The following is a 61,402-nucleotide window of genomic DNA, read 5'->3' on the forward strand; positions in this document are numbered from 1 at the left end:
CTAATGAAGAAAATAGATAGAAACTAGTCAGATGGTGCTCGCTTTGATCTTTCCTTATAAGAAGAAAATAGATAGAAACGCCCATTGTCACAAGTGTTACAGGTAAATATAGCAAATCTCGTAAGATTTTCGATTAAGTATATAGTAATATTTTCCCTATAAATCTTTGAAAATCGAAGTCAATTTATAGATATATAGGATCAAAATCGCTAGAAAATATTGAAGGAATCCTTATATTAGAAATAATTTTGTTTTCCTTTCTTATTAAGCCACGTTTACATGCATGACTGCGAACGACTGCTCCAAACATTCATTTCCAAAACGTATGTCATTCAGTATTTTAGGATGTGAGTCATGTTGCTATAGTAACAATTTAGTGATGTGGTTTGCCCGTATCACCGGCTCGAAATCAGCCACGAGTCCACGCATGATTGCCTGTACACATTTTTGAAGCCCAAAAGTGTGTCGTCCACTATTCTATGATGCGGGTCATGTCCCTATAGCAACTTTGTAGTAATGTATTTTGCAGAGATTGCAATTAGAAACCAATTATGCGTTTTATGAAGGTCAAATATGTGTTGTCCAAGATTCTAGGACATGATTCATTTAGCTATGTACTTAATTTGCATAAATCATCGGCCAGCAACACTTCAACATGCGACAGCCCTAACATTTTGTAAAGCCCAAATGTGCGTCTTCCAGTATCCTAGGGTGTTGGTCATGTCGCTACCATGTAGCAACAATTTGGTTGATGTGCTTTGTCACTCTTGTCAGTGTTTGTTGTTGTCTTACTAATAAAGTAGGTTAACAATCATTGATGGACTATTACTTAGTTAACTGAGACGAGACGAGCTAAAAAAACTATTGAATCTAAATAGGTTAGCTGTTACACTGCTATGCATAGGATGCTACCTACCTTCTTAACTCATAATTTGACTTGTAGATTCCATTTACACATTCAATTGGTAAATGTTTTGAAATTAAAAATTCTTAGGTAATATGTAGATAGAATCCCAAAATTCTTGAAGTTTTTTAGGACTAAACAATTAATTAATAAAAAAATAGGAGAATTAAATTTTTATATTTTTAAAACATGAGAATATATCGTGTTTTTATTTGATCCGAAGTACCAAATTTGTTTGAGATTCAATTGGATGGACCTTATATTGTTTATTCTTAAGATGCGTGTTGTGTGCTTTTGCTAATTTAATTTGTTAAGTTTAAAATAAAACAAAAGAAAAAACCAGCACGTGTTTTTTTTATTTATTGAACAAGAACACATGTTAACGTAGAAAATGATCTAACAAAAAGAAAATTAAAAAACAACAACAATGTTTATCTTACTGAGTGGTGTAGGCTGTATGAATCTTATAACGACACTATGTTCGGTTTTACGCTAAGTCTTTCACTTTCCATGTCTTTAATTTCTTGAAGTTTTTTTTCTTGTCCTTCTAGGTTTTCCTCCACTCCTTTTATCTTAAGGCTTTGCCTCATAATCGCATTTTCTAATCAGAGCGTCTTCGGTTCACATGTCTGAACCACAAAAAGAAAATGACGTAACAAAAACGACATGCAATGAAGTGGGTTCCAGTTGTTTTTGGTTGGTCTTTAGCATCAAATTGTTATCAAACTTTTGCTCTGGATGAGATAAATATCGAGTGAGAAGATATTTCTTTCCAGTATATACGCACATAAATGTTTTTATTTAAAAAAAAAAAATGTAGAATTATGTAAGCGGCAGAAATTATCTTCATATTTCACTCCCAAAGAAAAAATGAAATAAAAACTTTTAGATTTTCAATTAATTAGTTGCTAATATAGCAGATTTGTATAAACCACTAAGCAAAGTATTTCTGTTTCTGCCCGGTTTGGGTATAAATTTTTCTGTTTACAACATAATGATTGATATCTCCTGCATGGCTGTAAGGATTTCAGTACCTTATAACGCTTACATGAGGATATTGTTGCTCCTTCGTTTTTTCTCTCACTACGTTTTCAGATTTTGGAGATTACCATCTCTCTCTTCCCCTCTCTCTCTCTCTCTCTCTCCCTCTCCCTCTCAAAACCAGTGACAGTGTTTTAGTTGACATCCATCTCCAAAGGCATATTTGATTCAAACTCAAAGGGAGAGGTGGGTTTCTAGAGAGAATTCAAGAATTGTTAGTTTTAATATTTATCATTTATTATTTATTTGTCTCTTGTTTTGTTTGTGCTGGTTCTGAACTCTCTGGGCAGGATTAAGCATGCTAATCGAGACAGTATATGATATTGCTTTCTCAGTTATTTTTTCGTATTTCGGTGTCTGTTGTTGTTTCGTCTGTATGATGTTCATAACTTTTTGGCTGAGAAAACCAGAGAATTCCGCCACTAGTCGAGAGCCGTGGGGTTTATTCTCTCTGTCTTCTCCTGTTACTGCCATTTTTTACTCTTTTGCCTTTATGCTTTTAACCTTTTTCGTGTCGATTTTATGAATGTGAGTTTTTAAATTGCTACTTTAAAAGACCACGAGATAGCGGTAGACCCCATTTTTCGTACTGTGGATCATGTTCTTGGCATGATTTTCATTTAATATTCCAGTAAGCCTGCTGTCACTTTTATTAGTGTGCCAAGATTATCATGTACTGTTGTAGAGATGTCCTTATTATATTCAGACCGAGTGCGTTATGATTTTTTGCTCCTGGCATCCAAAATGTCTAAGATTTTTGTTTGGCCTGTGGCGATGGTTTGATGACTTTGTTTGCTTTAAACGGAATGTAGGACGCAGTTGTCGGAGGATAACTTGTGTTAATAAAGTTAGAAGGGAGGGTTCACTACTAGAGAGAGCATATGCCTGGGAACAAGTACAACAGGTAATTCGGACCACATCCCACCAAATCGAGTTGAACGGCTCTTGAGAGAAAGGGAGCTAAGGAAAAATAACAGGGCTTGAACTTGAATGAATCATTGGAGCCTGAGTTGCAGTTAAGAGAAGATGAAAACTCAAAAGCTGCCTATGTTGAACAATTCTTGGAAGGGGCTGCAGCTGCAAGGGCGCTTAATGAGGGATGCGAAAAGCAAGAGCGGAGGCCTAGCAGGCAACGACTGTTGGTTGTGGCTAACAGGTTACCGGTGTCTGCAATTAGGAGAGGCGAAGATTCATGGTCTCTGGAGATGAGTGCAGGGGGTCTAGTCACTGCACTTTTGGGTATGTGGTGTTTTAACTCTTCTTTAAATAATAAATACTGATGACCGGTTTAACATCGATCTTTGTTCCTTTATCGAAGTTTCTGTTCCCGTGTCGATCATCTTCATAAAGGGGACAAGATTTTCATCAGTGATGATATCCCTTCATTTTAATTATGATTTGGTAATTAACCTGCAAAGATGAACCTAATTTGTACTGGATGGTTTTTTATTTTTTCTGCAGGTATAAAGGAGTTTGAGGCAAGGTGGATTGGTTGGGCCGGGGTAAATGTGCCGGATGAAATTGGACAGAAGGCACTTACTAGAGCTCTCGCTGAGAAGGTCCAAATTTCTGTACCTGGATTTCTTTTAAAACTGAAATTTTCTGTCATTCATAGACATAGGTTCAGCTCATTTTCACTCTTGCTTATGTATACAACACTTTCCGGTGTAAATGTCCATAAAATTTTAAGATGGCTGTTTTGTTCCTTGCAGAGATGTATCCCAGTTTTTCTTGACGAGGAGATCGTTCATCAATATTACAATGGCTATTGCAATAATATTTTGTGGCCCCTTTTCCATTACCTTGCACTTCCACAAGAAGACCGACTTGCCACCACCCGGAGTTTCCAGTCACAGTTTGCTGCATATAAGAAGGCAAATCAAATGTTTGCCAACGTGGTTAATGAGTACTATGAAGAGGGTGACGTAGTTTGGGTCCATGATTACCATCTTATGTTTCTTCCAAAATGCTTGAAGGATTACAATAGTAAAATAAAAGTTGGTTGGTTTCTCCACACCCCTTTTCCTTCTTCTGAAATCCATAGGACATTGCCTTCACGATCAGAACTACTCCGTTCAGTTCTTGCAGCTGATTTAGTTGGGTAATTATTCCTTACATTCTGCACCAGTAATTAATTTTCTTTGCAGTTTACTTTGCTGATGATAATTGAGAAATGCTGTTACTAGACATTTGGCATATCTTTTGAATCTATCAAGCTTAGTTGTCTTTGCATCTATCATTGAGAAGGTATTTCATGTTGCAAAAACTAATGACATCTTGTTCTATTCCTCAAATGCTTAAAACTATCTGGCTTTCATCCGCGATGCATAATATTTAGGTCTAGCCGTGATATTCTGTTTCTTTTGTGCTGGCATGAGGCATGATATGGCTTATTGTATTTCACATGGTATAGAAATTTCAGAAATAGAAGACCCATTTATGTAGAAATAATGTGTTCTGACCATTGCCTTCATTCCTCTTTTGAATTATGCTACAATCGCCCTTAATAACCATAAAACAGTAGAATATCTGATCGGTAAAGCATAATTCAATTTCAATTGGCAAAACGAGGAGGCAATAATGGGGTATCCAATTACTAGGAATGGAATAGTGTTGACAGCTTTAGTTAACTATAAATTCATCGAATTTCTAGTGGTACTTTAAGATGTTGTGTGAAGTGATTTCATGCACAAAAACCTAATATGCATAGCGACTAGAAAGTTTTGTGACTTATTGTCATGTTTTTTCAGTTTTCACACTTATGACTATGCACGGCACTTTGTTAGTGCTTGCACTCGCATTCTTGGCCTTGAGGGCACACCTGAAGGAGTTGAGGATCAAGGGAGGCTTACTCGAGTGGCTGCGGTCTGTATCTGTTCAATTATCACCTGTTATTTTCTTGGTTTTTGGTATTCTATCTTTTAAGGTTTCTAGTATCCTTTTATACAACGTTTAGCGTTTAACAAATTGAGTGATATACGCACACTGGAATCTAATTCTAGCTGTACTTGCTACGTTTTAATTTCAGTTTCCTATTGGAATAGATTCAGACCGCTTCATACGTGCACTTGATGTTCCTCAAGTCCAAGAACACATTAAGGAATTGAAAGAACGGTTCGCTGGGCGAAAGGTAAATGTTCTTTTGTTGTTTCAATGATCCTAGACACATGTACAAATCCGCCTTTCATCTCTGTCAGTGAAATCTGCCAAACACATGGGTAGTTTAAAAAGCAGCACGATCAGTCTTGCAACTCAAATGCAGAAGTTTATTTCTTTTACCTTCTTTATTTTGGCATCATTACTCCAATGAACTTCACAAGTGAGTTCGTTTTCGAAAAGGATGCCGGGAATAGAAGCCTTAGAAGCTTTTTTTTTTTTTTTTTTGTTTAGGGTCTTCAGTGAAGAAAAGCAAATCAATTTAACCTCTGATCAAAAAGATATACCTTGGTTATATTTCATCTCTTCAACAAGTTTAGTAATGAGCATAACGGCCCTATTGTTCCGATGGAGAGAACCTACGATTAGCTTTTTGGGAAATTTCCAAATGAACAATTTCGACGAAGTCTTTCAATTTCTTATTTACTATGCATGCCGTTTTTTTCTCTAGTTATGACTCTCTTTTTTAACACTGCAGGTAATGCTAGGTGTTGATCGCCTTGATATGATTAAAGGGATTCCTCAAAAGATACTGGCGTTTGAAAAGTTTCTTGAGGAAAACCCAACTTGGCGTGACAAAGTGGTTTTGCTGCAAATTGCGGTGCCAACAAGAACGGATGTTCCAGAGTGTATGCCCCCTCCTTAGGATGCTTTGTCAAGTGTTTTTTGTACTCTTAGTTGCATTTAGAATAAGCTAGGATCTATATATTCATTTCATTTCTTTGTTTTATCTTGATTGTGATGTATAAACTACTTATCTTGCATTTTCACAGATCAAAAACTTACAAGCCAGGTTCATGAAATTGTTGGCCGAATAAATGGACGATTTGGAACTTTGACTGCTGTCCCAATACATCACCTGGTATGCTCTTGATTTTCTAAGTAGCTATTCCACAACATGTTATTGAAGGGGCCTCGGTGGAATTTAATACAAAGGATATTGATGTGCTGCGTGTGTATGACGTTATTGGTCTCTCTTTATTAACATTCGGTATGATAATGGCATATTAGGAGACATAATTTAAATTTGAAAATGCTGGATTCATGCCACAAGGGTCATTAGTTGGTTGAAGTTCATCTGCAGTGGAATTATATATCTCCTGCTTAGCACTATGCGATAAGGTGTGGTAGTTTTGTAGCACCTTATTAAGGGTGCCCCCTCACAAAGGGGGTTGCAGTGACCAGGCCCGGGCGACTGTGTACCAAAAACACAGGTCTCTGCAAAGTTGTAAGACCATGTATGGGGGATGACGCTATTTTATTTTTTTAGTTTTAGTTATTGGGTTGGCTAAATGAAATAAATACTAAAAAAAAAATTAGAGGATTCATTGAGTTCTCAAATTTTGAAGATACTTTTTCGAATGAGCCGAGCCACTAGGATGAAACTAAAAGAGTTCCGCATTATTAATAGCAGTTGTTTTTCTTACATATATCAAGTTTGCTGGGGATTTGAACGAATACTTCCTAACCAATTCTTTTTTTGTCTACAGGATCGTTCTCTTGACTTTTATGCATTGTGTGCACTATATGCTGTAACTGGTACTGTTCTACGTACTCTGGCTCTGGTTCCCCGTTTCTTTTGACCATTTTTTGCAAGCAAATAAGTTTTCGACATAACTTTACAGCTAGTATCTGAGAAAATGTACATATAATTTTTCATCTAGTAATATCTTCTTCTGTCCGTTTGTTTTCGTTTTCAATTTGTCCAGATATAGCACTTGTGACATCCCTGAGGGACGGAATGAATCTTGTCAGTTATGAGTTTGTGGCATGCCAGGATGCAAAGAGAGGGGTCCTTATTCTGAGTGAGGTAATAACTAGAAATTTGCGTGCTTTGTTATGTTTGATCTTCACTCAAAGTCTCATATCTGCCAATTTGGTGAACTTATCTTTTGTTTTTATAGCTGTCATGTTACATGGCTTGGATCCGATACATGAAAAGTTTATCTGATTTCAAAAAGCATACAGAATCATCTTTAAAAACAACCTAATATTTGGTCTTTAGTCTGCTTTGACACTTCCTGGTCCTTCTGTAGTTTGCTGGTGCCGCACAGTCTTTAGGTGCTGGAGCAATCCTAGTGAACCCGTGGAACATCACAGAAGTTGCCAATTCAATTGCTCAAGCATTGAATATGCCCTCTGAAGAAAGAGAGAAGCGACATAAGCATAATTTTTTACACGTGACAACCCACACTGCACAGGAATGGGCCGAAACGTTTGTAAGGTATGCATGCTTGAGTGTCATGTGTTTAATTCTTTAAGCACAAAACTATTTCTTTGCTACGTCTAACGATGGTAAACCAACATAAGTTAACATGGTTCTTAGTGATTCGTGGCATACATTTTGTCTTCCTCATCTTAACAGTTTAAGCTTTCGAGGACAATGTAAAACCTGTAAAAATTTGGCAATAACGTGTTTTCTGACTTGAAATTGGAAACATATCTGCATATGCAGTTTCCGATACCTTGACCCTTACAAAAATCCTGAATGGCGTGCTTGTATTTTAAAAGGTAGTATAGATGAATTATGCACTGAGAATTGACATTCATATCACTATTTTTCAGTGAACTGAACGATACTGTTATAGAGGCACAATTACGGACCAGACAGGTGCCACCACCACTTCCAAACCAGGACGCAATTCAAAGTTATTTGCAAGCAAATAATCGATTGATCATACTGGTATGTCATGGGAATGTCCCAGTTAAGAAGTAATGTTCATGTACCTCTATCAAACCTTTTACTATCATAGGTATCTACATGGTATTCAAATTTTAGCGGATTTTCATGGTATTCTTGGTCAAGTATAGGAAGTGTGATGGAATGCTCAGGTTTCGTATTGGTAATCAGATCTACTTGTACACACCAAATTTCGCTCCCCAAATTGTAGGTTTTGGTTATGCAGCATGCCTTTCTTTGCTGAGTAAACTGGCAGGCTGGCAGCATATAAAGTTTTCTTCCATTGAAGTGTTTGACATTTTAAGTAGCCAATAATACATCAAGTCTCTCACCAATTTTAATACAGTGAAGTATTCAGCTATCTCATCGATTGTGAGACTCTTTATTATCTATTCTTCGGAGACCATGAAGAGCTGAATTTTCTTCCTGAGCCCAGTTTGTGTAGGCATCACAGTTAAAACATTGTATGGTTTTAGCATCTGGTTGGCATTTTCTTTCATCCATCTGATCTTTCTGGTGATGGGAACTCAGGGATTCAACGCGACATTGACTGAACCAGTGGACACACCCGAGAGACGAGGTGATCAAATAAAAGAAATGGAACTTAAACTGCACCCCAAATTGAAAGAAACCTTGTCAGCACTCTGCAATGATCCGACAACAACTATTGTCGTCCTCAGTGGGAGTGACAGAAATGTCTTAGATGATGTAATTCATCCATTTCCACATCTAAGTTCTCTTACCACCCTTGTCTTATCCCTTTTTTAATTAAGGTGTTTTTACAGAACTTTGGGGAGCTTGATATGTGGTTGGCAGCTGAAAACGGGATGTTTTTACGCCTTACAAAGGGAGAATGGATGACAACAATGCCTGAACATTTGAATATGGAATGGGTTGACAGCGTGAAGGTGCTCGCGTCTTGAATTCAAGTTATATTCGGTTTAGTTGTATCCTCGTTTCTTCATACTTATAATGCTGATTTTATTTTTTCAGCATGTTTTTGAATATTTCACAGAGAGAACACCACGATCACGTTTTGAACTACGCGAAACTTCCCTTGTGTGGAATTATAAATATGCAGGTATAGCTTGTTTTTTTTTTTTTTTCAAACCATCTAACCAGAAAAAGAAATCGGTTTTGTTGAACCCGATTTCACTTGGACTAAGTTTTTTGATTAAGTGAACTTTTGGTTACTCTAATGCCTACTTTTTTCTGTTTCTTTTTCACCTTATCATAACTGCAGATTTTGATTTTGGAAGACTTCAAGCAAGAGATATGCTGCAGCATCTCTGGACTGGCCCGATTTCTAATGCCTCTCTTGATGTTGTTCAAGGTAGCCGGTCTGTTGAGGTTCGAGCAGTTGGTGTGACAAAGGTGAGACTATGATGCTTTGCCTGTGAAAACAGTTGAAATTATTTTGCTTATATTTTTCGAACAACTGTTTCGTTTCTGAAAATTCTCTTTCAATTCAGGGTGCAGCAATTGACCGTATATTGGGAGAGATAGTTCACAGTAAATCCATGACGTCCCCCATTGATTATGTGCTGTGTATTGGACATTTTCTTGGCAAGGTAACTTTCTTGTTCGACAAGTCATGCGTTTTCTCGTCTCCGAACTCGTTATTTGAGTCATATTCTGAAAGCTTTCTTTCTGATATGAGGAAAACTCAGAATGTGAGGTTAATCCTTCATTGCATGCTATACCATCATGTTAAAGACTCGAAACCCTCGTTTTTCGTTGATTTATGATATTTTTCTGGTATGGGAAAGAGTGTTTATATGCTGTAACTTCCAACTGCGGAAAATGGAGAACATTTGATTCAAGTGTTTGTTCATATTCATTTCAGGATGAAGATGTGTACACCTTTTTCGACCCAGATCTTCCGTCTGGGCCGATTGGTCTTCCAAGAAACAAGATACCCGATGGACTAAAGCCAAATGAGAGAAGATCTTCTTTGAAGGCTCCGGCAATCAAAAGCGGGTCAAAATCATCTCAGAGCAAGGCGCAACGGCTTTTACCAAACTCTGAGAAGAAAAATGCAAATCATAACACCACGAATCCACAATGGCCATCTCCAGAAAAGATTTCGTGGAACGTACTTGATCTGAAGAAGGAGAACTACTACTCTTGCTCTGTGGGGCGGACTCGCACAAATGCTCGCTATCTATTTCAGTCCTCGGATGATGTAGTCGCGTTTCTGAAGGAACTGGCCAGGTGCATCTTCCGCAAGCGTTTCATCTTCGATTGAGAGATATAATGCTCTAGGATTTCTCGAAAGTGTAGCTTCATATGCTTCTGAGTACTATTACATCGTAGATATTTCTAATGCTTCAATTGAAGTATTAGATTGAGTGACAGAGTAGGTATTGAAAGCATCTAAACCACAGTGACAATTAAAGACTTGGGAAGAAGAAGAGAAGAAGAAAAAACCACACTTGAAGTATTATCCTTACTCAAATATGCAGTTCTTTTGCTCCATTTGTCTCCACTTATTTGCATGTGTCATTTCCACTATCAAAATTGGAGGGTGATTTTGCAATCCCCTTTTCACCTTAGGCCATCTCGAGCCAAGGGCAATAGGTTATTTTTACTTCGGAAATGTGCAAAGTCCGTCTCTCACGAGGAAGCTATATTCCTAGTCGGCAAGAGGTTATATCCTAGTCAACAAGCAGGGTTGGCTACTTGTAGCCCTCAAGTTGAGTGGGTCACATTCAGCCCTCTGACACGCTTTTTGTGGGGCCCACGTGGACTTCATATCTCTCTCTCCCCCTCTAAATCTAACAAACTATAAGTAGTATAGTTCTATAATTCACGGAGATGAACACAAATAATCGAGACTACACATTAAAAGATATATTTTGTAGGGACATATATCTTGGAGGGATAAAACATAGCCCACTGCTCTTTAGTCGTGCACTAATCCAGATAGCTTTACGTAATCTTTTTTTTTTTTTTAATCATTAAGTTAAATAAATCAAAAGAGAATCAACGTACAAATCAAGAGGAATGCAAAAGGCGAAAACAAGAGTGCAGAAATCAAAATTTGTTAAGAACTCACGAATACAATTGCCCCTTAGAACCAACTTGTAACAGCAGAGTTCCCAAAGATGTACAATTTTAGTAACGTTCCAGAGGCAACTTTGAGTTTGAGCCACCACCAGATCGTGAGTCGTGACAAAAGCAACAACAGAGGCAGAGTCGAACAGATCTCGCGGCGAAATTGAACGGATTGGCGACGGAATCAAACGACGCTTGCAGCGACGACCGAGCTGATTTCTTTGGGCTTCTCAAATTTGTTTGGGTTTGTAAGAGAGAGGAGTGAAGGAGCGAGGAAAGAGAGGAGAGAGGGAGAGAGTGAGGACATGGCGAGAAAAGATGAGAAAGAGAGGGGGAGGGCAGAGGGAAGATGCGAGCAACATAGCAAAAGCCACTTGTCCTAAAGCCAAAAGCTCCATATTCTCACATTTTTTGTTTGCTGGAAGCAGGCTATGATTTTGAGTTGTGTTCTTGAGAATGAATTTTTCGCCTGACACTCAATAATTGTTTCTGAATTTGAAAAACTAGATTTGAGTTGAATACCAAAAGGTCCCTAATATACTAGTGCAACTTTACACCATTTCTCCCTGGAATTTCATTGCTTTTGGCTCCTGAATTCAAGCAATGCATGAACGAGTGTATACACACACATACACACATTTATATAAGCTGAAAACAAAAGAATTAAACACCACAACCTTCATTGAACAGAATGTAAAAGAAGTTTACAGAAGTATATCTATCGGGAACCGAATCTGTGGAAAGTTTTTGTAAAATGGAACACGAAGGAAAGTAAGATATAACGATGAAAACCCAGAAAGCACACTTAGTAGAATTATACCCAACACCCTCTAGGCATACAAGAAATAATGGCAAGGCTAAAAATGAATAATGAGTGATACTGATTCAACTAAACTGAGGTAATCTAAGCATATATCACCTAATATGGATGGTGGAGGTTTTACCGAGCTCTATAACTGAAATTTGCTTACACCTTCTTGTTTGGTTCAAAGACGTACTTGATCAGCGACTCCTTGATTGGCAGCAACTCAGGGAACTCTTTCTTCAACTTGGATGCATCCATTTCATTGTTGCTTCGAGCTGCAACTATGACCTTGGCTTGCTCTTCGAGTGTGAAGTTAGCCCATGTGAACTTTGGGTCAATGTATTGCTTGTACATCTCCAGTATCTCATTATGGCTTACGACACCAGGGTTTGTGAAGTTCCATATGCCCCTCAAGTTCCGTTTTGCCATCTCAATAGAAATGGGTATTAACTCATCCAAGATGGTCATGCTGTTAGGAATGTTTACCACTTTGTTATAACGAGAGATCTTGGTAATGAAGTTGCGAGGGTTGTTCAGGTCAGATGAGATGGGCATCCGAACTCTGAGAGTGCAGACATTGTCGAATTCTTTCAAGAGCTCCTCAACCTGATTAAAAATAAATGACAAACGTCAGACTTGAGAAAAGGAAGAATAAAGAAAGAGAAAAAAACCAAGAACTCTCAGTGAAATGTACCATGGCCTTGGTTTTTGAGTAGTAAGAACCATGGAAATTGGGTGTGTCCTCTTCCTTGAACCCAATTCCCGAACCTTCTGGATGTTTCGCATCATATTCAAATATACACCCAGTAGCATAGTTCAGCATCAGGAGTCCATGCTCTCTGCAAACATCTGCCAAGGTCAAGGTTCCAGCAACATTGACTCGAATTGTTTCTGCTTTATGAGATTCGCACCAATCAACATTAGGTCTACCAGTCAGACCAGCAGCATTGAACACATGGGTTGGCTTGACATTCTGAATATCTGCCAAGAGTGATGTGCGATCCTCTAGACGCCCTTTTCCATATTCATAAGGAATCCCTTGTTTTTCACATAGCTTCCCAAGTACACCCCCAATCCAACCAGTCCTACCATAGATCAAGAACTTATAGGGAGGTTTACGAGGAGAGCCACTAGCTTTGGAAGGTCGAACCAACATTCGGGGATTACTTGAGACAAAAGATTCAGATTTGCCACTCTCAGACTCTTCCGAAAGTCTCTCAATCCCACCAGGCATCATCAGCATTCGAGGATGAGGTAGCAGAGCCCCAGATACATCACCCCACCAATCAGGATTCTGAGTGTACCATTCTATAGTCTTCTTCAACCCATCTTGCCACTGGGTGCGCTCTGACCACCCCAAAATCTTCAGCTTCTCATCATCTAGGAAATACCTCTGATCATTGAAAGGTCTGTTTTCAACAAACTTGATGTTTGTCTCCGGGTCAATTGAGAAAAGTCTGCATATATCTTTGGCCACATCAATAACTCTCCTTTCCCTCTTTGTTCCAATATTGTACACATGTCCAATCTCTCCTTTGTGAAGAATGAGCTCAAAAGCCTCAGCAACATCCTCACAATATAGATAGCTTCTCACGTTAGAACCATCCCCGTGAATGGGCAGAGGCTTCCCTTGCATGGCCAACAGAATGAACTTCGGAATCAATTTTTCAGGAAATTGATTTGGTCCATAGACATTGTTTCCACGGGTAGTTATAACAGGCAATCCATACGATCTGCCATATGCCATAACAAGCATTTCTGCGCCCGCTTTTGTTGCGGAGTATGGATTTGTTGGGAGAAGTTGAGATGCTTCATGGTTTCCCACAACAGCATCTTCATCAGTCTCACCATAGACCTCATCTGTGCTGACATGGATGAACCTCTTGATTTGTCCAGTAACTTTGCATGCTTCTAGGAGAACATGGGTGCCATAGATGTTGTTCTTGGTGAACTCAAGGCTGTTACCAAAGGAGTTGTCGACATGGGTCTGGGCAGCGAAATGCATTATGGTATCGATTGACTCAGTGATGAGGAGATAGTTGACAAGGTCAGCACTGGCAATGTCCCCCTTAACAAACTTGAAATTGGGTAATGATTTGGAGGGAAGGAGGTTTTTCAGATTTGAACAATAGTCAAGCTTGTCAAGCACAACAATCTTGTAGCCAGGGTAACTGCGGATGAGCCGGTTGGCAACATGAGATGCGATGAAGCCAGCAGCCCCAGTTATGAGGATGTTCTTGGGGGTATATGAACCCATGTTGGGGAAACTTCTAATATCAAACATTAGAAAACTACAATGAGAACCGAAGCTAAAACAATATAACAATACATACCATAATACATAAACTACTGAAAATCAACCATGGAGCTAGAAGAACATGTAAAGCAAACTTTCCATTTATCCCATAAGCCTAGGTAAAACGACATTATCGCAACACTGTAAACAATAGGAAACAGATAATTCGAATGACAGATCCCCTTAGTTTATAACAAAACAGAGCTACCAAAATTACATATAAAGTTTCTAATTTGGTGATTAAAAGCAAAAAGTCGCCAAATCAAGTGCACCATATACAGCCAATTTCTTAGAAATGACTCATCAATATCTTAAAGAGTTTCCAACACCTCATTATATACTAAGGATTAACTTTTCTTTTATGTTTTTTTCCTTCCCTACAAGCAAGTAAACATGCCCGAATCGGTATCAAACAGAAGCAAGACCACAACACATCACAAAAACATTCACTAAATCCTATCACATCTAACACAACCAATACATCAAATTTCAGATCATACATATTCAGAAACAAATGATCACATCAAATCATCCAACCCATTTGGACTAAACACGCAGACATCAGAATCTCTTCCCCATTCATGACAACCCATTTCTCGTTTCATAGATCCCAGATCAAAATTAAGCAATGCCATGTTAGTAAATCAAAGCGTAATAGCAAACCCAACACTCAAATTCTACATATTTATCACAGATCTAACGTTTCAAAAGTACCCAAATCACAAATATCACAACCAAAGCAATGATCCAATACTTTGGCCACATGAAATGTAACCAAAAAAAAAAAAAACTGCAGAAAAGATAGTAATAAGCTTACTTAAAGATTTAGCTTCGATCAAGATCGACCAACCCAGATAGAGAAATTCAGAGACGAAGCCTCAGGAGGCAAGCGAAGAGAGAGAGAGAGATTCAGGCAGAGAAATTAGAGAAAGAAAAATGGCCAAGGATTCATCTATGAAAGAAATGAGGTGCAGAGCCTCTGTATGTATATATATGGCCTCCGTAAATCTTAGAAACAGTCCCCTAGAAGAGACTGAATTACCGAAATGCCCTCCGACGGTTCAGCAAATTACAACGGCACACGTTTTGTGGGCCCGCCTCTTTTGTAGGGGTAGGCTGGGCGCAAATTTTGGTTTAAAGGTCAGAATTGTGATCTTATGACGTCAAGATCATTGGATATTTTGGTCTTACCAGGTGAACTTCTTGACAACACCCAATCAAATTTCGACACGTATTTTATGCTAAGGTTTTATTAACCGTCGAGTAATGTAAGTAAATTGTTACTGACAGTTGTTCACGCGTCAATTGGCTGTTTAAAACTACCATAATTTTTCATAATAAGATTTTTTTTTTTTTTGTTTGTTTGACTTGTTTTATTTTCAAGATGAGGGTGTTTGAAATTTTTTGACATGTTTCGCTGGTTTTTTTTCGTCACATCTTGAAATAATCAGAATTCAAATCTCAAAGCGGGTAAAATACTAACCACAATTGCACACGCGTTAAAACTGTTGTCGAAAACTAAAGTTTTTTTCAATCATAAACGTACTATGACATGATTTTATTGTTATTTTGCCTCTTTCCTTCCAATTTTGATGGAAAAGATATTTGAAATTTTTGGATATGCTAGCACAAAAAGTTTAATGCCTAATTAAGGGTGAACAAATAAGGTTGAGATTCCTTGTGACCATATTAAGGTTGCATTTGGATAGGTTATATTAATTTTTTTTTTTTAATATTTGATATTATGTAGATCTTACAATAGAATAGTATAATAATTTGATTCCAATTCGCAATTAGCGAGAATCGATTTTAAAATCTCTTACTTATAAGTAAAGATTTGATGAAGAGATTACATTATTAGTACTGTTGATTAAATGAATGTGGACTATAACTGATGGTGCCTAATAAAACTGGATTTATATCGAATTTTCTCTTGTAATAGCTGTTCACACAAGAGTATATTCTGGCAGTTAGACAATATGCTAGCTAATTAGTAATGCGTAAGCACTTACCAGGAATTAATCATCATACTATATATTATTCAATCATCTCTAATTTTCTGGGTTGTAAAGTACCGACATAAAAAATCACACATTCTAATAGTCTAAACATGTGCATATGTTGGAAGTTAACGTATAAAAGAAGTAAGTTACGTGTGGAATAAGTGAAATGGTTGCGAATTTAGGTAAGAAGTGGAAAGCTATTGTAAAATGAGATTCTTTTGAGATATCTTAGTTCGAAACTTACAGATTGATAAGTTCGAGTCGTTCATTTTAAAATTTACGACCCCATTAGTACATTTCATTAACCTACTTCACACAAATTAAGGGTCTGAATCTCTCTTTCTATTTCTTGAACTGTTCAATTTTTTAGTCCATCGACTCCGGATTGCGGGACCTAGAGTCAATCAAGGTGGCTTTATTTGCTATTGGATTTGACTTGCATAATCACATTTATTCAATATTGACTACAACACAAACCACCCGATACAATTATAGACTTATTTATTTTAATTATTAAGGAGAATGATAAGGAAGGAACAACGTATTTGGCAATTGTGATGATCATGATAAGGTGGTGGTGAGGTACATAATTTATTTTTCTTTCTCAAAATCTTAATTATATTTTATGAGTAATATTAGGTAGATTAAATTTGTAAACAAAATAATATGTCATCAATAATAAATAAGTACGTTAATTAACACTTAAGCAATAATTTAATCATCAACTTTCATGTTTTTTAGTTTAAAATATTTAGTCTGTATATTTAATCTTTCTAGCATTACCCATATTTTGTACATATCTTAAGTTTTTTATTTTTTTAGATCGTGTTCTTAACAATTATTATGTTTTAATTTTTACAGAATTCAAGCTAATTATTGTATGTGGGTTTTTTATTTCCTGAGATATTCTTTATTAACAGTCTATCAAAAACATGTTACAACTACACTGGGTTTTACATGTTTAAAATGAAAAAATGTTATATAAAACGTTGCTATGAGCATTTTCAAATGAGATGTCAAAATTCTAGGTGGAATGCTATTATGCATATTTGACATCAAAAACCTCTCCAACCGAAATGTTATTTGCTGACTAAATTTGAAGCTTTGTGATTTGGAGTCAAATTTGACATCAATGTCAAATTTATTTTTAATTCATTTTAATGGTGGGTCTCTTATTCTACTAACATTTCAATCAATAAAAAAAAAAATTCAACATTTTTTTAATAATTACAACTATTTAAAACTTCGTTTAAATAATAAAATAACATTTGACAATTCGGTTGAAGAAGTACAAAATTTGACATAAGACTTCAAACTACCACATCAACCATCATTTGTAATTTGACTCTTATAAAGACGCATACCAAACAGAGATATGTGTATATTTTACTTGCAAATCTTTTTCCGATATGTTTAGCTAACTCGAAGGGAATAATGTTAGCTAACCACTATATATGTGGGGTTTGCCCTAGTAGTGCAAGACACATTGTCATCATGCAGAAGTTAAGAAAAATGCTTGTTAAGCACTAGTAATTATTCATTTTACACTCAAGTTCGATTTTTTCTCTGCATAGTTTTAATAAATTTAGGGTAAAATAGTCATTTAATACTATAGTCTAATAATATTTGTCTTCACTTGTAAGTGAAAATGAGAGGTCTTAGGTTCGATTCTCGCAAAGACGAATTTGAACCATATTATTGCTAGCTCATTGTGAGACTAAGCTCATCCCTTACCTCCAGTGTAGATAATATCATTTAATCAAAAAATATATTTAGAATAAAATATCGCGTGTATAAAAAATAGCCATATTTGTCTTGTGAATAATCACCTAATATCAAGCTTTACTAAACCTCAATTTATTTGCAATTGATTCGTGTGTTCAATATTCTTATTATATTTCATAAAGAACAAGGAAAATTAATGAAAAAAGCTTGAAAACTATGAGTTTTAACGATAATGACAAAATAAAGGGTAAAGTGAATAGTATCAAGATTGACTTTTTAGTATAAAAATATAATTTTTTATTAAAGTGAACAGTACCAGGAGCACAAACTCTAATCTTCAAAATACATGTGAAATAATCAGAACACAAATCGCTTTCATCAAGAAAAAATGCAAATCAACAAAGCATACATTATTGTCTTAGGTTGCAACATGCTCAAGTGAAAGGTCGAAAGAGATGTTGAACTGCTTATTAAATTATACTTGCAACATTTAAATATATACGTTAAACATCAACCAAAAGAAGTTTTGCAAAACCATGGCATATCATTCTTTGTCCTTACAATATTATTACTGGTTTCAGCCTAAGTTATGAGCAACTTTAGGGTTCTAGCACATGTTTGTCTTTCTCAAAACTACAGTCTAACATAGCTGGATGGAAGATTTGGAGAGGAGTTGGGGAATTGTTTTTCATTCTTGATCAATATTACCAACGAATAAGAACAGCTTATTATATTTCTCTATTAGTAATATAGGCAGAAATTTGGAGTAAATAGGAAAACATAATAACAAATAAGAAAAGATTGATGGTCTAATGATATTTCTCTATTAATTATAGGCAAAAGTTGTCATTTAGTTCTAGTCTTATAAGAGGCCTTTATTGTAATTCTCGTGAAATGCAACTTCAAACCAAATGAAAATACCCAGTTTTGTGTCCTACATTACATGCTTAAAGTTCTATATAAACAAAAGGGTCAAATTGCAAATTAATAACAAAATTCATAAGAATTCTATCAGTAAATATAATTCCATGTGATAATGACAAACTCATGGAAATTAAAAACAAACAAATAATCTCCACTGACATTAAACCAAACAATTATCAAATATCCCATTTGCAAGAACTTGCATAAATTTAACTCACAGTACTATAATTATTCCAGTAAGTCTTAATAATTGAGGATTTTGAAATCAAAAGAATCTTCTATCAAAGCTGAATCTCAAAAGAGAGGCAATCTTCAGGCATACAAGTATGCACCAACATCAGAGAGTTTATTTTTGTATCTTGATTGGCATTCGGTAGCCACCAACTACGCAAGCATGGTCTCGTTCAAATGGCTCAAGTGTCACCCTTTGTTTAGGCTTCACCTGTTCTGCCGTCATTCTTTCCACTTCAAGTTCATAAACTTTCTCAGCAGGTAGAGTGGAGTCTATGCAATTTGCCTGGAAAAATGCAGGAACAAATATCAACCCAATCCTTTTACACTGACTAATAAGAAACAAATACTTCAGATTTTCTTCCTGAACTAGTTCCCCAAAGCCGATTTGCTCCCTAAACTTCTAATTGGACCAATTTCCTCATTAAACTACTATAAATGCCTAATTTCCCCCAACTGTCATGTTCAACCACATTCCATCTAATTTTCTGTCCATACGTGCATGCCAATAATTTATTAGCTTACTAAAATGTGACAATTTTTAACAAAAAGTTATACGACATTTAGTTAAAGTGGCCATTTATAAAAGTTTTGCTCTAAAGTTTAGTCACTGGAAAATTATAGGTAATGGGGTACATGTTCAAGGGTGAAAACTGGCAGAATAGCCTAAAAAGATAAGTTGAAACAGTATATTAGCAGTTTTGGAGATCAACAATAAGGGCAACACGAACCTTGATTGACATCAAACAACAACCTCCTACTTTGAGGAAATATTTTGCATTCAAACCTAAAATCCTTGCCTGCAAAGAAAGGATTAAATAGCAAAGCGGACTTTCGGTGGGGGAAAAAAAAAAACAGACTATTTTTAATACAATAAAAATAAAGTAATTCATCCTCCCACCATCTCTGTAAGCTTTAACAGAACAGAGGAATCGTATTAAGCAATATATAAATTTAAGTTGACATTCCAGTGTTCTACCTCTAACCTTGGAAGCATGCATGCACTGTAAGTTATAAAGTGAATTAAGCCAAGATCTTCTAAGTTCATGGTTTTCACATATGCATTAGATGGAGAAATACAATAAACAATCAATCGTACCTTGATCCATAATGACAAATGCTATAAGATCCCAATCGGTTTCAGTCGGAGGTGGAGAAAGTAGTTGTTCTCTCTTGCCTTGCATATATAGGTGCATATATCCATTTAATATGCACTTATGCCAGAAAACGCGATTAGAGCATTTGTCATTGATAATTTTTCAAAGTGCATGTCTAATGCTCTTTCATTATACCCGTTAAGTAATTTTTCTAGTAATTTACCGAAATTGTGATGTAATGTTGGTCAATGATGAGTGCATATCTTATTTCATCCTGGATGTTACATTTTCTGATAATATGTTGGATTTAAATGAAAGGAATTATATGACTTTGTGTTGTTATGGTCAGGCTAATGAATTGGACCAAAACCATGTTATAAATCCCTTGTTTTAATTTAATCAGTTGGTCTAATTTAGTTTGAGTGCCTTATGACATTGGTTGAAGTGTATGGTTCACATTTTGCGGTTTCCAATATACATGAGGATTGATATTCATTTGGTGAGTAAGCTTGTCAGTTATGGAAAGAAAATGAAACAGACATGGGAAGGCAAAGAACAAGGAACGGCTAAGTTATAATTGGCCTAATAATGGGGTTGATAAATGACCATTATTCATGAGGGATATGGGGGTTGGCTGCGTAGCAGCTCAATATAACCATTCCCATTTTTATGTTTTTGGTGGAGTTTTGCTCTTTCATAATTTTAGACTTTTTTCTGATTCTATTTTAGTTTATGGAGAACTAATCTCTCTATCTAAGGCTAGGGGAGAAACCTTTATTATGATTATGTATTTTTATTATTTTGATTCTATTTCGGACTTTCAATGTCAAATTTTATGTTGTGGATGTCAATGAAATTTCTTATTTATTCTATTTTTGGATTGATGAACGTTGGTTATGATTCATAGGTTTAATCATGTTTTTCCTATAGTTTTGTTTCACATTCATACTTTTAATGGATTGAATAAATTAGTAGATTGGTACGATTTCAACAGAGTAAATTTTTAATATTTTGTTGCCGTAGGTACAAATTATATTTGGATTATTTCTAAGCTTGGTTGTTTATTGTATTTTTGCATCTAATGCGTATGTTAAAATCATGAAGTTCAAAGATCTTGGCTTAATTCAATTTATAATTTGCATGCACATGCAAGGCTAGAAATAAATACACACACACACACATACCAAGTAGATGAAAATCATGAAGTTTGAAGATTTTGGCTTAATTCAATTTATAACTTACTTGCATATGCAAGGCTAGAAATATACAGATTTTAAATTTTATGAAATTGTTGAAAATCAATGTATAAATGAGGTAAAAATAATTCATAACCAACTAAGATTAGCATTAGCAACTCAATGTTAGAATCACCCTTAATTGATTGCTTAATGGTGTCCCTGAGTACACCACATGCTTAATTGATATATATGAAACCAACTCAAAACCGAGAATTAATCGACAGGTTAGTAATTATGTCACATGACTAACTGTCAGTACAATAAAAATGGGCAACGTCTACGAGTGGTTATTGCTGAAAGTGTGACAAAAAGTCTTAAAAATGTGACGAAAAATAAAAAAGTTGTCACACTCAAAAAAAGAAAAAGAAAAGAAATTGATATGTTAAACTTAATTATTCACCAAAAAACTTAATTATTCACCAAAAAAACTTAATTTGTCCTTATTTGAGTTTCAGTATGAAAAAAAAAAAAAACAAACACACACATGATCAACTCAAATTAGCATCAGATACTCAGTATATATATATATTGGATCTCCGCTTCATTATTTATTGAATAAACGGGAATTCCTGAGTACATCACATGCTAGATACAAAAATAATTCAAGCTTTGAAAATCAGCAGTTTCGTGCCACAATCCATAGGTAAACTTTGAAAAATGTTTCAAATTATTTGAAAGAGCATTAAAAAAGACTACCTACTGCAGCTCAAATATTAGTTGACAAAAACAAATTATTTACGTAAAATTTGATCTTGTAAAGGACTGTTTCATATCAATTTTTTGTTTTCATTTTTCTATAAACTAAAACTAAAAAATAATAAAAAAAGCATATTTCAATTGAAAATTGCTACCAGAAAGTTTTTAGTTTGAAAACAAAGGACAAAAAAAATTGAAAATGAAATGATTTTCAAATAGACCCTAAATAATTTAGAATGTTGGTTTAGCAAATGCAACATATGGCTAATGAAAAACCCTTGTGCGAACTATGCCGTATCTGCAAGATTGTTACCATGAGAAAGCACTTAGTATAAAAATTAAAACAGTAATTCTGTGCTACAAATAAAACAATGAATTGGTGATTCAGTGGATAGAAAAACCTGATCAGGCTGAGCAACATCTGTAAATATGACATCTACCACGCTGACAAGCATCCGATATCTTGCTGGGTGTCTTGCGTCTTCGATGATTGGTATGACATTAGTTCTCTTCTTTGCCATGTTTACCAAGTCCCTACCACTCCTAGGGGAAAATTCGACCGCATACACCACTCCAGTCTATGAAGATGAACGAACGAGAGATATTGGAACAAACAAATGCATGATGTTTTATTTGAAGTGTTAATAGTAAACAGCTTGTTAATTCATGATAAACAATTAGAGCGTTTGGTCGGAAAAGGCTTACAGGTCCAACGATGTCGGATACATGAGAAACAGAGGTTCCTGAAGCAGCTCCTAGGTAGAGAACTCGAGCTCCAGGTTTCTTGAGATCAAGTAATTGTACACAATTAATCAATTATACGTATAAATTAAATTTATAGAAATAACAAAGATAACTATGATATTTGAGGGTGTGATTCATTATGTTGCAATTAAGTATCATAAAATTTGCTAGACATGTGTATAAGATATTGTACAAGATAGAGGAACTCACAATCCCAATGATGTCAATGCCCGCCAAGATTGCAGCTCCCAGCTTTGAACGAAAGGGGTTCCAAACCCTATATTCCACCTTGGTTCCATCTTCATTCTGAATAATATTACAAAAAGAAATAGTAATTACAATCAATTCTCTATACAAAAAAATAATTGTATACTATCTTCAGACAGTGTTGTTTTAAATAATGCAACATATATAAACTAAAAGGGGTTAATTAGGCCATCAAACTTAATTAATTAAAATGTTTTGTATTCATGTTTTCAAATAAATAAAAAGAAGAAACTTGCATGTAAAGGCATACTGCAGAGTTTCACAAATTAAGGGGAGTTTCATACAATATTGAACAGGTGATCGAGAAGAAAGTTGCATGTAAAGGTATACTCAAAAGCCACAGGCGTGCAAAAGGTGGAGTGGTAAATGAATTTCTGAGCCCTTCAAAAAATTTCATCATCCTCTATATTACATGAGTATAAATTTTCTAACAAAAAAGTATTTGCTTAAAAAGAAAAATCATCATGTGATTTTATCTATGTTACAATTGATTATAAGTGGAATCTATATTTAATATTAATTTCCACTTTTCTCTAGCAATAAAAGACTTGTATATTACTTTCTTCCATTTTTTTGTAGCAATAAAAAACTACCTTGAGTATTACTTTCTTCCACAAACATAACGTATTTCCATATCTCTCTTTCATTCGTGCTCCTTTTTTTATGGATGAACCCTCATTATAATTTCATGACAATTGGAGATTATTCAATTAATAAAAATGAGATGTTGATTTCAATTAAGTTTGAATATTGATTTTTGAATTCTGATGAATATATTGTTCAAAAAATTATTATTTTTTAAATAAGGAGGGCTTTTTTGTTGGATTCGCAGCGGGACGACCCTGCATATATATGTACTCAACTGTTCACAGAGCAGAATAACATAGCAACTATATTGTATTGTCCATATAGTGAACAGGTATGGAGCATTGACCACATAGTATTGTTTATAGGTATACATGGTACCATACAGGGAATAGAAGAGCACGTAATACATCGATCCTAGTTCGTCTACAACGGAGTTGGGATGTGTAAGAAGGGGCACATATACATATAATATTAAGAAGAATATTGAATAGATATGTATATAGTACAAACCTTTTTTTCGGGTACATTGCATAAACTTCTTATGAAATTAGAAGATCTGAATCATCAATTCTGTCTATGTATTAAAAATAAAAAATAAAACAATCAACTAACCTGAACGGAGATGCACTTCTCATTATAAACAGATTCACCAGGGACCATGTTTTTAGTGACGAGAGCATCGCCTTTAATAGACGTATGTTTGAAAACCCCTTCATGCACACCATATGGGGTGATAATTCCTTTGTTTCCACCTCCACCAGGTGCTGGCCGTCTTCTGCGGTCACCAGGATGTGGTCTTCTGAAGTCACCAGGGGGTGGTCTTCTGAAGTCACCAGGTGGTCTTCTGCGGACACCAGGAGGGGGTACTCTGCGGACACCAGGAGGGGGTACTCTGCGGACACCAGGAGGCGGTCCTCTGCGGACACCAGGAGGCGGTCCTCTGCGGACACCAGAAGGTGCAGCAAGGCCTCTGTGGGCAACACGAACAGCACCACTACGACCTATATTATACTCAATCCAAAATCCAAGAAGCAAAGGATAATCATTAATCTAGAGTGGATAGTTTTATTCATACAAAGACATTCATTCGGTGCTAAGGAAGAAAAGCCGACGACATGTTGAATACGAAATATTACATATCTTGCTACATAGCATTATAGCATTATAGCAACAATTAAACATGCACAAGCACGCCCGCACACATATATTTAAAAAAATTCAAACAAATTAGGGTTTAGTCAGTTTTGGAGGTCTTAAGTCCGAATCATTATTGACAAAAATAAAATGGTACAGATTTCATAATATACACAAATAATACTATAACAGCAAAAGACACAGGTGTCGTTGCGATTAAATTCATGCAATAGACAACCTGAAACATGAATTTATATGCAAGTATATGTAGACCGAGGCGATGAAAATATAAGTGATAATATCATAATTACCTCTTGGAGTTGTCATTGTTAAGGCAAACTAGGGTTAGTAAGAAAGCAAGGAGAATGCGATCAAATTGAGAGAGGAGGAGGAAGTCGACACAGAGCGCTTTTGGGTTTAGGGTTTCTCGGAAAGGGAGTGTATATATAGTTTCCTGCTAGTGGGAGTCCTGCTACGGCCCAAGGGAATTTCGTGGGTAGAGGGAATTTCGTGTTACGGACAACCTAGGGTTTAAATTTAAGCCCATAAAGAAAAAAATAAAAAATGCCCGAAGAGGCGACGGTTCATGGCAACGTTTTCTAAAGAGATTGAATGGGTGCCTCTCGCACAAAGAGGCAACAGTACATACAAATTTTCTTCTTCTAGACGTCACCACACCGGCTAGGTGGTGCATTAGCCTTCCCATAATAAGACCAAGGTCAGAAGTATAACCCTTCGATTAGAACGTCTTTGTAGACATGACGTCATTACTTTTTTTTATTAGAAAATCATTTTTGAATTAAACTACTATATGCATTATCATCTCTTTAAGATATAAAACTATTTTTATTACCTTCATTTTCTAAAGCAATATTCCTTTTTTTAAGATGCTTGTTTGAAACTAATAATCCTTGTCGATTGGCAATACGTTACCAGTCTCATTCATCTTCCAAACACAATAAAACCAACAATCGCCATAAATCAAATCAACACACATCACTCTCTTCCAAATCAGATGGATTATCGCAATTAAAAATCAAAAGCATGCAGTACTATTTTCATTATATACAATGATATGATATTTAAGCCGGTATTTATGTATAGCTTAGCCTTGCGACGTGCTGAAGTCAAAGGCTGAAAGTGATCGTGTTGAAGAGAATTGCATCCCTCCATGGCATCTTTACAACTGCATGGATGCATGCATGCATCATGGTGTACCTAAAATTAACTCAAAGACTATATAAATATATATATGGGTAATACTAAAGAGATTAAATTTTCAAACGAAATTTGCAAACTAAATAATATGTCACTAATATGAAATAAGTATGTTAAGCAACACTTAAGTAATAATTCAATTATTACTAAGTGAATTATACGATACTCTAAAACCAATGTTAATGGTTGGGGCTAAAACATAAATCTTTAACTCAAAAAATAAAAAAACTAGGAACAGTTTTTCTGCTTAGTGGTTCTAGTTACAATTTTAATCCGAGATTATTAAAAAAATTAATTGAGGCTAACCTTTTTTTGGTTTTTTTTTTTTTAAATTATGTAGATATCATGATTTATTTTCATGAACATTTTAACCCAAAAATATTTAGATTCCAATAAAAGTTGAAAATTCAATGACTCGATCCCATGAAACATGTATTTATAAAGATTCTGATGAATTTCGATTTAAATAATTTTTTTAATTGTTTTAGCCGTTGAATTTATTTTGGACCTTAGATTTATTTTTATTTATTTTTACCGCTATATTTGAATATATTTGATGTCACATCCCGGCCCGGGGGGGGGACCACTTCCCGGGCCCGCTCCACCACCGTAGCACGATATTGTCCGCTTTGGGCCCCGACCACGCCCTCACGGTTTTGTTTTTGGGAACTCACACGAGAACTTCCTGATGGGTCACCCATCCTGGGAGTGCTCTCGCGCACTACTCGCTTAACTTCGGAGTTCCCATGGAACCCGAAGCCAGTGAGCTCCCTAAAGGCCTCGTGCTAGGTAGGAATGAGAATATACATATAAGGATCACTCCCCTAGGCGATGTGAGATGTTACAATCCACCCCCCTTAGGGGCCCGACGTCCTCGTCGGCACACACGCGACCAGGGTTAGGTTCTGATACCAATTTGTCACATCCCGGCCCGGGGGGGGACCACTTCCCGGGCCCGCTCCACCACCGTAGCACGATATTGTCCGCTTTGGGCCCCGACCACGCCCTCACGGTTTTGTTTTTGGGAACTCACACGAGAACTTCCCGATGGGTCACCCATCCTGGGAGTGCTCTCGCGCGCTACTCGCTTAACTTCGGAGTTCCCATGGAACCCGAAGCCAGTGAGCTCCCAAAAGGCCTCGTGCTAGGTAGGAATGAGAATATACATATAAGGATCACTCCCCTGGGCGATGTGGGATGTTACATTTGATCTCAACCGTTGGATTTAATGTATTAAAAAATTTAAAATTAAATAGGTTTGAATTTGGACCACTAGATCAATCAACGGCCCAATAATTAAAATCATCATTGAAAAAGAGCCGTTGGGCTCGTTTTGTGTGGCCAACATGCTTGTTAGGAGTGGGCCCCATTTCTTGTCAACCCTTGAGTGTCTCATGCTTAGGGCGCATCGCCTTGTTGTGACCTCCACTTTTCGGGCACGTCCACGCTCATAAGGTAGGCCAACCTTTTTAACCCAGGTTGGAATTGTGTGTTAAATTTGCCCAAAGTTTAGGTTTTAATCAAAACTTATTTTAGGCTCAACCATTAGAGAATGATTGGGTTAGTTTAAAAACTAAATTTTAGATTTTAACTCAAAGGTTAAAGATGGTATAATTAAAAAACATATTAGGCAAATAGCACTTTATTATGGGGAGGAAAGCAGCTACGTTTATATTGTATACACTATTGTGCGGATTTGATCTTCATTAACTTTTTTCTTAACAATTAACAATTCATTGATGATTTAGCTACTTTGGCACATAATTAGAGTTAATCTCTACTAATTAATAAAACATTCATTGTCAACCAAAACCCTATGAAATTACTAGTGTAACCCTCTAATTAAAACAAAACATGAATAAGAAATATGGGGTAGAAATGTAATTTCACACAACCAAATTTTGCTGTTTTTTTTTTTTTAAAAAAACCTCACCTACATGTAATCCTAACATATCTCTATTTTTTTTAAATAAAAAAAAATCCCACTCCTACATTCTCTATCACTCTATTCCCCTCTCCTTCTATTTCAAAAAAAAAATATATATATTTCTCACACACTTTGTGTGTGCCCATATGCCAGTATTGGGATTTAGATCCTCTCCTGAGCTAATGGAGAGGATCCTCCTGACCAATCATCGTGGACCGTTGGATTTTTATCCAACGGCTACAAACAGGGGGTCCCTTTAAAGTTATAATGATTGTAGCTGTTAGATAAAAATCCAACGGCCCACGATGATTGGTCAGGAGGAGGATCCTCTCCATTAGCTCAGGAGAGGATCCAAATCCCTAGTATTGTATTAAGTTTAGTAATTTTTCTTTTTTAATTGTTTTTTCTTTATAAGCTTTTTTATTAAGCTTTATTGTTGAAAAAAAAAAAAAAACATAATCTATATACTATATGCCATGTTGAAGTACTTGTTGGTTTTGTTTGGCTGCAAATAATAAGCTTTTGAAAAAGCACCAAACTAGATTTCCCTAATTGTGACTTTCTTGTTAAGTCCATCACCTCCTGTAGTTTTTTGAAAATATATGATGCATGCAAAGCAACAATAAATAAAGTACTAGAACAAATAGTGAGATATTTGTCGATTTTTCTCTTGAACTTACAAGGAGCTGTCAATTTTCCACTTAGCTTTAATTTTAGTCATTACTCCTTGACTTTTTAATTTTTTTATACTTGGGCAATTTCTTCTATGAACTTTAATTTTAACTGATTATCCTATAAACTTTTTTTTGAAGGTCCCCATAAACTATTATAATTGACCTATTTTTCCTCTTAACTTTAATTTTGTAGTTGCAAAATGGTAATTTTATTCCTAATGCAGATAACGTATTGATTTTTTTTTTCTTATTCTCTTCCGCTAGTTCATTCTACATTTTTCATTTGAATTACTCATGAATGTTAATAAAGATAGTTGAAAATCCAATGATCTTACCGTCTTAGGTAAAACTTTGACAATCATATTTATAACTTTGATAATTAAAACCCTAAAATTCTTTTAGATTGAACACCTTTTTAAATAACCCATAATTCAGTCTCTCAATTCCCCCAACATATATCTTTCGAATCCAGATTCAATCTAAATATTAACCACGATCTGATCCATGTTCATGATATGTCATGATGGAAGTGTCAAATAGGGGGAGTATGTAGGATCTTTTGGCACCAGAGACATCTTTTGGGTTGCATGCCTAATGCGATTTTTCCTTCGGTGCGACCGGGTTCGCGTACAGAACTTCTTCTTACCGTCTGATTTGATCAAGCGCCTGAAATTGATTGATTTGGTGACCGGTTGTGTAGAGTGTTAAATTACCTAAATAATGAAATTGCTAAGTAGGCAGTTTTGATGCAAAGTAGGAAGTTCTGGGTAGATCAAATTTTTATTTTTTATTTAAAAAAATGATTGGAAGATCAAAATTTTAGATTAAATTTGTAAATTATTTGATGTCTCATTAATAAAAAATAATACGTTAATTAAAACTTAAGTAATAATTTGATTATCAACAATCGTATCATTTAATTTAAAATTTGATCTAAGTTGTTGATTTGGGTAACATTATCCATAAAAAATAAAAAAATTATGGAACCCAGATGCGCCGAAAACGGCATATAATGTGCATATTCTTTTGTTGCTGATACGAATCACAAATATAATAGTGCCTTAAACATTGAGTCATGACACATGCGATAGGGGCGGGCGGGGCCCACTCGTGCCAGCTCTTGTTCGAATTAACACCTTCCATCCATAGTTCTCAACGTGGATAAAAGATACCACAAAGTATGACATGAGATAGATTTTTTTATGTGTTTGAAACACAAGTAGATCACGTGTTTTCCTATATTCGGTTGGAAAAATTAAATATAGTACTGATATATTGAACTCATAGAAATTACACTTTTATAGTGGACCGAAACATTTGATTGTGATGCCAATATTTGAATTTACACTAGTGTAATAATAATGTTAGATGTATCAAACTCAAGTTGTCTGATTTCTGTATGCATGCATCACATTTATTCAAATTAACATGGAACGCATAATGTACACAATAAGGCTACCATATAATATGACGATTAATGGTTGAATTTAGTTTGTGACATGGTGGCGATGGGTGCTTTGAAGTGAGGGAGAAAGAGAAGTTGAGAGAAGAGAGGAAGGGGAAGAGATAGTTGCGGAAGGGAAGAGAAAGGCTTGCAACTAAGTCGACCGTTGGATTTGTACCAACGAATGAGATCAATTCGTCAGGAGGATCACCACGAGATTGATTCAGAAAGGCTTAAGTCCCTATATTTATATCTTGTAAATTATATAATGTGACGATGGTTGAACTTTTTTCTTTAAATCATTAAAGAAAGAATTTAACCATCAATGAACACAACATATAATCTACAAAATATACTAAAAAATAATCTCCATTACATTTTCTAGCTTTTAATAGTCTCTATCTTGTATTTCCCAAGTTGGAACGAAGAACCTCTCCGGATCCTCATAAAGAGGATCCAAGGGATCTTAATTGTTTTGGTTCATTGTAAATTATACGGCCACTTTTCATCAAATGCTATTTATGTTTAATTTTAAATAAAAAATTTTAAATCATTTTTATATGATATACAATGAACGTACACAATTAAAGAATACGAATCCTCACAAGGATCCGGAGAAATCTTCATTCTCCAAGTTGAAGCCTTGAAAGCCCTTGGACGGTTCTACATTTGTAAATTGTCTAAATATAAATAATTAATGAGGCAGAAACAATCAGAAGGGCCTCTGCCAAACTTCCCAAGTTGAGGTCTTGAAAGCCTTGGACTGCGCCTCTCCCTTTCTCAGAGACCTGGGCTCTGCTAAACTTCCAATCTTTCACAGAGAGAGAGAGAGAGAGAGAGAGAGAGAGGGTTTAACTATAACTCTCTTGTGTTTTATTTGAAACGGTGGTTTGGGTTATTTTTCTGGCTGGTTTACCGTGGAGTTGGAGTTGAAGGGACTGATGGTTTTTTCAGCTTCAAATTCCGTGCTCATAATCTGCAAAGATGCAGCTGGAGTTGCAGGTATTATTATTCTCTTCAACCCCTTTTTAAGTTGTGGGTTTTTCTGTGAGCATTGTCTGAACTGTTATTGTTTTTTGGATTTAAATTTTTCCTTAATTAAGAACTGGAAATTAACCATTAAAGATTAAACCTTTACTATTGAAGAACTTGTTGGTTTTTGGTATTGCATTTATTGCAAAAGGAAAGGAAAGCCCTTTTTTGGTGGATGTGTGATATTCCAGCAGGTTAATTTTTGTGGGAACTGTTTGGCTCTGTTGTGTTGGATTGTGATGGAAGAGAAGATTGTTGATTTCTAGTCAACTGGGCAAAAGTCTTCATGTTAGTTCAGCAGCACAGGTTATAGTTTGATTTCATGATTGTTAGTTCAAAGTCGGTATCAACGAGAGTTTTGAAATCCGAAAAGATACCGATGTTATGTTATAGTGATTAGAGAGAACTGTAAATATATGAAACCAAGTGTTTGTGCATCACCAAATAATTCTCTTTTTGAGGGGCTCCCAAAGTATCACGCGAAAAGTCAAATTTCAAAGCTTTAGCAGCAATAAGGAAGTAATTTGATTGTATTGTCATGTGTTTATTTTCATGACTGTTCTCGGGTTTAAACATCTTCCTCTCGCCCTATTTAGTAGAAATTTCGATGCTAGGAATATGGCATTTACTGAAAGCAATGTCCCGATTGCATTCTATTGTCTTTAAAGGATTTTGGCTTCCAAAAATGCTGTACTTTTACTGAGCTACAACAATGCATTCGACTCTGAGCAAAAACGCACATTCACATGTTAGGTTGACTTGAAGCTTTTGCCGCTTACTCTAAACGAAGCTGTTGAGCTCATAAATGTGGGATTTGCCCATCTAAGTAGCTACTCGATTTCAGATGCTTTAACGTAGTTTCTGAGGCTTACTGTGCTCAATACAAATTCAGAATATCAGACATGACTAATTTGCGTTGAACTATAATGGCATGTTTGTGTTACACTACAGTTTTTAAATATTAATGCCTGGACATGTGTGCAAATCATGTCTTGTAATATATAGTATATTACAAGTGTAGTGTTTGTGAATGCCATTACAAGGCATTTTGGGCCTTTTGGCCATGTAATGCTTCTAAAAGCTGTTAATTGTGTTAAATTGACCATGTGGTCAGTGTGATCAACAGCCTGTGGTGCTTTCTGATTCTCGCAATTGAATCCATGATAATTATGATATATGTATATAGTATATACACATATTGGGGTTCCACTTATTTTTAATATCTGTTGCAGGGAACATCTTTGCTTTTGGGCTGTTTGTTTCGCCAGCGTAAGTTTTGATCGGTTTGGTAATACTTAAATGTCATTGTCAGAAAACATGAGAAAGAGAACGATTTTTATTTCATTTACTCCCCGGTTTGTGTTTTTAACTGGCTTTATTTTCTTACTTTCAGACACACATTTAGAAGAATAATAAGAAACCATGCCACTGAAGAGTTCTCAGGGCTCCCATACATATATGCCCTTTTGAACTGCTTGATCTGCACGTGGTATGGATCGCCTGTTGTATCTTCTGATAACATATTGGTTATGACAGTCAATTCAGTTGGTGCGGTGTTTCAATTAGTGTACATAACCCTCTTCATAATATATGCTGAGAAAACAACAAAGGTTACTTGTACTACTCACAGTTGTTACCCTTAGTGAAGTTTCTGAAAGCCTTATTATTTTCTAAGCGTCGTTAGTTCCCTCTATCTTTGCAGGTGAGGATGCTGGGCTTGCTGGCAGCAGTTTGTGGTCTAGTTGCAATCATAGTCCTTGGGAGCTTGCAAATTACTGATGCTGCTACGCGCCGGCTAGTTGTTGGACTGCTTAGTTGTGCTTCTTTAATATCAATGTTTGCGTCTCCTTTGTTTATAATTGTAAGTTAATCCAAGGCATTTGCGGTACTTGCTTTATTTTGGTATAAGTTGGTATTAATTATGTATTTTGTTGTGTGACCTTATTTACTTTGTTATGTTTTTGCAGAACTTGGTGATCCAGACACAGAGTGTTGAATTTATGCCATTCTATCTCTCCCTTTCCACCTTCCTAATGAGCACCTCTTTCTTGCTTTATGGAATTTTTAATTTTGATCCCTTCGTTTATGTAAGATTTCCTTGCAGCACATTTTCTCTATTTTTTTCTTAATTTTTAACAAGGATATTTGGAGCCGTCAATCCAGTTTAATGGTTTCTCAGGTCTAACAGTATCATTCTTTATGCATTTCAGGTCCCAAATGGAGTAGGAACCATTTTGGGGATTGTACAATTAGCGTTGTACTTTTATTATAAGGATTCGTCTAAAGAAGACTCCAGAGAACCGTTGTTAGTTTCATATGAATAAATCAGTTCCGGCAACAAGAAAAGTGCATGTGTTTTGACTTTGACGTAAGTGTTGTCTTTTATCTATTTTATTTATTGCAACAGGAAACCCTATTCTTCTCATTTCTAGCATGTACAAGTCTGATCCTTCTGAGTGTCAAATATATCGCAAATAAATGCTATATATGCTCCATTTTCCTTGCGCAAAATAATTTGGTGGCATGGGTAATGGGTTTCCCTTCCCTGAATAGTTGTGTAAATGTAAAGTTAATGTCATGCCAATCTTATGAATTCATCTTTGACTGTTAATAGGTGAGAACGAATCTTATCAAGTAGGCAAACGATTGAAGTGAAGAGTGGTGCTTGTTACCAACTTGAAAGAAAAAAGTATGTTCTTCAGCCTTTCAATCTCCTCTGCGGCTCGGGTCATCCCCCTCCCACTCCCTCTCTCCTCGTCTTCTGTTGTTTATGTGTGAAAGTGCATCTGAGTATCATTGATATTTTGAAGAGTTTGTCACACTACTTTCCCCATTTTTTAATCGGTAGCATTCATGAATTGGTATGACTTCTACGATGGAATTGTTTAAGATCGTGAAATCAACTTCCTTCTCATCATTCCTACATCAACTTGAAACCTGTAAAGCCTTTTTTATATGGCTTTAGCAGCTTCACTGTTGGTATATCTCAAGGAAAAGAACGGAAGAAGTCTCCTGCCTCAATGCAGTGCCGCGGTTTCAATTCCACTTTCCTTTCTCAGCTTCGTTTTGTATACGTGATTTGTGATTGTGCCTGCCTGTTTCAGAATCAATCATGAAATACTTTACTCTTTGCTTGTGTTTCTGTTTTGTATTCGTATTCTTTTAGGGAGTTTAGGAAAATTCAATCGTCTTCTGAATTATAAACTTTCTTGTAGTAAAGCATAAAACATTTAACAAGTTTAATTGTTGACTCATACACCTCAAGTTTTAGAAGAAACATTCTAGCAAATCATCAGAACATAGCAGAAATACTATCTTCACTAGAAACCTCTGTTCCGAAAAAACACGGGAGGGTTTAAAAGAAACGTGGGTAGCAAGCTTAGGTACTTGAGGCATGAGAGTAGGCTGTGTGCAGAAAGTTTTAATTTAGATTGAAAGGAACTATAAGATCCACTGATGATTAGCTGATAGCAATAATTCTGCAGAAACAAGTTCTTCGATATCTTTACTGCCAAGCTTTCTACGATATTTGTTGGTTAACTTATGGAGTTTCAACGAAACTCCGTTTGTAGATTTTCTTGAACGTGGATGGGAAAGGGAGATTAATTTTGAACATGGGAACCTCTATGGATCATCAAGTTAGCACTCGAAAGTAGTCATTCTGCACTGGATCCTCCCTCGTCTTTTTCTTTATAGACGAGTTCAGAATGACTCTTTCGGAATGCCAATAACATTTCTCTATTCATCGTCGGATGAAGCGAGAAGCGATCATTCTCTTAGGTGCACACTATGTTTCTCTGTCATTGAACACAAAACCTTCATAATGCACGCCATTGGTAGCTAGATCACATATCTTCTCTTCATTTTTTCCTTTCTCACAAAGGGTTATTATATATATTGAAGAAAACTGGACCACATGGCTACTGAACTCCCTACCACACTGTGTTGGTAAATCTTTTTAGAACATTTCTGTTAGAAAAACTACAGCAAGTCCCTCAAAGTTGTTCTGCCAACACCACCAGTATTTTCCTGCACATCAAACCAAAAACAGTATGTTGATTTAGAAAGAAGCAACAATTGATCAAAAAATAAGGTTTCTGTTCGGTCTCAATGTACACAATGAGCAATCGATAAATGTCCGTGTTTTGCCCGGATTTACGTAATTTACAGACAATTGATGTTTGAATTTGAATGAATAATCCTCTAAATTCTAGTATTGAAGGTAGAGAAGAATGGTTTTTCGTCCTCCCTTCTAATACTACCATTTTTGGGCGGATTGGAATTGATAAGTTTTCTTTATGAACCTCTTACGAGGCATGATGCATTTTCCCACTGAACTTATACGAAATTGGTTTCTAGAAAAGGAGAATGTAAAAGAAAAGTCGTGGCGATAGTCTACACAGCAAAGAAGAAAATTCAAATTTGAGTGCATAAGGAGAGCATCTTGCTTTAGCTAACTTGATGAAGCCGAGATCGGCAGATGTTTAATGTGTCATGGGATCACTACGCTACTACATATATGCACAGCAAAATGTCTTAGTCTCTGCATGCTAAAGATTGTGAAATTAGTTATCAACTAGCAAATTTACGATCTCAGCAAATAATTAGATAAATTTAATCAGTTAAAATTCAAAAGAAAAAAAGTAGTGCATTCATAATTTTACCTGGTTTCTAATTTCCTTGTGGGAGTCGCACAGAGGAAGACCTCTTTCATCATAGAGAATAAGCCCACTGAATCTAGGAAGCTCACACTTCTCCCCCATAAGTATAGGTCTCTGCCACACAGGAGAGTCCGAGTTATGGCTCCGCCACCCCACTTCAACCTCAACCCTTTTGTCCAGCAGCGGCAGCGGCGTCTGTCTCCAGCTCCCGCCCCGCCTCTCCTCCCACTTGCTCCTTCTGCTCCACCGCACCGAGCTCACCAACGCTCTCGTTATCGACCCCCAACCACAACTCGGCTCAGACCATTTCGGTTGTCCTACTACAGCCTCTCGCTGGCTGCTCATCACAAGCTGCTGCTCCTGCTTCCTCTGAGCCTTCTTTAGCAAAACCGTCGCCGCCATGCAAAGACCGATGACTGCGAAGGCAGCGGAAACTAAGAGGAGAAATGCTTGTTGGGTTGAGATCTTCCACTTGTCTTCTAAATTCCACAAGGCTTCCATGGAATTCCCTTGTCTCCTTATATGGTGTGCAGCAGCAACAAGGTAAGTTAGATTCTTGATGGTTTTGTATGGGGAATATTTGGGAAGGTAGAAAAAGAATGATGATTTCTTATACGTAGAAGGTGCATGCAGTAATTCTGCATTAATGATAGTGTAGGGTCTACACGTGAAGGTCCACCGCCTGGCTGCAGGGCTTAGTTGCTCTATTTGGTTGAGTTTTTACGACCGTTGGGGAGTAAAGGCAGTCATGGGGTCTTCATGGTTGTTTTAAACCCTAATTAAACATCTCTCTCTCTCTCTCTCTCTCTCTCTCTCTCTCTCTCTCTCTACCGCTACTACTACTGACACGAGTGCAGGATATCAAACCGAGAGTGCGGATAATTTTGCTTTGAGAGAATAGAGGCAAAAGTGATAACCTTTCAAGTGTTCGTTGTGTATGTGTTTGATACGGTTGGATTCGTTGATAATTGTAGTCGAACTTGAGACTAATTGACGTAGCACAAGTGTATAAGGATTATAGGCGTAAATTCTTGAAGAATCGTTAATTTGGAATCCACCAGAAAATAGAGATAATCCCAAAAGGTTGTTTGTTTAATTGATGATTGAATAAGTACATTGAAACACTCAAAGGCTTTAAGTAGACTGATTACGACTTCTTGAACAACTTAAAGGACTCCAACAATTAAAATGACATTATTTGGACATTAATAAGATGACAACTCAAATGTTCGATTTTTATTACGAAAATTAAAATGCTATTTTGGAAGCTGAAATGATCTTAGATGGTCAAAATCCATCGTATGTCACAACAAAGCAATGTGTTTGACTCGTGTTGTTGTTCCCTTCCTGAAAATGTATCATGGGCCCAAATCGAAGCTTGTACACCAAATCCGCAAATTTCCATTGCGTCCTTTTGCCTTTCGATGGTTCATTTCCTCTTAAATCCATTTTGCCATCTGTTTTACATCACTAATTTACTTAGTAAATTTATCTTTAATTATATAAAATTTTGAAAGTCCTCGTCCAAACGCAAATGTAGGACTAATTGCCGTTATCATTTCCTTGGAAAGGATCCTCTTCGTATCTCTTACACCTAATCCACCAAGGCCATAAATTTAGGCCTTTGAAATTTGATTCTACGGCTAAAAATAGGAGTCTACTTTTAAAGTTATATATAATAACTTTAGCTGTTAGATTAAATTTCAAAGGCTCGAATTTGTGATTTTGGTGGATTAGATGAAAGAGATACAGAGAGAGAGGATCTCTTTCCCATTTCCTTGTCATAAAGAGATTTGACATTTCTTGGGTTGAATGTGACACGATGACCACAAGCAATGTTATGATGTGAGGACAATCAATGATAAAATAGGAAGCAAGGAATGTGGTTCCATCAACACTTGCACATGCATGCATTTAGATAGAAAAAAAAGGTATTGGAGTTGAATGTGTGTGCTTTAACGGGAGTAACTTATATAATACGGAACACTGTTATGTTAGTGTATTCGTGATATAAAGTCTTTCCGATTTTTAATAAACATGTGGTGGTCTAGATTATTTTGTTTTGTCGATTGGTGATTTATTCATTGAAGAGAAGTCAATAGCACACAACTTAGAAATCTTGCAAAATTAGGCAAGATGTTGAGAATAAGAGACCTGATATGAGTTTATAAATAAGTTAGCTACGCCCTATATTACCATTTAGTTTTATAGTAGAACTTCAATTTCTTCACAAGCAAAAGTAAAAAAAAAAAAAAAAAAAAAAAAAAAACCTAGTATACAGAGCACGACGCCACTCATGAATTATAAAAGATGAGCTAACACCTCGTTTGAAATTGCTTTTAAAATGACTGGAAACGCTTTTGATGAAATTAATTTTGGATTTCAAAAGCACTTAAAGTGCTTTTTGAAGAAGCACCATATATATACTTCTTACTGGAACACTTTCAAACAGCCTAAATGTGTTTTTCTAGAATCCACTTGAATTTTTATTAATGATTGATTTCAAAAACATTTTAAGCAAAAACACTTTCAATCATTTTAAAACACTTCCAAAACGAGTTTGAAAAAGTTGAATAGTTATGCTATTTCACTTGTAAGTGAAATACATTTAGATTCAACTAGCGTGAATAACAAATTTGACGTTAAATTATGGCTGACTCCTTGTGTCGGATTGATCTTGTTTTTGGACGGCTCCTAACTAAACATGCCATCCGTAAATGACTTGGGCCCAATGACCCATCACACAAAACTCGCATAGCATTTTTTGATCCTACAATCTAATGATATTTTTCGTAATTTGTAAGTAAGAACTATGACTACCAAATCCGAAGTCATTATTATGACAAACACTTTGCAAAGCCCACGGATTGATATTATCGTTTATTAAAAAAAAAAAATTAAAATATAAAAAAGAAAAAAAGAAAAAAGAAATTCTACTTCCAATTCCTCCTCCTTCTCCTTCACAAGACAGCCCAGCGAGGAAAATCTGACGTGCTAGGGTTTCTGAACCACTCCAAGCTCGTTCAGGGACGGAATCCATGCCCAGAAGCCACTCCGTACGACTCTCTTAGCCCTCTACCTTCCCAAAGGTTATTAATTTATACAATTTGCGCTTTTTTCCTACTGTTTCAACTACATTCGTCGAGTATCACTTTACCTTCCGCAGGATATAATTCCTTTTCTGTTTGGTTGGCGCAAAAAACGAAAATATGATTCGAATTTTTTGAACGTAATTATCCCAGTTGGTTTCAGTTCTGCTGGGTTGTAATAATTTTGGGAATTCTGATTTTTTTTTTAATTTCTTGTGTTTTCTTGGCAACCAAACGTAGGGTTAGGTAGATGGATGTGGATTAAATTGATGGATTATAATTCCGATTTTGTTTTAATATAGTTGAGTGAGTTAGAAGAAAGAGACTTGGTTAGAATTATGCTTTCAAATGTTTAAAATTTGAGGTTTCTAGCTGGGTTTTGATTGTTTGGCTGAACTTTTAAGGTTGATGGTGGCTGTGAGAAATAAGTTCGTAGTTGGTAGATAATTGAGATTAGTTTTGATGTCATTCAGGTTTGATTCTGAACGGGCTTGGTTGATATTTTTGAGAAGCGCATATTTTTATAGTTGAGTCTTTGAGTAAAAGAAAATCATGTCTGGAAGAAATCGTGGACCACCTCATGCTGGATTGCCCCCTCCGGTTCATGAATCTCCATATGGAAGAGGACTTGGGCCGATACCCCATCCAGCATTAGTCGAGGAAATGCGAGAATCTCAGCTTGGCATGGGTCCCAGACAACGTCCTCCCCACCCTGCAATAATAGAGGAGCATCTTGCGGCTCAACATCAAGATATACAAGGACTTCTAGGTGATAACCAAAGGCTGGCTGCAACCCATGTCGCACTTAAGCAGGAATTGGAGGCTGCCCAATTTGAGTTGCAGCGAATGGCTTACCATGTTGATTCACTGCGGGCAGACAAGGATGTTCAAATGAGAGATTTGTATGACAAGTCTGTTCGTTTGGAAGTGGACCTTCGTGGAGTTGAGGCCATGCGGAATGAACTTCTTCAGGTTCGTACTGATATCAAGGAGCTCACTGCTGCGAGGCAGGACCTCTCGGCTCAGGCACAAGCGATGACACAAGATTTGGCTAGAATGACTGCTGATTTGCAACAAGCACCAGCTTTGAGAGCAGAAATTGAAGCAATGAAACAGGAATTGCAACGTGCTAGGTAGATTTTGCATGATTTATTATTGTGCTTGAATTTAATTTTTATGTTTTGACTATAATCTATGGATTTGTTTTAACCATATGAGTTTTTGTTTGCATTTAGAGCTGCCATTGAGTATGAAAAGAAAGGATATGCAGAGAATTATGAGCATGGTCAGATCATGGAGAAGAATTTGACATCGATGGCTAGGGAGCTGGAGAAACTTCGTGCAGAAATTGCTAATACTGAGAAGAGAGCACGAGCTGCAGCTGCTGTTGGAAATCCAGGTATACATTGGAACTTTTTTAAATTGGTTGTCACAGTCACATTGAAGCCATATGCACAGATTGATGATAATTATATGTTATATGTTCTTTACTTGGAGCTTCACATGAAATTGCTGTGGGTTGTCTTTTAATTTTCTCTAAAGCTGTAGGTTATAATGCAAATTATGGCAATCTTGAAGCAGGATATGCAGGAAATCCCTATCCTGCCAACTATGGCATGAATCCTGTAAGTTTTGTTTCTTTCATGAATTCATAATAGGTGTTGTGTGTGTGCATGCCTGATTAAAGCATTGATGTTTTTGTTTGGTATGTGCCCGCGCAATAATGCATATCTGTGTAAACTGCTGGGCTATTATGCATGCATTATTTTCCTCTAAGTGAGGATATGTTTTCATTAGTTCCTCCCTCATTGTTCAGGTACATAGTGGTGCTGAAAATTTTCCTCAGTATGCTCCTATGCCCGGTTCGTCAGGTGCTTATGACATGCAGCGAGCTCAGGGACACAGATAAGCTAGTTCATCCATGATGCTGAGCCCCCATTCTGACTGGTATCTTGGCTGCAACGTATAAGATGCTTAGATCTGTGATTGAAGTGCTATCTGATAGTAGACATTTTGGAAATTTTCTTGTTTATTTGACCTTTAGTAACTGTACCTAATCACATCACAAATCATATTGCCTTGATGGTGCAGTAAAGTTTTCATAATTTGGTGTTCTTTGATGCACATATTGTACCATGTTCTCCAAAATGAATTTCATTATGATATCAATGCTCCGTTTCCTTAATATATAAACATTGCCAGCTGTTGTATATAGATAGCTGATAATATTTTCTGAATTTTGTTTGTACGTTTTTTGTGCTCTTCATATATCAGATGCTTGGTTTGTTAGGTCAGTTTGTTGAATTTTGTCCAGTTTGAAGCAAGAACATTGCTAGTGTTTTACAGTCCCTTGATTGTGAATTCGTGTCATTTACTTGTGAACTCTGTTATGTTAGCAAATATGGTTTATTAATACTCTTCCTATTTGTTGTTTAAGGTTAGTTTCTCTTTGCATCTTGTTTGCCCATATATATTAAGGCTAATTAGGTTTCTGCCCTAGAAGCTTTCTTGCTTGTGCACTTTGGATTACTGTAGTGTTAGGGGAGCAGTCCTGCTAGAAGAAATTTTACTAGAAGCACAACAATTTTTTATCAAAGTCCAAGTGCTTTTACAATCCTAAAGGACTGTTAAGTTTTCTGTTGAACATTTTCAGAATCACTTTTGGTTATTTGAAAGCATTCTTCCAAATGCTGTGCCAAACAGGCCCAGAATGTTTATCAGTTGATCTTTGATAATTGGTAGTACAACTTCTTCAATTCATATGAGGACTCAAGTTCTTTATCATTGTAGCTTGTCATTTCTTCTTTCATTATTATTATGGAAGCACTTGGTGAATTTGTTTTGTGCTAACCTATGATCAATGTATTTTTTATTTTTCTATACCTAGGGTTTCTTGTTCCCCTTTTGTATTAAGCAATATTGTTATTTTCCTGTCTGTTGACTTCGTACATCTTGTAATATTTGTCCATTCTGTTATATTATCGTTGCCTCATTTTCGCATCATAATGGTCATGCTAGCTTAGCTAGCTTAAAACTCAGGAAAGTTAACTTTTCATGGAATCATATAAAGGAAGAAAATATCACACAACCACACACATGAGAAGATAAACGCTCTAAAACTACTGTATTATTTTGTATAGCCCACATTAAATCAACATGGTGTGAATCAACTCTTCATGTTTATTTGGTGAGTTGGTTATGATTTTGATTTTAATGTTTGGAGATACCAGTTGTGGAGTTTTGGTTGTATTTGGCGAGACTCAGACTCTAATTACAAACAATTAGTCAGACATTTTTTTAATTCATGCAAAATTATTCAAAAGAGTAAGCTTTGTGGGATTGGTAATATCATTTTTAGTCCCAAAACAAGGAATAAGGAAGAATTCATTTTGAATCTGTAAAGGGTGTAGCAACATCAATTAATATTAGAACTGCATGTAAAAATTTCTTTGGATATTGGACTGAATACTCAAGGACAGACCATTAACTTATTATATTTCATAGATTTAATAGAAAATTGCCGTTTAAGATTTTGTTCGCCATTGTTTTACTGTTAGTGCTAATAACCAAATTTTTGCAGCAGTACATAAACAAACTTGTTAGCCATGGGCTGTATTTTAGTTTTGTTAGACATTGTTGGGTGGCTTATGTTGTAATTTGGGGGTCTCAAGTGAGTATGTTGGTTTCCATTGAGTTATGCTGCTCATGAGTGGAAGCGCTCCTCAAAATCACTTACAATCACCGGTCCAGGCTGGCTGTGAAGTTTGAATGAGCTGTAACCCCTTGCTTGATTTGTTATGTCCAGGAAACCTTTGCACCCAGGAAACTTGATTCTGTTTGGAAGTCAATTTTCACTGCTTATAATTTGAGTTAGATTCCTTGTATCTGTTTTCTTAGTGGAACAATTTAGTTAGTTTGTCGGCACGGCTAGGAAAATCTTAGTAAAGTGGTCCTTCTTTCTCTCTCTTCTATCTCCCCTCGTTCTCTTCGCTCATTGTGCATGGCATATGTGGAACAGTAAGTTTGTCGGCACGGCTAGGAAAATCTTAGTAAAGTGTTCCCTCTTTCTCTCTCCTCTCATTGTGCATGGCATATGTAAAGAGAGGTCTTCATTCTTCCCCTTCACTTTTGACTTATGGATTATAAGTTCTATAGTCATTCATTTATTTATTAAAACTATGGTGAGACAATTTGTGGGACAACGGGAGTCGACTGTTCAAGGCATAGATCTTTTAGTTGTGAACTTGTGAGAAAGTGCTCAATTTTTTGATGAGTTTTTTCAATGAGTTTAGTTCATGAGATGCTCTTAAGGAAACTTTCTTTCCGTATCTCGCTTCTTTTAGAACAACAACAGCATAAATGTAAGGAGCGTATTCATAGCATGAGGTATGCTGTTCATTGAGAAGACTTTCAACAATGGAGCTGCAGAATGAGTTTCCAGTCAAGTAAGTGATTTGAATTTCTGACTTTTCCCAGTCTTTGTTTGTTCTTCTATGTTTTTCTAAATATTCCCCTCTTAGTTGTTACCGCAAAATTGGGTTTTCTTTAGAACTGGACTCATAAGTTTTGTGTCCAAACCCCTTGTCAGTGGCATTTTTTAGGAAGTTCCTTGTGATCTGTGGTTGACGTAGTTTGGTGCTTGGTATCCTTGATCCTCTCTTTTACGTCTGTTGGGTCTTAGACTTCATGTCAATGGACTAATGTTTTAGACTTCCATGGTTGCACCTTGGCAGCACGTAGGATTTTATTCTCAGGATATTTTGTTTTGCATTGTTACTGTGATGGGCAAGCTCTGACTGATTTGTATTTCAGGTCTGCTATGTGTGTAGTTAATGTAAAGTTAATTAGAGCTTGCTTTCCTTCTTGACTGCAGTATTTTATATCATAATTTACTAGGAGCAGCAAGTAAAGCTGGATATAAAATTGGATAGTATTTTGGTAGAACAAAAGCCATTTTGGATACTTTGGATATCAAGTTTAGAATGAAAAGGCTTTACATTGAAGCATGAGGTACTCTTGTTACGAGCATAAGGGAATATAACCTCTTTTGGTTTAGGTATGCAAGGGTTGTAATGAAGCATCTGAGTTGTGGTGTACTATCGAGCTTAATGTCATCTGATGAGAATTTGAAATTACTGACTATGAAATTTTTTTAAAGTATTCATAGTCGGATTAGTCTAGGAGGAGCTGATGTTTTCGGTTGACAGCATTCTTTCTTTTCTTGGCAACATGAAATACATTGCCTCGGTTTGGACCATGAAACCCCCCTTGGTAGATTTACCACCAGCTCTCACCACAGAAACTTTATGCGCAACATTTAGTTTGTGTAGTGCGTTCCATTATGGAAATCACAACTTCATGATCTTAAAATGGTACATGATTTTTCTTTTAGCTTTTACTAGAGCACGGCACTGTTTGGAAGATTATATATGATTCAACTGCTTTATTTGGGTGTTATTTTATACATAGGACTAAAATAAATGCATAACCAACTTTCAGATGTATAACTTTTTATTTAGGTTCTTATGCTGATCTGATCTGATGGTTCAAGCCTTACGTCAGGGCTGCTTAGTTTTCTCTCTGCCTGATACACTAGTTCATCAATCTGATTATAGTGCCACCTAATTTTTTTCCTGTTTTTTGGGGAGGGTGACAGAGGCAGTGTGTAGCTAGTTTATGCGTACAAGTATGTTATACTCATTTTTGGAAGCTGTATATTGGAGCAGGGTTTAGCTGCATTTGGTACCCTATTGCATGACTTTTCTCGAGTGGAATGGAGATATGAATCCGTAACTAATGCTGTATCCTATTGAATTTGTGTTTAATCAAGTCTGTCTTTATGTCCTATTTTCTCTTGAGTTTTGTTCATGATCACTGGCCTCTCTTAGAAATTAGAATTGAGGAAATGCATACATGTTTATATGCTTATCTGGTCTCTGATATTCTTCATGTATGTCTTCATCTCCAGGTTCACAGCCTTTTGACCCTGCAAATCTGCTGCCTTCCACGTATGTCCAATGTTCTCTCTAGTTCTGCTCACGATTTCAAATCTGCTCATGAGGTATGTTTAGCCATTCAACTTTGCACCTTTGTTTTTTGGTTTATCATTTCGATACTACTGCTATTTTTGTTTTGTAATTAAACACAGAATACATTATAAATGAGGTAATAGTACCATTTTAGAATTTTTTTTTTTTTGAAAAAGAAGACGGATACATGATGTAATAAGCAAATTGGGAGGATACATTATAAGCTACAGTTGAAAATATTGAATGGGCTCATATGTGGTGATGCAAGATTGATACTCTTACTAAAGTGACTTGGAAAGTTAGAGCCATGATTCTAGAAATAGTTGTCACATAGGTTAATCTAATGAATTTCCAAAATAAGCTTATGAGAAGAGTGAAACTTTGCAGAGAGAACAAGGGATTAGGGTTTTAAAATCTGGATAAGGGTTTACTAAAAGGTGAAAGAGAATCTTTAATTAATATGCAATGGCTAACGGTGACAATTGATGATTAAACCTCATGGATACCTGTGTTTCAGATTAGACATACACGGATTTGTGGGGAGATTGTAAATGTTGTTGGCAAGAAAGAATCAGCTTGACTCTGGTGGTTCAAGTGGCTCTTGAGAATAGTGACATAGTTACTTTTGGTGCAGGTTTAATGAGAGAACTCAGGTTAAGGTTTTATGGGTCAGTTAGAGTCTACATTTTCAGAAGGAATAAAAAAATATAACCCAGGGGATTACTTCAATTCCTATGCCGCTTAATTTTAAGTTCCGTGACACAGTTCTCAAAGAAAGCTCAAGGGTTGCTGGAACCGTCTTGAATTGAATAATCCCCATATATGTTAGCAGTTAGATTAGACAAAGACAAGAAGAGAGGGAGTGATTGGAGGGGAGAGGTGAAAAAAGAGGAGACGCGGGTAAAAGTAGGGCTCCACCAACTTGGTTTGATTTTGTCTAAAATATTGGGCCCACAATCAAACATAAGTTCTCACAATGATCAATGACTCTTCACACATACACAAAAAGAATGTTGAATTACTCTTACAAGTCTCCATTGAAAAAATAAAAAGAGGAGACATTTCAGACAGTATATATGTGTACTAGGATATATTTAACTACCGAAAATTTATAAGCTGATTCATTTTATTTTCCTTATTAAGTACTTAATGTGTGGTTCAAACCAGTTCCCAATCTTCCTCTCCTTCGTTAAAAAACCATTGACGACTCAACTCCTTACTATCTGGATTGGTCATCTTCAATTTGTGGTAGAGGCCAAAAACCTTCCTTTTAGAGTCGTCAACCTAGTTCCTCTTATGGAAATGCCTTGTGAAAGCTTTACTGCGGACACAGTTGATGATCCATTTGGGCAGAGCAATTGATTGCTTCGTAATAACCCACTGAAATCCTTGTAGTAGTGTTTCAACCTAGTCTAGAAGTCTTGTGGACGCAGGTGTTGGAGTTTAGGAACACATTGAAAATCAAATAATTGTGTCCGAATTTGTGGGTCAATAAACATGATTCACAAGTGCTAACCATGTTTGGCTCGACATTATTTGCATTTTTACGTTTGTATGCAAACGTTTTTATGAATTTATTGCAAGTATTCAAAGAGTTCTGTTGTATGCAATTTATTTGATGAGTTGAATTATATTCTCAGGTGGTGATTTCTGTATTGCGGCACAAGCTAAAGGCAAGAATGGTTTGGTTCCCTGTTATCTTAATGCAACGAACAAACAACCAGGTGGTTCGATGTTATGATCGAATGTTGGCCGACCATAAATGGTATCCTCCTACGTACTACGTACTACTTTAATCAGAAGCCACCAGGCAAGATGTGAGAGTTGGCATAATTGGAAACAAAAATGATTTTTGCTCAACCGTTTGTAAGATACTAATGTTGTGTTTGGACGAGGGATTGTAGTAGTACCAAGGGATTTAGTAAGGACTGTAGAAGTGCACTGCAAAGCATTTGATTGATGCATTTGAAATGACTGCTAACAAGGAGCCATTTGAGGGTAGTCTTTCGGTCTCTAGGATTGGATTGGAAGGATAACTTTATATTTTTCAGGGTAAATTGAGGGTAGTCTTTTGCTGGGTATTATAAATCTCCTGGGTTTGTTTTGATATATTTACAAAGTTCCCTTTTCCCTGCATGCATTATTTTAGGTGGAAACTTACGAATACAAATTTCGGAATCGAGCCCAAGATGAAACGGAGTTGGATACATACCGTAGGTAATGTAGACGGGGTTGATACCGAACGTATAGGTAATGTGGTATATGGCAGCGGCGGTGGTGATTATGAGGGTGTTGGTGGCATAAATGGTGGTGGCTTCTGGAAAAGAGGTGGTGACGGTGGAAGTGGAAAGGAGGTGGTGGTGGTTGCTTTATTACACAAGGGAGAATGCATAAGAAACACAATAATGCTAAACAATGTCATAAAAACGTTCATTAAAGCTCTCCTCTACTTTTTATGATCTCAAATCAAACCAGACTCATTTTCTCTTTCAATACATTTTTCTTTAGCCCTTTTGCAATAATTTAAAAAAAAAAAAAACCAAGAAATACAAATAAAGAGACGTCGAAAAGGCAATAAAAACTGAAAACGACATAGTACCAATTTCAAGTGCCATCCGTTGTTGGAATGGAAGTGCCCCGTTACTTTAAGAGAATTCTAGATCTCGACTGCCATGTGCATGTTAGATGACGAAGAGCCGGTTGCAAAACACTGTAAACACCTGAAAGCGAAATCAGGTACTCACTAGCCGGAGAGGGAGAGGCAGAGGGAGAGGGAAAATGCAGTCGTCACTCTCGTATCCCCATGGAATCACAGGCTTCTTCAAATTCCAACCGAACCCCATTTCAAACCAATCGCCACTGACATCCAAATCATTCCCCTTCTCTCACTACACCAACACATCTCTTTCCTCCTCTTCTTCCATTCAACTAGTTCTAAGATCCCACTGCAACTCGCAGCCACAATTTCCCAGCAAACCCACTGGGCATCTACCCTCGAATCCCTTTTCACCGATACCAACAGCCAAGAACATACGATTACCACTAGCTCCGCTTCACTGCGGCATTTCGTCGAACAGCTCCAACGCAAATGCGACTAGGAGTTTCAGGGATTGGGTTGAACTGGTTGGTGAGGCTGTGTCGACTGCAATTCCGATTTGGGTTGCTTTGGGGTGCCTGTTGGGGCTCCTCAAGCCGAGCTCCTTCAATTGGGTCACACCCAACTACAACATCTTTGGTTTAACACTGACCATGCTCGGCATGGGTATGACCCTCACTTTTGCCGACCTTCGTGGCGCCTTGGCTATGCCCAAGGAGTTGCTTGCTGGCTTTGTTCTTCAGTACTCGGTCTGTAGCTCCACATTTCATATGTATAATAATGCTTATATTGTACATAATTGAATCGAATACTGAATGCCGTTCCCTACATTTTGTTTGATGCATATAGCTCTTTTGTTGTAGTAATTAGCCTTTGTGTTCATATCACATAAAATCGTTGATATTTGTATTAATTTTCCAGTTCAAGCCTTCAAGGAAATGTCTTTTTTTTTTTTTTTGGCGACTCCGAATATATAAATTTGTTTAGCACTCTTTACCCCTGCAGAGTTCATCCTCCTGTTATCTTAGGCTCCAGTGTCAACAACTTTGATCTTGCAAACATTTCTAACTCCATGTTGTTTTGTACTGGGGTTAAAAATTATGGTTATGTGTCCTTCGATCTGTTTAGGTGCAAATATGTAACATTTACTATTTAAATGGTTCAGGTGATGCCTTTATCAGGATATTTTGTGAGCAAGCTTTTGAATTTGCCATCGTATTATGCAGCTGGTTTGATATTGGTTGGTTGCTGCCCAGGTGGTATGTATCTGTGCCAGTCTTTTCGTAGATATCGTTGTTATGTTTACTCAATCTTCACCGCTCTTTCTGAATACAATTTTCCCCTGGTTAATTCTTTGCAGGAACAGCAAGTAACATTGTAACTTACATTGCACGGTACATGAATCATCTGAAATAGTATCAACTTGTCGTAATTGTCCCACCCCTTTATGTTGCCAGCCCCAACAGAGTGTTGGTGAGTTGGATGGGTATGTTATATTGAAAAAATATTACAGGATTGGCACACCTACATTTCACTTGCACCTTGCGTACAATCTTGCTGCTCAGACGAATAAGACCGAAAGGGATGTACTAAAACTTTCAAAAACTAGGGTGACAAAAGTTTACTTTACTTTTTTCCCCTCTCCTGGCCAGAGGATCTGATGACCTTGTTGTTTTTGCAGTGGAAATGTGGCACTTTCGGTTTTAATGACAGCAGCAAGCACTTTATCAGCCGTGGTTGGTAAACTGACATAAATTTCTTTTGATATTTTTTTTGTTCTTTAAGTGGTGTACTGGTATGGTCCGAATTTTTGCACATACATTGAAAACTGGTTAGAAAGATAAGTTTGAATCAAAATTTCTGCTAAAACTCGACAAAAAATTAAATTCTGATTAACATTCTGCAATATCTATTTCTTTTGCCTGTCAAAAGCTATGGGGAGCATCAAACTATGTCCCTTTGGAAACGATTCGTTAAATATGAATTATGAATAAAATTTTCCTTTGTTCGATTCTCAACCTAAAGTGATCTGCTGAAAGATCAGACCTTAACCCACCGTTTGGACATGGGAAATAAAATTGAAATTTGGACAAAAATCAGAATTTTTAAATTGAAATCACCAATTCCCTTGTTTGGATTTATAATCATAGAAATTTGGCTACCACTTACTATTACTAATGACTTAAATTATAAGCTTTTTTGAAGGAACCTTACTTCTTTTACCCTTTCATATTGTAGATCATGACCCCATTTCTCACAGCTAAACTTGCCGGCCAATATGTTGCAGTAGATGCAGCTGGGCTCTTATTCTCAACACTGCAGGTAAGCTTTCAATCGTTTTGCCTTCGTCTTGTTATAGCTGTTGCTGTTTTAAATTATGTAAAGGTACCGTATGCTTTGAACACAGGTTGTGCTTCTCCCTGTTTTGGCGGGTGCATTTCTGAATCAGTATTTCCAAGGCCTGGTTAAATTCGTCTCCCCCGTGATGCCACCCATTGCTGTAGCAACTGTAGGTGTTCTTTGTGGGAATGCAATTGCCCAGAGTTCATCTGCAATCCTTACTTCTGGTAAACAAGTGGTGCTTGCTTCCGCTCTTCTTCATGCAAGTGGATTTTTCTTTGGATACATCTTTTCAAGGATGCTTGGGCTTGATGTCACATCATCAAGGACTATCTCCATCGAGGTTGGCATGCAGGTAAGCATCATTGGGTTGTTTTTTTTCTTCTGGATTTTTTAAAAGAGAGTTTCACAGCTTTTCCACTGCTATTTACTTTCTAGTGAAAAGACATTGCATTCATTTATTCAATCGAAAAGACATTACAGTCAATTGTTAATTTCATTCTGTACCAAAGCCATATGATTTCTTGTATTGTGTGGGTGCGCACACGTGTGATGTGTGTGTATGTATGGTTGAAAGAATCCATGTCAATTTGTATGCGTTATCGGTTGTCTGCAAGTGTTGTTATCAGCTCTTTTATGTTTCAGAATTCAGTGCTCGGAATTGTTCTAGCCGGTCAGCACTTCGGAAACCCTCTAACTGCAGTACCATGTGCTGTTTCCAGCGTTTCTCATTCAATCTTGGGTAGTGCCTTGGCAGGATTCTGGAGACAGACCGTGCCAACCCAGAAGCAAGATTGAAATGTCATGTAACATCTTTAGACGAGCAGTACAAACTTCAATCCTTCTGTTATCGTATGAGCTGGCATTTGTCGGAATTTATTTTTGTACGTTTTAGCTGCGGAACAGTTGGATTTGCACTTTCCGGTGCTGGTCTCTGAATAAGTTGAACTATGTTATTTTACCTTTCAATGTGAATCCTTTGATTTTCGCTCTGGATTTTAACTTAATGTTTGACGTATTTGTTCATGCCTCAAAAGTCCTCCAATATTCTATGATTTCAAAGATAATAGCAAGCCAAAATTGCAAAAATATCTTCACCTATTCTGGCTTGCTCTGATTATCATTTCGTTTTCAGTTTTATTTTTGTTAGTTATGTATAGAGGGGGAATACGAAGGATAAAGGAGGGATAAGCAAAGATGGAGGAATGGCCGCGGGAGGTTAGGAAAGAGTAAACAAAATGAAAACTGAAAACTAAATCAATTTCTTGTAGGTTTTGTTTTTATTTGTTATTCTACGTGCAGTCCACCATTTCGATTCTTTATTTTTCCATATATATTCCCTCTATCTCGGACAAGAAAAGTTACAAATAGTCAAATCTAAAAGGAAGATTGAACTAGGAAACAAGAGAGGAGATACACTATGTTAATCAATTGGCTTAATTTACGTATACAAATCCAATTGGTTCGTCTTATATTTCAATTCAAATTCCTAATCCCTAATCCCAAATCAAAACCTCAAAACGTCTCCCAAACTTCTCAATCAATCACCCCCACCAAATCATTTCCACCAATTTTCATTCGAATAAGATCGTTTATTGTTTACTTATGCGAGAGATGTCTGATTTATGAATTTTTCATTCGGATCGGCAGGCCTTGCAGATGCTTATGTCTGTCCTCTAAGGCTCTAAGGATTTCTTCCAAATATTTAGATATGTGGTCTGCATTTTGAGTCCTACTATACATCAATGCATTATAAGTTGCTTAGATATTCCACTTGCTAGATATTTGTGGATTCTTGACCGCACATTCAGCTATTAAATTAATTAATATATGTTTGTACATGAATTTCTACATAGGTTAAAGGAAGACCCGAAAACTAGAAAACGAGGGATCTCTTTCATTTTCATGTATCGCACATTGGCATATGTATAATTGATTTGTAGCTTTCAGTTCCTGCATATGGTAGTAAGCATTAGGCAGTCAAAAGAAACAGCTGTAAATATTCTGTGCATATTGCATATTTTCCATGCAACTGCTTGTGCCTATTCAAGTTGGTTCTCTTCCTTCTCTAAGGCTGAATCATATGGCCTTGCTGCAATAAACTATTGACCACATGCCTTAACTTTTTCATCACAATTTGTGGCAGTTGTTAGGGTTTCTACGGAGGTCAAAGAAGATGTGGAGCCTATTGATGGAAAAGTTCTTTGGTAGGGAAGTATGTGGGATGTTATTCGTTTGCCTAGCTAAGACATACAAAAGGAGGACTCTTTGCATCCGGTATGAGGAAGTTCACTAATCTTGCAAAGGCTGATAAGAAGTTAATTAATTTGTCATACTGCCACTTGATTTAAGCTGGAACTTTAATTAGGGTATTAGACCAGCTTGACTCACATGTTAGATTTGAAAATTCATTACACATGAGAAAAGTGTGAAGAAATGTTTCACATCGGAAGTTTACCAAACCCTCTATTGTCAATTTATTTTATCATGAAACTTCAACTTTTTTTCATTCAGGTCAAGCAAAATGTTTGTGTAATTCGAGTGCAAAGAGCCCCCTGTGTATGTCTCTTGGGTGTTTTAATACTGAAACATAACAAAAAGAAAAAGAGGCAATACTGATTAGTAGAAGAAGATCAACTTACACGAAATAGGTTTATAGTTGCGTGTCGTCTTAATTCAACATTACATTGATTACATTATGGCTAAATAGCCAAAACGGACCTTGAAATTTGCATAACACATCACTTTGGTATCTGAGATTGAAAATCAATAGAAATGGTCCCTGAGATTGTCCACCATTAAAAACTCCGTTAAGTGTCCCGAACCTCTTGGCCGGAAGTTTGGGCAATTTTCAAAGCTTCGTAACTCAATTGTTTCTTAACTAAATTCGACCCATAATATATCAAAATGAAGATAGGAAAGTGCACAAGAAGGTTATACCTATTTGGAAGCCCAATTGTTGCCGGAGATGGCCGGAAAATAGCCTGAAAGGTGACTGGTCTGCCAAAAAACAGGAAAACTCGTCGGAGACTAGGTAAACTTTAAACGTTCATAACTTCTTCAATACTCAACGAAATCGAGTTATTCAAAAATAAAAACCATACTTCTCAATGAGAAGAAATTATACCTTTCTTGATGGCTAAATCTCGGTGGTTTGGCCGAAAAACGGCTCAAAAGTGGATGTCTTGGTCTCAAGTTAGCCATTTTCGAGCCGTTTTCGGCCAAACCACGACCAGTTAGCCTTCTAAAAAGGTACCATTCTCTTTGTCTCATTGAGAAGTATGCTTTTTATTTTTGAATCAATTGATTTCATTGAGTATTGAAGAAGTTATGAACGTTTAAACTTTACTCAGTTTCCGTCGAGTTTTCCAGTTCTTCCGTGGACCAGTCATCTTTTAGGTTATTTTATGGTCATATAATCTTGTTGTACACTTTATCCAGTTTCCGTCGAGTTTTCCATCAACCATTGAGCTTCAAAATACATATAATCTTGTTGTACACTTTCCTATCTTCATTTTGATATATTACGGGTCGAATTTGGTTAAGAAACGATTGAGTTACGAAGCTTTGAAAATTGCCTAAACTTCCGGCCAAGATCTCTGGGACACTTAACGGAGTTTTTAACGGAATGACCAAAATGATAGATGGTGAACAATCTCAGGGGCCATTTCTATTGATTTTCAATCTCAGAGACCAAAATGATGTGTTATGCAAATCTCAGGACCATTTTGGCTATTTACCCTTACATTATTGATCCAAGCCCCTTTTCAATGTCAATGCATGCTAGACAAACCTGTCACAGTTCACAAGCAGTATTGCTTCTGATCTAGTCAAGCTAAATTTCTTTAATTTAAACAAGAAATATAGGCGATCACCGTGATATTCGTCTCCCCCGTGATGCCACCCATTGCTGTAGCAACTGTAGGTGTTCTTTGTGGGAATGCAATTGCCCAGAGTTCATCTACAATCCTTACGTCTAGTAAACAAGTGGCGCTAGCTTGCGCTCTTCGTCATGCAATTGGATTTTTCTTTGGATACATTTTTCAAGGATGCTTGAGCTCGATGTCACATCATCAAGGACTGTCTCCATCGAGGTTGGCATGCGGGTAAGCATCATTGGGTTGGTTTTCTTCTTCTTGATTTTTCAAAAGAGAGTTTCACAGCTTTTCCACTGCTATTTACTTTCTAGTTAAAAGACATTGCATTCATTTATTCAATCGAAAAGACATTACAGTCAATTGTTAATTTCATGCTGTACCAAAGCCATATGATTGCTTGTATTGTGTGGGTGCGCACACGTGTGACGTGTGTGTATGTATGATTGAAAGAATCCATATCAATTTGTATGCATTATCAGTTGTCTGCGAGTGTTGTTATCAGCTCTTGTATGTTTCAGAATTCGGTGCTCGGAATTGTTCTAGCCGGTCAGCACTTCGGAAACCCTCTAACTGCAGTACCATGTGCTGTTTCCAGCGTTTGTCATTCAATCTTGGGTAGTGCCTTGGCAGGATTTTGGAGACAGACCGTGCCAACCCAGAAGCAAGATTGAAATGTCATGTAAAATCTTTAGACAAGCAGTACAAACTTAAATCCTTCTGTTATCGTATGAGCTGGTATTTGTCGGAATTTCTTTTCGTACGTATTAGCTACGGAACAGTTGGATTTTGCACTTTCTGGTGCTGGTCTGTGAATAAGTTGAACTATGTATATACTTTGCCTTTTAATGTGAATCCTTTTGATTTCTGCTTTGGCTTGCTCGGATTACCATTTCGTTTTCAGTTTTATTTTTTTGGTTATGTATAGAGGGGGAATACGAAGGATAGGAGGAATCAGCAAAGATGGAGGAATGGCAGCGGGAAGGAAGTTAGGAAAGAGTAAACAAAATGAAAACTGAAAACTGAAAACTAAAATCAATTTCTAGTAGGGTCTTGTTTTTATTTCTTATCCTACGTCTAGTCCACCATTTCCGTTCTTTATTCTTCCCTATATATTCCCTCTATCGAAACAAGAGAACATGTATATTATTTTAATCAACTGGCCTATAGGGTTCGGGTGTGATTTCTGCTTTGTTTTGGTTTTAATTTCAATTTGGAAATCTAGGGTTTCTGGATTTTTCTAAAAGAACATGAGGTCGCTTGGAATTTGTCTGTTTTGATCCTTAATCGTACCTTAAACCTATTGATATTAGTTGAAATGTGTTGCTTTGTGTTTGCATTTGAGTGCGTATTTTGAATGCTTTGTTTGAATACTTGAATTGAACTTGATGCTATGCTTCAATAGTGGGAACTTTAATGAAGTATTGTTCAATTTCATCAGATGGTCAGTTCATGGTGGTTGTGTAACCTGCAGATTTTGTGCATATATATATATATATATATATATATAGCACAAAGGTAGATTACAAAGTGCGGCAAGAGATTGATTTCTTTGGGGAGATATCCGGTGTATCAATGAGTCTCGATGACAATTCTCTGTATATAGGAATTTGGGACCGAACCATCGGAGAGAAAAACCTGCAAGATGAGGAAGTAATCTTAACTCTTGGTTTCACCTGTTTTAGGGTTGATTTTTGTTTCTGTTTTCCTTTGTTTTTGTCCATTGTATGAGAGGTTTTGTTTCCTAGTGGAAGATGTGGGTTTTCTCTTTTGTTTTTCTCGGATGGATTGTTGTGTTTTGTGTTTGGGAAGAAGGTTGGTGGAGTTGGGTTTTGGATCTTTTGAATTCGAGCTTCAAATTCCATCGTGCATGGGGGTTCAAGCATGTTTTTCTGGTTGTATATTAGCTGCAGATTCTGATTTCGAGTAGAAAGGGAGAAGAATGCTCAACGAGAAGAAGGGAGAATGCTTTCTTGTCCTTTTTATTTTTTTTTACTATTAATATATTTGTTGTCAGTTTTATCCGACAAAGAATGCTTTACTTATTCATTATTACCATTTCCTATTGGTTATAGCCGACACAATTTCTGTCGGTTATATGTATTTTTTGTCGGTTTTATCCGACAGAAAATGCTTTTATTTATTCATTATTAATATATTTTCTGTCGGTTATAGCCGACACAAGTTCTGTCGGTTTTAGAGTACTTTCTGTCGGAAAATTCATTTCCTGATGCTGGCAAATTTGTGGCTATATCCGCCACTGCATTCATTTTCTGTCGGATTTTGCATAATATTCGACAGTAATATATGTTTCTTGTCGGTTTTTGGACCGCCAGCAATAGACAATTTTATAGTAGTGCTAATTTACATATACAAAATTCAAGGATTAGAATTTTCCGCTTATTGTTGTAAATAACAAAACCGGACCTCTCAGGCTCTTACCCAATTATATATACATACATATATATATATATATATATTTTTTTTTTTTTTCTTTCTTTTAACGCAAAATTGAATCCTCAAAACTTAAACTAAAAAGTTGAAGACAAATGTCTCTTTTATCATTATCACATCAGCCTAAATTGTTAGAATGTTTGTAATTAGGTGGTTAGTGATTTGTTTGTTAATTAGTTACTTCGTGCCTAAGTAAATTTGTATTGTTTAGTATGTAAGGTGCTTCAACTTACAAATGTAATTAGTTAATCATCTTGTTAGAAATACAGAAATATCTCTCTCTTTTCTCTTTAAAGTTTCTCTCTAATTCTTAATCTTTCTCAATCTCCATTGTCCTTTGATTCTTTCACAATGTAGTTAACAAAATTTTGATCCCCGCCAAATTCAATCTTGGCTGCTATAACTCAAATGAAAACGAAAGCTCATAACTTTCGAATTTCCCACCACTAATCCAATTCGTTCGTCTTATATTTCAATTCAAATCCCTAATACCTAATTCCAAATCCCAAATCCCAAATCAAAACCTCAAATAGTCTCCCAGACATCTCAATCAATCACCCTACCAAATCATTTCCACCAATTTTCGTTCGAAAAATATCGTTTATTGTTTACTTATGCGAGAGATGTTTGATCCATGAATTTTTCATTCGAATCGGCAGGCCTTTGCAGAGGAAATGCTTATGTCTGTCTTTTAAGGATATCTTCCAAATATTTAGATATGTGGTCTGCACTTTGAGTCCTACTATACATCATTGCATTAAAGTTGCTTAGATATTCCACTTGCTAGATATTTGTGAATTCTTGAACGCGCATTCAGCTGTTAAATTCAATAATATATGTCATACATAAAGTTCTACATAGGTTAGATAAATGGAAGACCCGAAAACTAGAAAACGAGGAATCTCCTTCATTTTCATAGATGGCACATTTGCATATGTATGATGGATTTGTAGCTTTCAGGTCCTGCATATGGTAGTAAGCATTAAGCAGTCAAAAGAAAGAGCTGTAAATATTCTATGAATATTGTATGTTTTCCATGTAACTGCTTATGCCTATTCAATTTGGTTCTCTTCCTTCTCTAAGGCTGAATCATATGGCCTTGCTGCAATAAACTATTGACCATATGCTTGAACTTTTTCATCACAATTTGTGGCAGTTGTTGGGGTTTCTACGGAGGTCAAAAAAGATGAGCCTAGTGATGGAAAAGTTCTTTGGTAGGGAAGTATGTGGGATGTTATTCGTTTGCCTAGCTAAGACATACAAAAGGAGGACTCGTTGCATTCGGTACGAGGATGTAAATAAATGCTGAATATCGGAAGTTCACTAATCTTGCAAAGGCCGATAAGAAGTTAGTTAATTTGTCATATTGCCAATTGATTTATGCTGGAACTTTAATTAGGGTATCAGAGCAACTTGACTCACGTGTTAGATTTAAAAATTCATTACACATGAGAAAAATGTGAAGAAATGTTCACCATCGGAAGTTTACCAAACACTCTATTGTCAATTTATTTTATGATGAAACTTCAACTTTTTTCATTCAGGTTGAGCAGAATTGTTTGTGTAACTCGAGTGCAAAGAGCCACCCGCCCCCCGCCCCCCGGTGGGGCGTGTATGCCTCTTGGTCGTTTTGATACTGAAACATAACAAAAAGAAAGAGGCAATACTGATAATTAGTAGAAGAAGATCAACTTACACGAAATAGGTTTATAGTTGCGTGATGTCTTAATTCAACATTACATTATTGATCCAAACCTTTTCAATGTCAATGTATGCTGGACAAACCTGTCATAGTTAGGGGTGGAATTTTTTCCCGAAAATCACGAACCCATCCTGAAATTTGATTGAAAAATGCCTAAACCGAATTTCCCGAAAAATTCGATACCTGAAACTGAACCCGTCCCGAAAGTTTCAGTTTGGGATTCGGCCACAGCTTTGAAAGCGTTTGGTAACCCCGAACCGAACCGAATATAATATATATATATATATATATTTATTTATTTTTAATTTTTAGTTAGAAATTACTTGAACCGTTGGATTTGTTAAGATCTAATCTAACCGTCCATTGAGTTGGGTCATTTGTTAGGTCTCTCTGAATCTCTCAGTTGCTCACTCTTTCAGTCTCTCCCATAGTCTCACAGACTCACACCCTCACTCACAATCCCGCCGCTCGTGCTCCCCCCATTCCGCTCCTCCGTCAAATCCATGCCGCTCCTGGTCCTCCATTGACTCACGTAGACACAGGAAGGAAGACTTGAATCCGACACCAATTGAGTCCCAAAATCCAGGTAAGGGTTTCTAATTTTCACTGGGGTTTTGTTCTTTAGTGTTTAGGGTCAAATTTCATGTTGATTAACTTGATTTATGAGTATTTTATCGAATGTGTGAGGGTTTGACCGTTTGAGGACCTTGGGTTTCGAATTAGGGTGGGTAAGTGCAGGATATCTAAGGGAACCCCTGGGCTTTACCATAAAAGCTGCATCATAGATTCATCATTCATATATTGTTTTAACTTTTATGTACTCGCTGTTTTCAAGTTGTTGTGTTTAGTGGTGAGTTAGTGATTGTAGTGGTTCTCTTGTCTGAAAAAAAAAAGAAGTTAGCTTTTTGGGTGTTTGCTGGGTTTGCTGTTTCTTCTTTGATTGCATAAGCTTGATGAATTGCTTCTTGTATGTTGCCTGTGTGATTAGATTTTTGGTATCCATTGAATATCAATTCGAAACAAGTTTTTCTAACCCGTGTAAAATTGGAACATTTGGGTCATTAAGCAGCAGTTTTTAAGCAAGGTTCTGCTAGTTTGAAAGCCTTTATATTTCATATTCTTTTGAGTTAAACAGCGAATGTCGAAGTGAATCTTAGGTTGATATGTTTTTTTGGAGCTAGGAAGCAGAAGATACATCAATTTTCTCTTCATTTCTTCCACGTACTAGGAAACAAGACATGGTTGGCAATGATAATCATTTCTTTGTTAAATGTTAATAATCCGTTTGTCTTTTGGGGCATGTTATGGATCAGAGATAAATGTGTGTTTGACTTTGATATATATTATATGTGTATATGAATTAGTTTATGGAACGTGTGCACTTTGTTAGTTTATGGTTGTGATATATATGTGTTTGATCAGTATATGAGATGAGATATATGAATATTATACATATGCTGAGCTCTGTTGTGATATATTATTATGCATTGTCAGGATGGACGGGTCTTGTAGTGGTAGTGGTAGCCAATCACAATCTACTAGTACACCTAGGACCTCGGATTCGAAACAACCATTGTTGTCACAAGGGGTGATGGGGGGGGGTCAAGTTGTTGCTCACACTTTCAATAAAAAAAGACTTGATATGAAATGTGTGAAGTGGATAATAAAAGCGGAGATGCCTTTTAGGATGGTTGATCAAGAGGACTTTAGAGATTGGATCCATGGCTTGAATCCAAAGTACGAGCTTCCAAATAGGCATAAGGTGGCGGTGGTGGTTTTAGAATTGTATTTTACAGAGAAGGGAAAAATCAAGAGTGTAGTTGATTCATCAACAAGGGGAAGGGGCCGAAGGGGCAAAAGGGAATGAACTTACTTAAGCTTCATTTTGGTTGCATGCACTTTCTTGCTTATAAATTATGTTTTGCTTTTGGTTTGTAACTTAATCTAAATTCATTCGGAAGTTTGGTTTGTAAAACTTAACTTATTTCATTTTGGTTGCATGCACTTTTAATTAACTAGTTTGGTAGACAATTGTGAACTTGAGCTTAACTTGTTAGTTGTTGCTTCCTTGATATGAAAATTGAAACAGGTGGTATTGTGAAACTGAAATTGTGATATTGTGGTGAAATTGTGAAACTGGAACAGGTGAGCTGCAAGGGCAGTGGGCTGCAAGCCTGCAATTGTTAACCTCTTTTTTTTTTTTTTTTTTTCTCTTCTCTTCTTCTTCTTCTTCTTCTTCTGATGAAAAATGGTTGGGTTTACTTGTTAAAGAGCTTAAAATTGTAAAAAGTTTTAAAAGCCCAACATTCTGGGCTTCAAGGCCCAATCCCTAAGTGACCCGAAAATCTCGAAACACTTTCGGGAATCCCTAATTTCAGGAAATTAATAGTTTCGGTTCGATTTTGGGATATCAAATCTCATCCGAAAATGTTTTAGTTTGAGATTCGGGTTAGGGATTTTGATTCGGGATTCCGACCCGAACCAGCCCTAGTCACAATTCATGAGCAGTATTGCTTCTGATCTAGTCAAGCTAAGTTTCTTTAATTTAAACAAGAAATATAAACCGTCACCGTGCGTAGTCAACCTCTCTAGAATTCTTATCCGCACTACTTTAATGTGAAGATGACAATGAACTCAGAAAAGTCCCCTAATCTAACAATAAAAGTCGCCATGGGCGGCCTAATCGGGCCCCCGACAGCAGATTTGACCAAGACTTTTCCTTATATAGTAGACATCTTGCTTGTTTCATAATTATGAGTTTAGAAATCGACTCTTTTATTGTTTTATCTTTTATTATTTATTAATTTTACTTATTTTAAATATTATTGTTTTAATTTAAATATATTTAAAAAAAAAATAATGAACGTACCCATCTATGGTCCTACTACGTGGACTCTTTTTTTTTTTTGATATCCAAATAGAAGAAGAGTAATTTAAATATTATGGAAACTTTATCCTTTGCATTCTCCCTTTATATGCGTAGAAGATTAATAATGCTTCAATGATTCTATCCTCTACAAGATCTTTACAGTGAGTTGGGAAAAAAAGTTGCAAACTAATGTTATTCTATTCTCTACAAGATCTTAGTTATAATGTAAATAGAGGCCTTTAAGGAAATGAATCTTAATTTTCTTTTAAAAAAAATAAGAATTAGTTTTGGGGATCACATTATATTGAACTTTAACGATTCGAACTGTCATTTTTCAAGGTTTATCTCATAGATCATTCTTGCAAAATATTAGCAAAATCAAAAATATTTGAGGCATCTAATTAATTTCAAAGAAATTGATGAACACTTTGTTCTCTATGAAACATTGAAACTCCATTGTGATAATTAAATATGCAAATGATTTCAGATTGAATTGAATTTTTGTAAGGACGATCTATGAATCGAGACCTACAAAATAGACCGTTTAAATTGTTAAAATTTAATGTAGAGTTGGACCTACAATTAATCCCCAATTTTTAGAAAAATTGAAAATCCCTTCTCTTAAAGTATTGTAAATTAAGAATAAAGCAACTACGTATGGTTCGTCCTTTTTTAGCCTTTTCTAGACATTGATACGTGTCATATCTAGTGATATGTTTTGTCTTATGAAGTCAAATACAACGAAATAGTTTAGTTAGATTGCAGGTAAAAAGACTAGGAAATTATTTTAAGAGATCCTTAAAAAATTTCTTCTCCAATTATATTCTCTAAGTTAGGAATTTTTTTTTTTTTGAACAAAAGATATTATCTATACTAATAGGGGGAAATGATAGGTTTAGCTTTACA

At 36.3% G+C, this 61,402-nt stretch overlaps 7 protein-coding genes across 12 annotated transcripts; 4 read left to right on the forward strand and 3 right to left on the reverse strand.

Annotated features, from left to right (window-relative positions):
- The first annotated feature begins 2,826 nt into the window (after positions 1–2,826).
- LOC103965390 (alpha,alpha-trehalose-phosphate synthase [UDP-forming] 1) lies at positions 2,827–10,259 on the forward strand. The gene is given in 20 exon segments (XM_048586848.1): positions 2,827–2,847; positions 2,849–2,915; positions 2,918–3,184; positions 3,407–3,504; positions 3,658–4,046; positions 4,696–4,810; positions 4,974–5,075; positions 5,580–5,730; positions 5,875–5,963; positions 6,592–6,640; positions 6,811–6,911; positions 7,138–7,325; positions 7,667–7,784; positions 8,313–8,489; positions 8,567–8,689; positions 8,775–8,862; positions 9,025–9,155; positions 9,254–9,352; positions 9,628–9,993; positions 9,995–10,259. Coding segments are annotated over 20 exon segments (2,877 nt in total). The 3' UTR covers positions 10,133–10,259.
- A 1,240-nt stretch (positions 10,260–11,499) lies between these two features.
- LOC125478568 (trifunctional UDP-glucose 4,6-dehydratase/UDP-4-keto-6-deoxy-D-glucose 3,5-epimerase/UDP-4-keto-L-rhamnose-reductase RHM1-like) lies at positions 11,500–14,916 on the reverse strand. Of its 2 annotated transcripts, none has more exons than XM_048586849.1 (3): positions 14,757–14,916; positions 12,338–13,913; positions 11,500–12,249 (listed from the first exon to the last, which is right to left on the reverse strand). In XM_048586849.1, the coding sequence occupies exons 2-3, from the start codon at positions 13,898–13,900 to the stop codon at positions 11,806–11,808; spliced, it is 2,007 nt and encodes a 668-aa protein (XP_048442806.1). In that variant the 5' UTR covers positions 13,901–13,913; positions 14,757–14,916; the 3' UTR covers positions 11,500–11,805. The 2 variants fall into 2 exon arrangements, with proteins under 2 accessions (XP_048442806.1, XP_048442807.1); XM_048586850.1 differs by having other exon boundaries at positions 12,338–13,910; positions 14,757–14,913.
- A 3,805-nt stretch (positions 14,917–18,721) lies between these two features.
- LOC103965392 (rRNA 2'-O-methyltransferase fibrillarin 1-like) lies at positions 18,722–25,091 on the reverse strand. The gene is made up of 7 exons (XM_009378453.2): positions 24,898–25,091; positions 24,065–24,453; positions 22,808–22,903; positions 22,559–22,636; positions 22,255–22,431; positions 19,554–19,622; positions 18,722–19,108 (listed from the first exon to the last, which is right to left on the reverse strand). Exons 1-7 carry the CDS (start codon positions 24,911–24,913, stop codon positions 18,938–18,940), a joined length of 996 nt encoding a protein of 331 aa, XP_009376728.2. The 5' UTR covers positions 24,914–25,091; the 3' UTR covers positions 18,722–18,937.
- Positions 25,092–30,502: 5,411 nt separating this feature from the next.
- On the forward strand, positions 30,503–34,023 carry LOC103965389 (bidirectional sugar transporter SWEET2). Its single transcript, XM_009378447.3, has 7 exons — positions 30,503–30,851; positions 32,114–32,150; positions 32,275–32,491; positions 32,584–32,742; positions 32,849–32,968; positions 33,092–33,249; positions 33,496–34,023. The coding sequence occupies exons 1-6, from the start codon at positions 30,791–30,793 to the stop codon at positions 33,203–33,205; spliced, it is 708 nt and encodes a 235-aa protein (XP_009376722.2). The 5' UTR covers positions 30,503–30,790; the 3' UTR covers positions 33,206–33,249; positions 33,496–34,023.
- Positions 34,024–34,752: 729 nt separating this feature from the next.
- LOC108868549 lies at positions 34,753–36,495 on the reverse strand. Its single transcript, XM_018651923.2, has 2 exons — positions 35,546–36,495; positions 34,753–34,910 (listed from the first exon to the last, which is right to left on the reverse strand). Exons 1-2 carry the CDS (start codon positions 36,041–36,043, stop codon positions 34,863–34,865), a joined length of 546 nt encoding a protein of 181 aa, XP_018507439.2. The 5' UTR covers positions 36,044–36,495; the 3' UTR covers positions 34,753–34,862.
- Positions 36,496–38,421: 1,926 nt separating this feature from the next.
- LOC103965380 (protein FLX-like 1) lies at positions 38,422–46,796 on the forward strand. 5 transcript variants are annotated; one of them, XR_670012.3, is made up of 7 exons: positions 38,423–38,631; positions 39,105–39,764; positions 39,867–40,030; positions 40,174–40,256; positions 40,448–40,578; positions 44,600–44,692; positions 46,301–46,796. XR_670012.3 is itself a non-coding variant. In XM_018651928.2 (5 exons), exons 2-5 carry the CDS (start codon positions 39,184–39,186, stop codon positions 40,538–40,540), a joined length of 921 nt encoding a protein of 306 aa, XP_018507444.1. In that variant the 5' UTR covers positions 38,422–38,598; positions 39,105–39,183; the 3' UTR covers positions 40,541–40,868. The 5 variants fall into 5 exon arrangements, 4 of the variants coding, with proteins under 4 accessions (XP_018507444.1, XP_009376709.1, XP_009376711.1 ...); XM_018651928.2 differs by lacking the exons at positions 44,600–44,692; positions 46,301–46,796 and having other exon boundaries at positions 38,422–38,598; positions 40,448–40,868; XM_009378434.3 differs by lacking the exons at positions 44,600–44,692; positions 46,301–46,796 and having other exon boundaries at positions 40,448–40,868.
- A 409-nt stretch (positions 46,797–47,205) lies between these two features.
- On the forward strand, positions 47,206–50,588 carry LOC103965384 (probable sodium/metabolite cotransporter BASS1, chloroplastic). The gene is given in 9 exon segments (XM_009378441.3): positions 47,206–48,005; positions 48,422–48,515; positions 48,617–48,650; positions 48,938–48,992; positions 49,495–49,578; positions 49,664–49,951; positions 50,242–50,322; positions 50,324–50,399; positions 50,461–50,588. Coding segments are annotated over 9 exon segments (1,353 nt in total). The 5' UTR covers positions 47,206–47,438; the 3' UTR covers positions 50,535–50,588.
- Positions 50,589–61,402: the final 10,814 nt, after the last annotated feature.

The sequence above is a fragment of a genome, unplaced genomic scaffold (genome assembly GCF_019419815.1).
Source record: "Pyrus x bretschneideri cultivar Hongxiangsu unplaced genomic scaffold, Pyrus_bretschneideri_v1 Contig25, whole genome shotgun sequence".
Taxonomy (NCBI): domain Eukaryota; kingdom Viridiplantae; phylum Streptophyta; class Magnoliopsida; order Rosales; family Rosaceae; genus Pyrus; species Pyrus x bretschneideri.

Excerpts from the sequence above, each read along its gene's own strand:
- LOC108868549 (XM_018651923.2), bottom strand. The coding sequence starts at position 36,043 with ATGGAAGCCTTGTGGAATTTAGAAGACAAGTGGAAGATCTCAACCCAA. Across the intron at positions 34,911-35,545 it reads ACAAGGAAATTAGAAACCAG|GAAAATACTGGTGGTGTTGG; the intron begins GTAAAATTATGA and ends TTTGATGTGCAG.
- LOC103965389 (XM_009378447.3), top strand. The coding sequence starts at position 30,791 with ATGGTTTTTTCAGCTTCAAATTCCGTGCTCATAATCTGCAAAGATGCA. Across the intron at positions 30,852-32,113 it reads AGATGCAGCTGGAGTTGCAG|GGAACATCTTTGCTTTTGGG; the intron begins GTATTATTATTC and ends TATCTGTTGCAG. Across the intron at positions 32,743-32,848 it reads CGTCTCCTTTGTTTATAATT|AACTTGGTGATCCAGACACA; the intron begins GTAAGTTAATCC and ends ATGTTTTTGCAG.
- LOC125478568 (XM_048586849.1), bottom strand. The coding sequence starts at position 13,900 with ATGGGTTCATATACCCCCAAGAACATCCTCATAACTGGGGCTGCTGGC. Across the intron at positions 12,250-12,337 it reads ACTCAAAAACCAAGGCCATG|GTTGAGGAGCTCTTGAAAGA; the intron begins GTACATTTCACT and ends ATTTTTAATCAG.
- LOC103965380 (XM_018651928.2), top strand. The coding sequence starts at position 39,184 with ATGTCTGGAAGAAATCGTGGACCACCTCATGCTGGATTGCCCCCTCCG. Across the intron at positions 39,765-39,866 it reads CAGGAATTGCAACGTGCTAG|AGCTGCCATTGAGTATGAAA; the intron begins GTAGATTTTGCA and ends GTTTGCATTTAG. Across the intron at positions 40,031-40,173 it reads AGCTGCTGTTGGAAATCCAG|CTGTAGGTTATAATGCAAAT; the intron begins GTATACATTGGA and ends TTTTCTCTAAAG.
- LOC103965392 (XM_009378453.2), bottom strand. Across the intron at positions 22,904-24,064 it reads AGAAGTGCATCTCCGTTCAG|AATGAAGATGGAACCAAGGT; the intron begins GTTAGTTGATTG and ends AATATTATTCAG. Across the intron at positions 19,623-22,254 it reads ATGTTGCTCAGCCTGATCAG|GCAAGGATTTTAGGTTTGAA; the intron begins GTTTTTCTATCC and ends CTTTCTTTGCAG.